The sequence below is a fragment of the Cupressus sempervirens genome, chromosome 4 (assembly GCF_028749045.1).
Source record: "Cupressus sempervirens isolate cs-2001-9-10 chromosome 4, ASM2874904v1, whole genome shotgun sequence".
Classification (NCBI taxonomy): Eukaryota; Viridiplantae; Streptophyta; class Pinopsida; order Cupressales; family Cupressaceae; genus Cupressus; species Cupressus sempervirens.
The window spans coordinates 290,311,921-290,384,009 of record NC_143121.1 but is presented as its reverse complement, the minus strand read 5'-3'; positions in this window follow the sequence as shown (position 1 = coordinate 290,384,009).

Sequence of the window (72,089 nt, the reverse complement as noted above, 5' to 3'; positions counted from 1 at the left end):
ATTGTTGATTATTTTTATTGTTTTTTTCAAGTATGTTTTTTGTTTAACCAATAAAAACACTATAGGTATAACTATTTTCTTATTGGTAAAGTTGTGAGATAAAGAGAAAGTAAAAAAATTGAATTTCTTGATTACTGATTCATCCCCCTTGCCCACCCTCTCAATAATCAATCCCATACCTACAATTGTTATCAAAGCTTTGGTATCTGAACTGGAAGTATTACTGCTTTGGGAAAAGATCACAAGATATATAGGAAGGAAATGCCAAAGTTCAACAAATTTGAAGATGATTTTGGAATGTGGGCAAGCCAGATAAAATTGCACCTTTTAGGACTTGGAGATAATGCTGAAGACTTTCTTTAAGATGGATAAAAAGTGTTCATCTAAATGTAGAGGAATGAAAGGGATATAAGATCTACCTCTAAATCAAAATTCCCAAAGGAGAGATCCAATTTGATTAACCAAAAAGGCTAATGCATTAAAGAATCAATCTATGGAGAATATGAATAGAGAGGAAAACATTACATCTTGTTATCAAAAATATGTATTGAAATATTAATTGAATTGAAAATAAATACTAACCTTATAGTAGAGTGAATCTGGAAAATTTTGTTTACTGATGTCTTTATACAATTTTGGGAAATTTTACAATCGGATCTAGGCTAGATATGTAGAAATAGAGAAAACCCATAAACCTTTTGTCTTTCTGAAGAAGGTCGACCTTGACCCAAAGCTGAGGTAAGATCTTACCCCTTTATTTCTGACCTTGACCTGCATGGCTTTGACAAAAATTTTGTTCACAAATCCTATAAGTTCACCAAAAAGTGTACTCAAATATGCACTGATATTCACTATCCCACACCTTCTCCTACAAGAAAAAGGGTTTTGTTGCTGGATGAAGGGTTTTCCTTAGTCAAACCATAGTTTGGAATTAAGCTTTAAAAATGGATCTAAAACTACAATGTCGATAAACAAAGTAAATGGAACTATTCACCTTGCTTATGTTGAAATCTTTGTAGAGGATTTGAATCCTTGAATGCATAAGTAAGGATGCTCCAAATAAATGGAGAATTGAATCTAGAATGTCTCAAATCAACTGCATTAGATCTTTAACACCAATCTTGAATGGATCTTGGAATAGAAAGAGTCTTGAATGAATGTGGATGTTAGAATCTTCAACAAGAGGGCTCCAAAGAGATTGAATCCTTCAATTGCTATCAATGTATCTCCTTGATAAATATGAATGCTTGAATGCTTGAAGTCAATGAAAGGCAGATGCTTGATCATAGAAAATTATCTCTAGATTCATCTCCTCATGAAAAGTAGATATGAAAATGAGAGAAGGCTTCCTTTTATACTAGTCTAGGACACAAACTTCTAGTGAGGTTGACATAGGAGAATTAAATTCTAATTAAGCCTTAACCCTTATAAATGGACCTAAATTAAATATAATTTAAGATTTTACCATTTCTAAAGCTGAAACAACCAACCCGAAAAAGGGAAATGCAACTTTTTGAAGCCTGATATCTTGAAACCTCTAGAACTTGAAATTTGGACCTAAGTTCAGGGTTGAGGTTGACTCTAACCTAGGTGAGGGTCAAGGTCATCCTTGACCTAGGTCAAAGTTGAGGTTTACCTTGAACCAAAATTTCATCCTTGACCCAGAAGGTCAAAGATCTCAAATCTTCAAAAAAGGATACCAGAAAAGGGGTGGAAATATGGAAGAGAGAAGAAGAATAGTCAAGAAAATATGTGACAAGTTTCTAAAATTACATGGAGGAGATACATGTGTTCTAGAAGAAAATGTGGAAGGACTAAAAGGAAAATGTGATGACATGAAAATGAATGAGAATGAGACTATTGCACAATATGGGAAAAGAGTAAAGGAAATTGTTGCTATAATTAAGGAGCTAGAGGTTCTATTGATGAAAATGAAGTAGTAAGTAAGATGGTGAGATTTTTACCTCACAAATATGGAATCAAATTTTCTTCTATACAAGAACTAATAACTATTGATAAAAGAGTAAGATTACCATTGATTCACTTATTGGTAGACTAATGATATTCAAGTTGAGAAACTATGATAATAGTCAACTAGTCAATGAAATAACACTTCAAGCCTCAGCAAGTGAAGACACACAATATAGAAGAAGATTTTTTGATGATGGTGAATATGAAGGTCTAGTAAGAAAGGAAAAAGAATTAGAAGAATTGGAAACTTTAATAGCAAAAATATTTCCCAAAGGGAAAGGTATATACAAAGGAAAGAGTTCTATTGCATATTAGAATTGTAGACAAATTGATCACTTTGCATACAGATGTCCTAACAAGTCAAAGAAGGAAAAAACCAAAGAGAGGACAAACCATTACAAAAGAAACATATATTTTGGATAGAAAGGGAAGAAAGTGTGTCACATAGCCAAAGGTGAGGAAAATGATGATGAAGAGATAATTTTCTTTACTGTGAAAGAGGAATCCACCCACAAAGGAGTTATCAGAGAACAAGAGGCACTAATCACACAAATGGATAATAATAATGATTGGATCATTGACAGTGGATGCACATATCATATGAGAAGAGAAAAAGATAAGTTTGCAACCATAGAACTTTGTGATGGAGGATCAATAAAATTTGGGAATGGATCACCCTACATGATCAAAGGAAAAGGTACAATTAATCTAATTCATGACATTATATGTGATGAAGTATATTCAATTGATAGTTTGCAGTACAATATTTTGATTGTTTATCAATTGAACAATAAAGGTTGCAAGTTTAAATTTAGTAATAAAAAATGTAAAATATTTGAAAAGAATGGAAGACTACTGGCTACTAGTGAGAAGATGAAAGACAATCTTTCTAAGTTGCACACATCACTAGGTCAATATCTTATTGCAAAAGTTGAAGAAAGTTGGTTATGGCTATGTCAGATAAACTTTGACAATTTAGAAAAATTAAGCAAGAAGAACAGTGTAAGAGGAATGCCAATAGAAAATAAAATAGAGAATATTTTCTGTAAGGAATGCCAACTCAGAAAAATGACTTATACATGTTTCTCTAGAAAGGAATACTCAATGCAAAACTTGTTAGATCTAGTTCACACATATCTTTGTGGTCCTATTGGTCTAGAAAATTATCATGGAGATAAATTCTTTATACTTTTTGTTGATAATTACTCAAGGATGATGTTAGTAATATTTTTAAAAGAAAAATCATCACCATTTGATATGCTTAGGAAATACAAGGTTAGAGTAGAAAAAGAAACTAGAAGAACCTTGAAATGTCTTAGATCTAATAAAGGAGGTGAGTTTACATCAAATCAATTTAATCAGTATTGTGAAGAAAATGGAATCAAAAGATAACTATTAGAACCAAGAATACCTCAACAAAATGGTATCATAGAAAGGAGGAATAGATCTATAGTTTAATGTGTGAAAATTTTTCTAAGTCAAAATTATGTATCCCACAAATTATGGAGATAACTCATTAATACAATTGTCTATACTCTTAATCAGGTACAACTCGGGAAATGAGTAAATAAAACACCTTATGAATTATGGTATGGAAGAACACCAAATGTGAGCTATTTTAGAATATTTGATAGTGAGTGTTACATAAAGAAAGATGAAAGTAACAGAAAATTTGACACCAAAAGTGAAGAATGAATATTCTTGGGGTACTCAACAAAGAACATGGCATACAAGTGTCTAAATTTGAAGACAAACAAAATCATTGAAAGTGTGAATGTAAAGGTAGATGAATTTTCAAGAAACAATTAGGAGAATAGCTGAAGAAAAATGGAAGAATATGATGATTTGATCTACTTTGAAGTAGAGAAGGCAAGAAGGCATAGAATCTGATAACACTCCACTAACAATAACCCAAAAAGCTCAGATTAAGAAACAAAATACAAACATGGAACCTATAATGCCAAAAAGAACTAGGATAAATCATAGTTTGTGATATATAAATGGAGATAGAACTGAAGGAGTATTAATATTAGGTCAACTAAGAGCAAGAAATTCTACATGTTTGATACTAGAGATAGAACCAAAGATGGTGATGGATGCTTTGAAAGATAAAGATTAGAAGTTATCTATGAAGGAAGAACTTGATCAAATAGAAAAGAATAGAGAATGGTCTCTAGTTCCCAAATCCAAAGATAATAATTTTGTTAGAACAAGATGGTATTTAGAAAAAAGCTAAATGAGAATGGTGAAGTAATCCAAAACAAGGCAAGATTCATTTGTAAAGAATATGAATAGGAAGAAATATTAAATTATGGAGAAACATTTTCCCAAGTAGCCAAGCTTAAAGGAATAAGGATGTTGGTTGCATATGTAGCATATAAAGGATTTAAATTTTATCATATAAATGTCAATTCAAAGTTTCTAAATGGGATGTTGGAAGAAGAAGTGTATGTTGAGAAACCTAAAGGTTTTATTCTAGAGCAAGGAAAGGATAAGGTATGGAGATCACATAAAGCTTAATATGGGTTAAAACATGCACCAAGAGCTTGGTATGAGAAACTACATACATATTTGATCATAATAGGTTTTGTAAGAATAACAAGTAATAATTGTAACCTATATCTTAAGACTAAAAGTCAAGACTATCATGCCCAAAAATACGGGCAGAAACAGACACAATTTTTTTTTTCTTTAAAGTAATAACTAAATTTACTAAGTTCGATAAGTTGTGTTCACAGTTAAAGATATAGGTACACTATAAGGTGGATACAAGGTGGATACAAGGTCTTCTATCAAAACATTTAGATTACGACTCAGTTTTAAAGACACCATGTAGGAAAAGATTGATAAGCTTAAATGTTCATTGTTGAATCGATTAATTAAATTAACAAATTAAATTTAATTAATTAAGATACCTCACACTTTAAAGATTTTTAATAACTCTTTAAACATTGCATCCTTATAACAATAAAAGAACATAATTTACAGTAAATTTAAGTCCTACTAACTTGATCATTAATAAATTTGCTAGGCAAAATTTCAATTAACATTATAACTAATTGATTAGAATGTTCAATTAAGTAATATCAAATTAATTATTCGAAATGTTAAATAAAAGAGCACACTCACTAAAGTAACGTTTTACATATAGTTAAGTAAAAACATTAGCACCATTAACTTAAATAGAATTCTACTATAATTAACAACTTAAACCTTTTAGCCAACTCTATTTGTTCTAATATAAAGACCAATACTCATAATAAAAACATATTAATCAATTTTCTAAGAAAAAAAAGAAGGAAGCTAACACACTAATTTATACTTTACTCTCTTAACCTAAAACTAAAATTAAAGTAGAACTAACAATAATATGTTAAACTTAATTTAACTAATAAATAAAACTTAAAACTAATTCAATTACAACTAATTCCTAAAAAACAAAATTTATTAATTTAAAACATTAATTACTAATGCATAAATTAAAATTTCTAACAAATTTAAACTAATTTAAAAAAAAAGCTTTACATATATAAAAGGGAACACTACCAAACTAACATTATACCTAAAACTTTAACTTTACTAATTTAAAATACTTAAATTATAACTAGACTAACAAAACATAATTTTTACTTAGCATTAAAATTAACTAAAACATAATTAAACTAAAGCTAACTAAATTAAGTAACTTATGTTCAACAAGACATGCTACAACTAATTAAAAAAACGATAATATTAACAACATACATAACACTATTAACTAACATACTATCTTAACACTAACCTAACTAATATTATTATAACTAACTATCATATAAACTAAAACTAATTTTATTAACAACTAACTACCAAACCCCTTAAACTCTATCCTATACCCCTAAACTCACATGCTTCTCCCTACACGTCCCATCTTCCCACTCTAAAGCGCTTAACCCTGCCATACTTGGGGCTCTCTACCCGAGGGTCCTTCCCCATGCACTATCATAGACTGCAACCTCAGCATGGAGATTGGTTTGATGCAAAACAAATCACATGGAGTGGGGAGGGAAGATGCAAAAGTTTAAACTTAAACCAAAAGCTGCCCACATTCTTCTTCCACCAGGTGGTACCAATTGACAAAAGCATGGTGCGCTTTCCCAAGCATAGATTTCCAAAGGGAAAAAATGAGTACGTGGTCCAAGTTTTGAAACAATGAGTTGAGCAAAAAGGAAATGCATGGGGAAAATAATTAAAAAGGTAAAGAAACAAAGATGTTTGAAACACTTACCACCTGCCACCCTTAATTTTCTTGACACATCAATTCAAGGACATGGGATTACGTGGGGAAACAACCCTAATCCCTTTAAATGCATTTTCCTGGTCAAAGAACATTGCATCCAAAAGTGGGGTAAGGATTAATGACCTAAGGTTTTGTAGTTGTTTCTTTTGTCTTAGAATAGGATAGGATATAAGAAGATAGATATTAATGTATAGTTTTTTTTTTTGAATTTATACTTTTCTGCTTGACTTTAATTTTTAGCATTTATGATGCAAGAGGGGTATTTTTAGGGAATCTTCTAAAGATGATCTATTGCAAGAAACAATTGTACTCTTATTTCCCCATACAAATTACAATGAGCATTTTTGCTCTAGAAGGATTTTTTTTTTTTTCAAGTGTTATGTGCCTAAGAGAATTTTCTTATGAAGCAATGTGTTTTTCTAACAAGGAAGTAATATCTTTTTTTTTTCTTACACTAATAAAATTTGCTAAACACATAGTCAAACCAAGAAACTGAATAATTTATTTTAACAACATTGCAAGATTGATTCTATGTTTCCTTATAATTACGAAAATGAATTAACGTTCCACGCATAACATAATTTTGCCTTAACACATTTACAAATTGAATCTTGCATAATTGAACATCATCATTTCATCTTATCTTTGATATACATTCATATAATAGAAAAATACGAAAACCTCAAGAGAAGCAAAATTACTCAATCACTTATTTTATTGACAACCTGATTCAAGGGCTCCGCCAGGAAAGAATCAGGAAGAAAACCCGACATCATTGCCATTACAAAAAAGGTTTTAAATACAATTTTCATAGGATTCCAATCTCGAAATTACAACAATCCAATGAAATTTCCTTCATTACCCTTATCAAGGGATCCATATCATTTTCTGCAATACATTGCTAAGATCGTGGAGGGAATGAAATCTGATCAGGTGACAAACAAACATAACAAGGAGACAAAATCAAACATTCATATCCATACTAGGTTTACACAATAGGATTCAACATTGAATCAAAACTAGGAAAAGGTGGATTTTTCCAACAAGAGATGTCAGAAACAACACCAAACCAGGTGCCCAATTGAGGCTATAACTCAAGAACTTCCATTCTTCCATTCTTGCATGCCAAAACTCATACGTGGTTTCTACTAACAGGTAGGGGCCCATAACACCCTACCCTCTCTCCCTCTTCTCATCCTGAGAAGAGAATCTACACTGTTGGAGTCCAACTAAAAAGAACTTTCCTGAAATTGGCCACTTCTGCCCTCTCCAAGGGTGAGTAATGGCAAAAACACCCATACAAGAAAACTTTGAAATTCAAACAAAAACATGAAAGAAAAGCACTCAAGAAAACATAGTTTCCATCCTACCCAAACATACCCAACATATATACAAGCATACCAAAAAACAATCCCAATAGCATAAGCATGAAACAAGCATGAACAATCTAAACAAAGGAGATGAAGAACTCCTACCTTCACCAAGAGGTTATGGTAAAATGAACAATTGAGAAGAGCTTTTCCTTCCTTCCTTCAATCTTCCAAGGCTCCTCTCTAAAAGTAGAGATTGGGTAACAACCAAAACTACTCCAAGAAGGGCCTCTAAATAAGATCCAAACTCAACCACCAAAAAGGGTAATAACTTCCCCCCCAACCACTTAAAAATCTAGAAGTTTCTAACTCAACCAAACCTAAGGTTAACCTCCAAGTGGAGTTGAGGTTATGCAACTCATGGTAACCACTTTCAATTTTTGCACAAAGGCAAAAATAAACTTTTTGAGTGACCTCAAAAGTCAACAAAAGGGGCTTAGGGGGTAGAAAATACCACGAACCCATACCCATACCCCTTGGGTATAAAGATTCCATGTTTTAAGGCCTTAGGAAATGATTAGGAACCAAACAAAAGCTAAGAATATCTAGGACTATCTAACAAACTCCAAAATGCAGATTAAGCACTAATCTAGATTAGGGGTGACTAAACTCAATTTAAACAAATTAGCAAAAAAAACACTAACTTAGTCCAACTTAGGTCCAAAGGTTACACAGATAACCCTAAATAGCATGTTGGAATGTATATTCAATTCACGAGTGTCAAGTGACACTATAAGAACACAGTTATGAAACATTAACATTTACTTATCATGAAAAGATACATCCATACATCTCACAATATAATAAGATACGAACAACATGGTTTCCATGAATGGCACATAGGGATCAGTTCCATTCCTCCGTTGGATTTCTCAGCTAAAATATCTTGCACACTCATTGCACACATCAGTAGGCCCATAAAATCATATGCACATATGTATATACGTATCAGGAAATCACATAAATTAAAACATACATCTTTCAAATCAATCAGGGTTTCTCTCGTCCTGCTCATATTCTTAATCATTACAATTTCATAACCAAAAATGTTAATCCTACATTTCTTACTTCAACAACATACATGGTCATAAAGCATTAAATGAAAAACTCAAATATCTGAAAGTAAACATTATACGACATGAAATAATATAATATGTTCAAAGCATCAAATAGTGTCTCGACATCTTGAGTCGTGCATATCAAAAAAATAGTGTATCACTATGCTACGATGGTTGGGGGCGAGGCCTCACATCCTCCCCCACTAGGCATGAACTTCCTCCTCAAGTTCATCAAAAAGATAAGGGTAATAAGATCGCATCCATGTTGCATCCTCCCATGAAGCCATGACCTCATCGTAACAATCTCACTGGACCCTAACCTAGTGTAGCTCTCGGCCTCGAATTTCTAGGGTCCATCGGGCAATAATACAGATAGTCTCTAGTGCTAGCTACTTGTCTTACTCCACCTGTAGCCTGATGCTCAGCTTGGTGCTTGTCAACCACTGCAAAAACTCTATGGGACCTGCCCATGTCTCCAACTGTCAGCTCTGAAAAAGTCCCTCTCTGACCATTGGATGATTGTCCCTACAGACACTCTCTAGCTATATGACCCATGCCACCACAAGTGTAGCATGGTGCATGGTCCTCGGGTATAAGATCACACATCCTATGATCCAGACTGTTGTGGGCCTCCTAACCTGCTAGACCCACTGTAACCACCCCTGGAAGACTGTTGAGTCTTCATTGACTATGACTATGGGGCTTATACTTTCTAATCCTATGGTGACTGCCACTACTTGGGCTTGGAGCCCTAATAACCCTATGAGGGATCCTGTTGCTGCTGTTAAGACTGTTGGCCCATAGAGGACCCTGATGTATAGTTCTGATTCCCCTTCCAAGGGGGTTTCTATAGGGTAGAGTTTTGATTCTGAGATCGATCCCGTGACTCCTGCCTACCACGAGTATCCTCAGCAACTAGTGCTATCTCCACTACCTGTCTGAAGGTGGTAGGGAAGGCCATACGAACTGGACCCTGAAGTGATAAATTCAAACCCATAATAAAGCGATGTACTCATAGTTTCTTGTCCTTCATGTATTCAACATAAGGAAGGAGCTCAAGAAACCTGCTCTTGTACTAAGCTACTGTAAGGCCTCTCTGATATAGAGAATGAAACTCATGTATCTGCTTTTATCTAAAATGCTCTAATAGGTACCTCTCTCAAAATCTCTCTAAGAATGACTCCCATGTGAGGGTATCCATCCTCACTCCTCCTATAGTCTCCTCCTGATGCCACCAATTGAAGGCATCTCCTCTCAATTGATGGACTGCTAGGCGTGTCTTTCAATTACTCCCATAAGGACGTAATCCAAAACACAATTTTAGGATCTATAACCATGCCTCTGCTACTATCCCCTAAATGGAACTGGTAAATAATGGTGGCCCGAGTCAAATCAATTCCCTGATATTATCTCCTATATGCCTAGGAGGTCTGTCAAGTGGGGGTCCTCTTTGGTGTATTGACTCACCCTCATGCTCAACCTGTCCCTCTATCTGTCTTGGTGGGGGACTCCTAGTCCTCTCTCGAACTCCGGGTCTGCCTCCTTTGGGTTCCTCTCCTTCCACTACGAGAATCTGCTAGCCTGGCTAAACTACAGGTACTACCCTCTGCTGGACTACACCGATCAAAGTCTAAAGTGCATCTATAATGTCCTGATTCAGGTTCGGCAGAGGTGGAGGTGGTGGTCCTCCATCCTCCTGCCCTGCTCTACCACCCCAAGCCCTACAACCTCTACCGTGTTGGTTGCTTCAAGTAACAAGAGGCATCTTCACAATTAAATGTTTAAGTTTAGGAAGCACAATGGTTTAAGGTTCCTAGTGTTGAAACATGGGCTTTGATACCAAAATGTTATGCCCAAAAATACGGGCAGAAACATACACAATTTTTTTTTTTAAAGTAATAAAAAAATTTACTAAGTTTGATAAGTTGTGTTCACAGTTAAAGATATAGGTACACTGTAAGGCGGATACAAGGTCTCCTATCAAAACATTTAGATTACGACTCAATTTTAAAGACACCATGTAGGAAAAGATTGATAAGCTTAAATGTTCATTGTTGAATCGATTAATTAAATTAACAAATTAATTTTAATTAATTAAGATACCTCACACTTTAATTATTTTTAATAACTCTTTAAACATTGTATCCTTATAACAATAAAAGAACATAATTTATAGTAAATTTAAGTCCTACTAACTTGATCATTAATAAATTTACTAGGCAAAATATCAATTAACATTATAACTAATTGATTAGAATGTTCAATTAAGTAATATCAAACTAATTATTCAAAATGTTAAATAAAAGAGCACACCCACTAATGTAACGTTTTACATATAGTTAAGTAAAAACATTAGCACCATTAACTTAAATAGTATTCTACTATAATTAATAACTTAAACCTTTTAACCAACTCTATTTGTTCTAATCTAAAGACCAATACTCATAATAAAAACATATTAATCAATTTTCTAAGAAAAAAAATAAGGAAGCTAACAGACTAATTTATACTTTACTTTCTTAACCTAAAATTAAAATTAAAGTACAACTAACAATAATGTGTTAAACTTAATTTAACTAATAAATAAAACTTAAAACTAATTCAATTACAACTAATTCCTAAAAAACCAAATTTATTAATTTAAAACATTAATTACTAAGGCATAAATTAAATTTTTTAACAAATTTAAACTAATCATTAAAAAAAGCTTTACATATATAAAAGGGAACACTACCAAACTAACATTATACCTAAAAGTTTAACTTTACTAATTTAAAATATTTAAATTATAACTAGACTAACAAAACATAATTATTACTTAGCATTAAAATTAACTAAAACATAATTAAACTAAAGCTAACTAAATTAAGTAACTTATGTTCAACAAGACATGCTACAACTAATAAAAAAAACAATAATATTAACAACATACATAACACTATTAACTAACATACTATCTTAACACTAACCTAACTAATATTATTATAACTAACTATCATATAAACTAAAACCAATTTTATTAACAACTAACTACCAAACCCCTTAAACTTTATCCTATACCCCTAAACTCACATGCTTCTCCCTACACGTCCCATCTTCCCACTCTAAAGCTCTTAACCCTGCCATACTTGGGGCTCTCTGCCCAAGGGTCCTTCCCCATGCGTTGTCATAGATTGCTACCTCAGCATGGAGATTGGTTTGATGCAAAACAAATCGCATGGAGTGGGGAGGGAAGATGTAAAAGTTTAAACTTAAACCAAAAGCTACCCACATTCTTCTTCCACCACGTGGCACCAATTGACAAAAGCATGGTGCACTTTCCCAAGCATAGATTTCCAAAGGGAAAAAGGGAGTACATGGTCCAAGTTTTGAAACAATGAGTTGAGAAAAAAGGAAACGCATGGGGAAAATAATTAAAAAGGTAAAGAAACAAAGATGTTTGAAACACTTACCACCTACCACCCTTAATTTCCTTGACATGTCAATTCAAGGACATGGGATTACGAGGGGAAACAACCCCAATCCCTTTAAATGTATTTTCTTGGTCAAAGAATACTGCACCCAAAAGTGGGGTAAGGATTAATGACCTAAGGTTTTGTAGTTGTTTCTTTTGTCTTAGAATAGGATAGGATATAAGAAGATAGATATTAATGTATAGTTTTATTTTGAATTTATACTTTTTTGCTTGACTTTAATTTTTAGCATTTATGATGCAAGAGGGGTATTTTTAGGGAATCTTTTAAAGATAATCTCTTGCAAGAAACAATTATTCTTATTTCCCCATACAAATTACAGTGAGCATTTTTGCTCTAGAAGGATTTTTTTTTTCAAGTGTTATGTGCCTAAGAGAATTTTCTTATGAAGCAATGTGTTTTTCTGACAAGGAAGTAATATCTTCTATTTTTTTACACTAAAAAAATTTGCTAAACACATAGTTATACCAAGAAACTGAATAATTTATTTTAACAACATTGCAAGATTGATTCTATGTTTCCTTATAATTATGAAAATGAATTAACATTCCACACATAACATAATTTTGCCTTAACACATTTACAAATTGAATGTTGCATAATTGAAAATCATCATTTCATCTTATCTTTGATATACATTCATATAACAGAAAAATACGAAAACCTCAAGAGAAGAAAAATTACTCAATCACTATTTTATTGACAACCTGATTCAAGGGCTCCACCGAGAAAGAATCAAGAAGAAAGCTCGACGTTGTTGCCATTACAACAAATGTTTTTAATACAATTGCCATAGGATTCCAATCTCGAAATTACAACAATCTAATTAAATTTCCTTCATGACCCTTATCAAGGGATCCATACCATTTTTTGCAATACATTGCTAAGATCATGTTGGGAATGAAATCTGACCAGGTGACAAACAAACATAACAAGGAGACAAAATCAAACATTCATATCCATACTAGGTTTACACAATAGGATTCAACATTGAATCAAAACTAGGGAAAGGTGGATTTTTCCAATAGGAGATGTCAGACACAACACCAAACTAGGTGCCCAATCAGGGTTATAACTCAAGAACTTCTGTTCTTGCATGCCAAAACTCATACGTGGTTTGTGTTGACAGGTAGGGGCCCATAACACCCTACCCTCTCTCCCTCTTCTTGTCCTGAGAAGAGACTCTACACTGTTGGAGTCCAACTAAAAAGACCTTTCCTAAAATTGGCCACTTCTGCCCTCTCCAAGGGTGATTAATGCCAAAACACCCATACAAGAAAGCTTTGAAATTCAAACAAAAACATGGAAGAAAAGCACTCAAGAAAACATAGTTTCTATCCTCTCCAAACATACCCAACATACATAAAATCATACCAAAAAGCAATCCCAATAGCATAAGCATGAAACAAGCATGAACAATCTAAACAAAGGAGATGAAGAACTCCTCCTTCACCAAGAGGTTATGGTAAAATGAACAATTGAGAAGAGCTTTTCCTTCCTTCCTTCAATCTTCCAAGACTCCTCTCTAAAAGCAGAGATTGGGTAACAACCAAAACTACTCCAAGAAGGGCCTCTAAATAAGATCCAAACTCAACCACCAAAAAGGGCAATAACTTCCCCCCCAACCACCTAAAAATCTACAAGTTTCTAATTTCAACCAAACCTAAGGTTAACTTCTAAGTGGAGTTGAGGTTATGCAACTCATGGTAACCACTTTCAATTTTCGTACAAAGGCAAAAATAAACTTTTTGAGTGACCTCAAAAGTCAACAAAAGGGGCTTAGGGGGTGGAAAATGCCCCCAACCCATACCCATACCCCTTGGGTATAAAGATTCCATATTTTAAGGCCTTAGGAAATTATTAGGAACCAAACAAAAGCTAGGAATATCTAGGACTATCTAACAAACTCCAAAGTGTAGATCAAGCACTAATCTGGATTAGGGGTGACTAAACTCAATTAAAGTAAAAAAGACACTAACTTAGTCTGACTTAGGTCCAAAGGTTACACAAATAACCCTAAATAGCATGCTGGATTGTATATGCAATTCACGAGTGTTAAGTGACACTATAAGAACACAGTTATGAAACATTAACATTTACTGATCACGAAAAGATACATCCATAAATCTCATAGTATAATAAGATATGAACAACATGGTTTCCATGAATGGCATATAGGGATTAGTTTCATTCCTCCGTCAGGTTTCTCGGCTAAAATATCCTACACACTCATTGCACACATCAGTAGGCCCATAAAATTACATGCACATATGTATATACATATTAGGGAATCACATAAATTAAAACATACATCTTTCAAATCAATCAAGGTTTCTCTCGTCCTGCTCATATTCTTAATCATTACAATTTCATAACCAAAAATGTTAATCCTACATTTATTACTTCACCAACATACATGGTCATAAAGCATTACATGATGAACTCAAATATCTAAAAGTAAACATCACACAACATGAAATAATATAATATGTTCAAAGCATCAGATAGTGTCTCGACATCTCAAGTCATGCATATCAAAAAAATAGTGTATCACTATGCTACGATGGGTCAGGGCGAGGCCTCACAAAGACACAGTTTTAATTGTTGAAATCTTTGTGGGTGATATAATATTTGGAGGAGATGAGGCACTAAGCAATTAATTTGTAAAAGAAATGAGGAATGAATTTGAAATGTCCATAACTGGTGAAATAAAATAATTTATTAGACTTCAGGTACAATAGATGAAGAAGGGTATCTATATCACATATTCAAAGTACATAAAATAAATATTGAAGACATTTGGAAAGGGAGAATCTAAACCAATTAGTACATTGATGGTTACTGATTCTAAATCATCAAAACAAGATGAATCTCAAGAAGTAAATGAAACCAATTATAGGTTAATGATTGAGAAGCTATAGCATGTTATTCACAATAGACTAGATATAACTCAAGTTTTAGGAATCGTGGCAAGATTTTCATCACAACCCAACGAGACACATTTAACAATAGTCAAAAGGATATTATGATATCTTAAGGGTACTCAAGATTTTGGTTTATTTAATGAAAATAAAGGAGATTTTAATCTAAAAGTATATACATATATAGATTGGGGAGGAAATATTGATGATAGGAAGAGCACAAGTGGAGGAGCATTTTTTCTTGGAGAAAGATTAGTTGCATCGATCAACAAGAACCAAACTATATATCAAAATTAATAGCAAAAGTAGAGTACGTAGCAACACCAATAAATTGTCAATGGGTTGTATGGATAAAAAATATTCCAGAGGGTATACTAGAACTAGTGGAAGAACCTTTAGTTATACACTATGATAACACTAGTGTTATCAACATTTCCAAAAACTTGGTAATGCATTAAAAAAAAAACACTGCTATAAAGTATCATTTTTTTAAGAGAGCAAGTACATAATAAAGAAGTTATATTGGAATACATTCCAATTAAAGAATAAGTTGTGTAAATATTTACCAAGCCACTACCAAGGGAAAGTTTTGAGCACCTACAATGTAGACTATGGGTTTTACCCCTATTGGAAGTCAACTAAGAAGATGCAATTGGCATCAGTTCATAAGGCAATCAAAAGAACATTCTTACATAAATAGATGGAAATAGAGGTTTCTCTAGAATGGAGTAGTCAAGAAGAACCATAGAAGTACCATTCCATTATGAACAAGTTTAGCAAAGGTATAATGCCTTTGACAATATTGTCAAAGGGGGAGAATGGAAGAAATATGAAAAAAGACAAAACTATGAAAAAGAAAGTTCAATAAGGGCAAGAAGTCAATAAGGATAGATCATATTGAATGAGGGAGATTAGCACATCGAATTACATTATTAATTTGTTTTCCATCAATGTCAAAGGGGTAGATTGTTGGCATAACCGATTCAGAATTTGCTAATAATTGAAAGGAAGCTATGAATTATATTATTCATTAGTTATATTATTTTTCATTGATGTCAAATAATTCATTTATCATTTCATGTTGTTATTATATCCTTAATGAATTTATACTAAGAAGTAATATGGAAGCACCTTATTGGGTAACAGTTGGAGTAGTAAGTGGAAATAATCTTATGTGGTGAGTTATCAGAAATGTGAAAGTTATTGGAGACTCATATCTTATTAGTGAAGTTATCATTTATCGATGAATTTGTAAAGGAAAGAGAAGTTTCTAGGTTAAAGTAATAAGATATTTTTTAATACCTTTCTACATTCATGATGGATATGTATTTGAGATCATATGTTTCAAGTTAGGGTTTTAAGAGGATAAAAAGAGAGAATTAAATAAGAAAGCGAGAGAGAGGGAGGTGAATAGCAGTTGGAAGAAGAACAACAGCAATAGAAAAAAAAAAAACAAAAACAATGAATGGTATGTTATTATATTGATGAAGTTCATTGGATCTGATATAGAAAGGGAGTTCAAATTATAGATCATCACTTTTGTTACTTTCCTATCATGTAGTAGTTTGAAATCCCTAGGAAAAGTGGCCTTAATTAGTCTATTGTAAATCCTCTTAGAAGGTGACATTCTTAGATTAAAGCATTGAAATCCTTTAACAAGGTTACTCCTATATGATTAAATATCTTGATAAATCTAAAGGGAAATCATGTAATGAGTTATACTTAATAATATTTTGTAACCCTTAAGCAGGCAAGCTCCTAACAAAGTGTATTCTAGAAGAGTATTTTATTTTGTGAGAATTGTTCTTAGGACATGTTTTTCACCCTAATCAATTTTTAATGAGATAAATCATGGTGTTGCAATTATTGATGCTTTTTACTATTTATTTCTATTTATTTCAAGTATGTTGCATTTTTATCTGATAACAACACTATATGCATAATTATTTTCTTATTGGTAAAGTTGTGAGTTAAAAAGAAAGTTAAAAAGTTGAATTTGGTGATTGCGGATTCACACCCCCACCCCCCCCCCCCTGCAATAATTAAACCTATACCCACAAAGACTCTCTAGTTATCTCATATATCATGGTGTTCTTTCCTCCTTCTTTCCTTTTTGTGTTGCAATCAATACAATTGAGGCCTTAAATGCAGTTTGAATCTTAGGTTGAATGTCATTGTTGTTTCTTATCTCAAATGCAATGTATTTTCCTACTAAGGCATCAAGGGACATATCTATTTTGTCTCTTATTCTCAGCTCTTGAATGATTGACAACATTATGGCATATTTGGGTAGAAAGGTTCTTAGTATCTTTCTCATACACTCATCTTCTTGGAATAAACCTCAAGAAACTCTTATGCATATCATCACATCTATCACTTGTTTTCCATAGGTCTTGATATCTTCTCCTTCCTACATGCTCATGTCATCAAAATTTCATCTCAATCTTTCAATTTTATCCTTCATGACATGCTTATCACCACCATATAACGTTTTGAATTTTTCCCACATCTCATATGTTGTTTCTAGATCTTATACATATTTTTACTAAGAGTAGGATAGGTTGTTTCCTAGAGAATCCATTATGGTTTTGTGCATATCTTTCTCCTTTGTTTGGTCTAGACTAATTTGACCAAAAAATTCAACATATTTGACCTCTACATGGGTCTAGTAAGAATCATCAAGAGTTCTCAAATGCAACTGCATCTTTCTACACCATGAGCTATAGATTTCCCTAGAGAAATTTGGTGTTCCTCTTTTAAATATCTTGATATTTTCCTTTAGATATTAAACTCTTACTTCAAATGAGCTAGGCTCTAATACCAATTATTGGTCCAATCATAGGTTGATATACTATAGGGGGGTGAATTAGTATACCTAATAGTTTCAACTTTTCTACTTTTATCACACCACACCAATCTACAAGTTTGTGTTAGCTAAAACTTGATCAGTTAGGATTGAGTAAAAATAATGAATGTGAACATAGAAATACATAACATAGTGCTGACCTCATTGAAACTTGGCTAGGGTAAAAATCATGGTGTGTGAGTCGATCCTCACAGATCTTGCACTTTCCTAAAATGTTCCCTATCAAGAGCTTATCTTTGTTAAAATATTGCAATGAAACTATTAGGTACCACCTATTTAAGGTATTTTTACTATACCAATCAAAGTATTTCTCTATTAGGAGTGTCCTAGTTAAAGGACCTTAAAACACAAGTTAATGTGTCTCACTATTAGGGGATTTGATACAAAGGAGCTATTAGGGTCCATCCTTGATGAGATTTACTATTGTAGATATTAGTAAAAAATATAGGAATAGTAAAAATATAGGAATAATATAATGAAATAGCTAATACAATTAGCTTGAATATAGATCCCTTTACCACTCCTTTTGACCCATTTGCAAATATTTCTTCTCTTAGTTGTGCAACTTCAGACACAATCACTTCTATTCTTGGCACTTCTCGCTCTTGCACACGATCACACACTTGTTATTTTGGCTCACTAGATTCTCTTCAACATGCACATTAACTCCTTAGTTGTGACTTCTCTTCTCACTCTTTCTCACTTTGAGAATACACTCAACTCATCTCTCTTGGATCTTTGACTAATAAATGAGCAATCTAACATTTTCTCTTTCAACTCTATCTTCTTTTATAGTCTTCTCATTTGGTTTTGAATCCTTGATCTAAAAATTCAAAATTTGATTCTCAAGCCTACTTCTAGCTTGACTTCCTACTGTTGTAGTGTATCACTCTTATAAGATGTGGTTTATTTTTACAAGAGTCACAAGTGTCTAGTGTACTTGATGACTTTCTTCGTTGCAAAGAATTCTTTTGACTATTCTTTTATATGAAAACTCCATCTTGTATGATTTCTGATAGTTCTAACTTCCTTACCTGCTTGACATCCTTTTGAACATTCTTTCTTCACTTAATATACTTCCATATAAGTGGATATCCTCTTTCATCACCTCTACTAGGCTTTTACTTCACCTTTCTTTGATCACCCTTGTGAACTCGAGTCACATACACAAGCTCAATGTGACTTGTTACTAATTTCTCCCTATCGGTCTTAGTTCCTTTGTATGCCTTGACATCAATGACAACATCATCATAACTAAATCCAATGGTCATTCTATTGTTTAGTCCTAGAGCTTTGAGACAACTATGCCAATAGGAAAATGTAACTAAAACCATGTTGTTGGAAGGTATAATAATTTATAGCAATTATTTATAGATAGAATTCAATAAATTTCTGTTGTGATGTTCTCTAAGTTTTTTATTTAGGTTTTTCTTCATAGAAGAAAATAGTAAATAATATTTATGTAGTAGAAAATAGAATAATAATATTAATTGTGTTGTTAGATATTAAATTCTTTGGCTAGATCTTATGTGTATATTTACTTCTATATATTGGTTTATTATTATTCTTTGTACCATATAAATATTATGTTAATACATACACATAAGTGCTATATAGTTTACATTACTATTTTACCATATCCATTCAATCCACTAGTTCCAAGTTGCTAGGCTTCTAGTGCAAGGTCAGCATGCCCCCAGTGTCAAGTTGAGCCTTGGGGGAGTTAAGCACATTGTGGTTAGGTATAAAACATGCTTAGACTACACTCTCATCTCAAGATAGAATATGGAAATATGTTTGATGGCTTAGGAGATAGGGAGTACTTAGTTGCATTCTTATATCATGCAAACAAAATTGATCTCTAAGGTCTTTTATAATTAATGATGTAAATGTGTCACTCTATTTGATGTATATTGTATAATTGATGCTTGACAAGTATGTAAATATTCATTTTCAAATAGTCAATGAAATTTCAACTATTTTTAATTGTGATTATGGGCTAAAGGTGCATTTGATGGTTTTGGTCCATGCCTCCTTATCATTTGTTCATCTTTCCTTGATATGTAGGTCAAACTATGTACATTATTATCACAAATTCAATGATGAAATTATTTAGTGTCTCTTATATTCATTTAACTCTTTATTTAATTGATTGACTTTTTATGATTATAGTTATATGTTGATGTGGAATATGTTTTAAAATTTCAGTCTTTCCATGTGGTATGAGAACATGATTTAACTCTAGGGCCCTAGTTTTCTTATTTTTAATTTTTAAAAATTTTTCTTTGCATTTAATTTAATGACTCACCATGAAAACCAAAAATAGTTACAACAACAGATCTAGTAATGGGTCTAATGATGATCCAATGAAGGATACTCCCATTAATACCATAAACACATAACATAAATAAAGAAACAATAGTAAATGTGAGAATAAAATATGGACTTCTTATTATTTCCACAAATGTGAAATTATAGAATTCACAAGTACAATATGGTAACCCACCTAGGGGCCTTCATTACAATAATCTACAAGACAATGCTGTGAAATATCACCCAGAGCTGTCCTAGACAATGTTTAAGCCTTTCTTAGATAGGCAATTTTATGCCACCTGAGAAGGTTATAGACTTTCAACTTAATACCTAGGGCCGACGGACCCTAAAAAAACATGTAAAGTTGGCCAAATACATCTTTGACAATTATATTAGAAATTTTGGGTAGCCCAACTTTGAAAGGCCACAACTCTCAAATCGTTGCTTCGATTGGCTATTATCACCACTTTTTAGAAATGCCATCTCTTAATCTATAGGCACAAAACCACATAAGCACCCTTCCATCAAGTTTTTAGACCTCATATGAGTACTCTAAGGCCTCCAATGATGAGCCTAAAGATTTTTCTCCTAAATTTTCCACCAAAAATCCACAATAACTTCTCTGATACTTAAGCTAGAGTAATGAGATTTTTATGGTAGGCTTATAACTCTAAAATGAACCTTCATGTAGAAAATGAGAACATTTCAAGCTTGTATGACAAACTAACTAAAAATAGGAATTTTCTAGGAATAGCAACCCCCTGTCTACTAGTCCTTATTAAAATTAAAAAATGATGAAAATAAAAATATTTTGGGTGATGTAATATTGCTCTTACACCTAGGATGCTCCTGCATCAAACACCCAGGGCAACTTGAGAAGTGACTCCATCATCTCTCAGGTGTTCAAAGGAAAACCAAGATAGTTAACCTCCTCCCTTGCTAGTCATGATGAATCCTCTACTGGTGTCTCTTTCCATTTAACTAGATATTCCTCATAAGTTTTGTTCCTTGTACTTTTTCTAACATGACTATCTAGTATATCCTCAATCTGTTTTGTAGCCAAACCAACTATTAGAATACTCCACTCCGCTTGTACAACTTCATCTCCATCACCTCCTTCATAATACTTTGTAAAATATAAAATACTAAATAATGGTAAAATATTCAATTCAACAAGCAACTCCACTTCATAAGCATTTCAAAAATCATGTCTTCTCACTATCTTGCATGGCCCAAACTTCTTTATATTTAACTTATTATATGTACCCATTGGAAAATACTCCTTTCTCAAAGGAACCATGATTTCATCTCCAATCTAAAATTCCTTATACCTCCTTTTCACATCTGCCTTAGCCTTGTAGTGTGTATTCATTTTTACGTTGTGCTTCCTCACTTCCTTGTGGATGTTCTTCAAATGTTCAAAACATTATTCTACTTCAACACTACTTATCTCTCCTTTATCCAATTGTCATAATTTAGAAGCATTTCTGGGACTATTCCCATATACAATCTAGAATGGTGATTTACCAGTACTCTTTTTGACAAAATTATTATATGCAAATTTTTCTTGTGGTAAAATTAGATCCCATCCTTTTGGTTTGTCTCCAACCAAACATCTCAATAATTTTTCCAAACTCCTATTCACCACTTCTGTTTGTCCATCAATCTATGGATGATGCAATAAATTGATCTTCAAATCAATCTTCAACTTCTTCCACAATGTACCCCAAAAATACCCAAAAAATTTAGTATCTTGATATGAAACTATTGTCTTTGGTAGACCATGCAGTCTTATAACTTCTTTGGAAAATAACTCTACCACATGAACAACATCACTAGTATTCTTGCAAGGAATAAAATGTGTCATCTTTGAAAACTTGTCAATCACCACAAAAATAGAATCATGCCCTTGATGTGTCCTTAGTAATCCAAAAACAAAATCCATGTTGGTATCCTCCAATGGCTTCTTTGGTACAGGTAATGGATGATACAACCCTGTATTCTACTTGATTCCTTTTGCCATTTGACATACTCTACAACTCTGTACAAACTTCTTCACATCTTGCTATAGTTGTGGCTAGTAATAATTCTTAGGAACCAAGGCTATGGTTTTCTAATGCAGGAGCACTCTTTAATGGAATAATGAAATAAGGGTGTTTGGGTCAGTTATGACCTTGTTCAATTTTACTTTTATATGCATTCAATAAGACAATTATTCTAGACTATTAGGTTCACTTTTAACCCTTTTGTATGGCCCATTAGCAATTTGGGTGTTTTATAAACTCATTGCTCAATGAGCTCACAAGGGCACAAATCTATGTAATTGGATGCATTTTCTTATAATCTAGGGTCTATTAGTTTTATTAAGCCATTTAGGACTCAATTGGATAGTTACAATGCATTTAAGGCTTTGAAATGTTAAAAATGCAATAAAAGTGCAAAAGTTGCTATGCAACTTTGCAACTTTTTGCATAACTAAGAAAAAATGTTTGTAATCAATCCCCCAATTGTCACAAAATTTTTAATTTGGTTGGATCATTTGGGGAAGACATTCATATAGCCCTTTTAGGTAGGTGGAAGGCATAATGTAAGTTTTTGGCATTGAAATCAATAAATAAATAATACCCTTTTTTGGCATTCTAAGTATGTTTTCTACCTGGTATGGATCTGTACAAACAAATCGGGGTCTGAGCCTAGTATGGTTGGATGCATATTTGAATTATCTTTTTAAGTAAATTAGTTTGAGATCTTGAAACATCCTAGAACTCAAGTTATACTTATTTTAGTGCTGACAACCTAAAACTTGAGGGTTTCAAGGGTTTTGATAGAAATTGTTTCATAACTCCAAATTCCATCATAGGAAATTTATGGCCTTTTGTGGAATCATTTTATTTCTAATTCTCTATAAGATTATTTTTGTTTTAGTTTTTTACATGTAGGGACAAGGAAGAAATATGATGCCCTAGGTGCATATTCTATGTATGCACCAACACACTATTTTCCTACAACAAGTATTTGGGACCCTAAAACTCAATTCTAAGACCTCAAACTTTGGATTTAGACTATTTGGAACATTCCCAAACCTATCCAATTGGATTGGTGGTTTTTTCACATGTCTAAATAGTATTTTCTTTGTAACAACACCCTAATTAGCCCTTTAGGCTTAGTTGTTGTCCCACGGGTTATGTCAACACCTTTTCTCATATGATCTTAGCACTTTGGGGTATTGATGTAAATCTAAAATGAAAACTAGTTTGGTGGTTGGTTTCTTTGTGTCAATCTAAAGTCTTCACATTGTAGGTAAAAATCTAATTTCTTGGGCTACTAGCATTGCAAGAATGAAATGAAGGATCTATGTCTTCTATTTGTTTTTGGGTCCTCAAATCCAATCAAGATAACCATGATGATGTAAAAACACCATCCCTTGAGTCTTATTTCATTTTTTGAGTAAGATTCATGTCTTAGGCCAATTTTGGTGTCAAGGTGCAAGTGTGGGCTCTTAGGTCTTGTTTGGGCTCTCAGACCTTGCTAAGGCATTCTTGTGGGTTGTTCTCTCCCAACCTACATTGTCGCTACCCTACCATTTGCATCAAGTGGTATTAGAGCCCATCTAGGTCTTTGGGCTTCTAAAATTTTGTCAAAATGTCAGACAAAGAGAATGATGGATTGCCATCCAAGATGACCAATGTAGATATAGTGAAATATTTAAAGGAGCACAAGATAAAGGAAGATGCACAAAGGAATAGAGATGAACTTAGAAACGTTGAGATGCAGCAAATGAGAGATGAGTTGAAAAGGCTTAGAGAAGAGCTTGCCAAAGCCAAGAACTCTGAATAATTTGATGAAGGAAGTTATGAAGAAATCCCTTTGGAGGAAGAATAAAAAATACCTCTAGATCATAGGCTACTTGTGAGCACTCTTAAGTCCATGGAAAGAAGAACCAGGCATGCCAAATTAGACTTACCAACCTATGATGGGAGAATCAACCCTAATGTTATAGTTGATTGGGTGGATGCCCTAAATATTTTCTTTGAATGTGATGAGATTACTGAGAATTAGAGGACAAAGATAGCCAAGTCTAAGTTGAAAGGCACTACTCTTACATGGTGGAACATCACCCAAGGTGATAGAGTAAAGAATGGCAAAGGTCTAATAACCACATGGACAAAGATGGAGAAGTTATTCAGGAAATCCTATGTTCTTGAAGAGTATGTAGTCCAACTTCATAGAAGAAGAATTAATTTAAGGCAAAAAGACATGAAAGTTTCAGCCTACACTGATGAGTTTCAAGAATTGGTGATGAGAACACAAGAGGTTGAATATGAAAGTATCAAGTTGACAAGATACTTACAAGGTCTCAAGTTGTCTATTCAAGATGAATTAAGTTTGACAACAATAACCACTATGCAACTTGCACTAAAGGTGGAAGAAAAGTTCAAGAGAAGAAATAAATAATTGAATAGAGGAAGAGGCAGAAACAATAGGGGTAGAAGTAACTCTTGGAAAAGAGGTCAATCATCCAATGAAGGCAAATCCATGGAGCAAACAAAAAAAGACCATGGTGAATCTAGTTGGAGAGGAAGCTCTAAAGGTGGAAAATCCTTCAATAGAAGAAGAGAGAGATCTAATGGACCTCCTAAGTGTTTTGAATGTAATCAAATAGGAAACTTACCAAAAAAGTGCCCTAAAAAACCAAACAATAATAATCAAAGAGAAAGAAGGAGCCAGTTGGTGCAAGAAGAAAGAAACTTAGAGGCTAAAGAAGGTGTGGCATTGATGATGAGACAATCATTCCTACAGGTACCTCATGCTCAAGAACCAACACAAAGGAAGAACTTGTTTAGGACAAGGATCAAATGCAAAGAAAGGAAATGTAATTTGTTAATTGATTCAAACTCAATAGAAAATCTAGTTTCTAAAGAAATGGATGAAAAATTAGAACTAGAAAGAATTCCTCGGCCATATCCTTATAATGTTTCTTGGCTAACAAAAGGGTAGCAAACCCTTGTTACTAAATAATCTATGGTAGAGTTCTCATTAGGTGATTTCAAAGACAATGTTTTATGTGATATTGTAGAAATGGATGCTTGCCACCTTCTCTTAGGAAGGCCATGGCAATATGATATGGATGCCATGTATAGTTGCAGGAAAAATACATACACCATAGTGAGGGATGGAAAAACTTATAATCTCAAGCCTCTGCCTAAACCTAAAAAGTAAAAAGAACCTTTGGATATCATAGTGGGAGAAAAAGAAATGTTAAAAAAATCAAAGAAGAAAAGGGGGGATATGCATTAATTCTGAAACCAAAGGATAAACTAGTACTTAGTAGGGATAAATTAGTCCCAAAAGAGGTTCAAAAAATTCTTGAAGAATACAAGGACGTGGTTGCAAAATATTTACCCTCATCCCTCCCACCCATTAGAGATATAAGCCACCAAATAGACTTTATTCCTGGAGCATCCTTGCCTAACAAAGCCCCATATAGACTTACCCCTACTCAAAATGTTGAAATATCCAAACAAGTTGTAGACTTATTGGATAAAGGACTTATTCAAAATAGTCTTAGCCCATTTGTTGTCCCATTAGTTTTAGCTCCTAAAAAGGATGGTAAATGGAGACTATGCATTGATGGTAGAGCCATTAACAAGATCACTATAAAATATAGATTTCCTATCCCAAGTATTGAAGACCTCCTAGACCAATTGGGTAATGCATCATACTTCACAAAAATTGATCTAAAATATGGTTATCACCAAATAGGAATCAAGCTAGGTGATGAGTGGAAGACTGCCTTCAAAACTCCAGAAGGTCTCTATGAATGGCTAGTAATGCCATTTGGTTTAAGCAAAACCCCCTCTACCTTCATGAGGCTAATGAATGAGATCTTTTATGATTACAATGGCAAGTTTTTGGTTATTTATCTTGATGATATACTAATTTTCAGTTGCAACTTGGAGGAACACCTTGAACACATTGGATTGGTTCTCAAAAGGCTAAAAGAGCATCAACTAATGATCAAACTTGAGAAGTGCTCATTTTTGCAAAAAGAACTCACGTTCTTGAGATTTTTGATCTCAAAAGGCACACTAAAAATGGATCCAGCAAAGGTAGATGCAATAATCAATTGGACTTCTCCAAATAATGTAGGTGATGTAAGAAGTTTTCATGGCTCAACAACATTCTATAGAAAGTTTATTAAGAACTTTAGCCATGTACGTGCACCTATATTAGATACAATCAAAGGAGGTAAAAAGGTAGAGTTTGTTTGGACTAAAGTAGAAAACGATGCATTTGAATATCTAAAATCAAGAGTGGCACAATATCAAATACTTACTCTTCCTAATTTTAAAAAGGTTTTCACTATTGAGACAGATGCAAGTAACCTAGCAATTGGGGCAGTCCTTAGCCAAGACAATAAACCTGTGGCTTTCTTCTCTAAGAAATTAAATGATGCTAAAAAGAAGTACTCAACTTATGAATTAGAACTTTATGATATGGTTCAAGCCCTCAATAAGTGGAGGCATTATTTATTACCTAAAGAATTTGTGGTTTTTATAGATAACCATGCCCTAAGTTATTTAAATTCTCAAGACAAGTTGAGTGTTAAACACATCAAATGGATGGAACAATTACAAGCCTATTCCTTCACCATAAAGTACAACAAAGGCCAAGCAAACAAATTTTTTGATTCTTTAAGTAGGAGGATCATTTTGGTGTAGGAAATCCAATTTCAAAGCATAGGCATCCAAGCATTGAAGGAGCTTTACAAAGACGATGGAGATTTTGGAGAAATATATCAAGTTTGCACTACTCTTATGGATAGGTATCATACAGATTTTTCTAAATTTCTTATTCAAGATGGACTACTTTTTAAGGCTCATCAACTTTGTATTCCAAAATTCTCTATGAGAGATAGTATAGTAAAGGAAAAACATTGTGTAGGAATGAGTGGTGACTTTGGTATTGACAAAACCTTAGAGGTTGTCAAGAGACATTATCATTGGCCAAAAATGTAGCATGATGTCAAGAAATATGTAGAATCATGTGTTATATGTCTTTATACCAACCTCTACCAATCCCTTTTAGACCTTGGGAGGCAATATCTATGGACTTTGTAATGAGATTGCCAAGGACAAAACTAGGATATGATAACATATTTATCGTTATAGACCATTTTTGCAAGATGGCACATTTTATCCCTTATAAAAGAACTCATGATGCCTCTCATATTTCCCATCTCTTCTTTAAAGAGATTGTAAGAATTCATGGTCTTCCTAACTCGATTGTTTCAGATAGAGACACTAAATTCCAAGGACATTTTTAGAGAACCTTGCACAAGAAATTAGGCATTAATCTACAATTTAGTTTTTCCTACCATCCTCAAATGGATGGTCAAACTAAAGTTGTGAATAGATCTCTTGGAAACCTCCTTAGATGCATCACCAAGAAATATGCATAGAATTGGGATGAAATCCTTCCACAAACTAAGTTTTCTTTTAATGATTCATTCAATAGATCTATAAGGAAGACACCATTCCAAATAGTCCATGGCTATCACCCAAAGGGACCTCTAGAACTTAGAGAGTTACCTAATAAGAAGAGGAAATATGTTAAATTTCAAGTAGGTGACAAAGTATGGGCATATTTGAGAAGGGAAAGACTCCCTAAAGGTCATCATACCAAACTCCAAATGAAGAAGATAGGACCTTGTACAGTCTTATATAACTTTGGTCCTAATGCCTATGAAATTTCATTACCACCTACCATTGCCATCTCACCAATTTTCAATGTGGCTGACCTCACTATTTTCAAGGATTCTTCTAATGTTGTAGGTACATATACAACAAGTTCACATGAAGATTGGTTGAAGGATTTACCACCTTCTCAACCCTAAGAGTTGGAAGCAATCTTGGACTCCAAAATTGTCAAAAAGACAAGGAATCAAACCTATTTTTAATAATTGGTAAAATGGAAGGGGCTACCTACCATTGATGCTGCCTATATGAATGAAGATTAGATTCAACAAGATGGCTACACTCTTGATCAACTCACCTCAAGTAGGAACTTGAGTTTGTTTTCCCCAGGGTGGCATGGTGCAAGAGCACTCTCTTATGGAATAATGAAATAAGGGTGTTTGGGTCATTTATGACCTTGTTAAATTTTACTTCTCTATGATTTCAATAATACCATTATTCTAGACTCTTAGGTTCACTTTTAACCCTTTTGTGTGGCCCATTAGCAATTTGGGTGTTTTATAAACTCGTTGTTCAATGAGGTCACAAGAGCACAAATCTATTTAATTGGATGCATTTTATTATAATCTAGGGTTTATTAGTTTTATTAAGTCATTTAGGACTCATATGGATAGTTATAATGCCTTTAAGGCTTTAAAATGTTAAAAATACAATAAAAAGTTGCTATGCAACTATGCAACTTTTTGCATAACTAAGCAAAAATCAATCCCCAATGGTCACAACCTTTGAATTTTTTTTGGATCAGTTGGGGAAGGCCTTCATATAGCCCTTTTAGGTGGGTGAAAGTCATAATGTAAATTTTTGGCATTGAAATCAATAAAGAATACCTTGTTTTTCTGCATTTTGAGCATGTTTTATGCATGGTACGGATTTTTACGGATGAATAAGGGTCTAAGACTAGTATGGTTGGATGAATATTTAAGTTAAATTTTAATTAAATTGATTTGAGATCTTGAAATATCCTAGAACTCAAGTTATAGTCATTTTAGTGCTGACGGCCCAAAATTTGAGGATTTCAAGGGTTTTGATAGAAATTGTTTCATAACTCCATATTCCACCATAGGAAATTTATGGCCTTTGGTGAAATCCTTGTATTTATAATTATATTTAGTATTATTTTTGTTTTAGTTGTTTACATGCAGGGATAAGGAATAAAAATGATGCCCTAGGTGCATATTCTATGTATGCACCAACACATTGTTTTGCTACAACAAGTATTTGGGACCCTAAAACTCAATTCTAAGACCTCAAACTTCAGATTTAGACTATTTGGAACATTTCCCAACCTATCCAATTGGTTTGGTGTTTTTTTCACATGTCTAAATAGTACTTTCTTTGTAATAGCACCCTAATTAGCCCTTTAGGCTTAGTTGTTGTCCTATGGGCTATATCAGCATCTTTGCTCATATGATCTCAACACTTTGAGGTATTGAAGTAAATTTGAAATGAAAACTATTTTGGTGGTTGGTTTCCTTGTTTTAATCTAAAGTCTTCAAGTTGTAGGCAAAAATATGATTTCTTGGGCTACTAGCATTCCAATGGTGAAATGAAGGATCTATGTCTTCTACTTGTTTTGGAGTCCTCAAATCTAGTCAGCATAACCATGATGATGTAAAAATGCCATACCTTGAGTCTTATTTCATGTTTCCATGTCTTGAGTAAGATTCATGTGCTGGGCCAGTTTTGGTGTCAAGGTGCAAGTGTGGGGTCTTGGGTCTTGTTTGGGCTTCAAACCTTGCTAAGATGTTCTTGTGCGTTGTTCTGTCCCAATCTACATTGTCAATACCCTAACATTTGCATCATTTTCTCTCTACCAAAATTTTTAGCCAATCCTCTACCATACTTCTCCTTGATGAGATTCTCTCTCATTGAACTTCTTGGAATAAACAACTAGCTTACTTTGAACAAAATACCATCCTAGATCATGAAATCCAACCACTTTATCCTATCAAGTGTAATAGGCTTTGTACAAGCCTTCACCAAAATCAAGATCATCTGGATACAAAGTACTGAGTTCCTTAAACTTGACAGAAGAGGAAAAGAGAACAATTGGGGCCAAAGGCACACCTAGCTATTCACCCACTTGTGCAAAGTCACACAGGGAAACCAACCAAAAATATAAACAACTTGGGAGATAGAGGAATTTAAAATGCTTTATTCATATATTTATCCAATGATTAATTACATGCCCAACTAGAAGGCCTTCTTGGTTAAGGCCACAAATTTTAATTCAGTTACAATCTTTGATGATCAAACTTCTCATTTTACTTCATCCCTCCTAAGACTCTAACCAATGTATCTTAAATACATGCACAACTACAATTCAACTTGATGCCAATACAATTAAATAGACTCTCATATTAAATGCTAAGCTAAGCCATGAGTCAACTCACAATAGATATCTAACACTGAATTAAATGCAAAGGTCGGCCTCAATAGGAAAATACACATAAACAACTTGGCAAACAAAGACTGCATGAAATACTAACACTCAGCATCCAAAAAACTTGACAACCACACAAACTTGGCATCCAAAGGATGGCTTAGCATATAAAGAATACTTAGCATCAACTATAAACTCGATATCAACTAGCAAGCTCATCATCTACTAAATGCGCAACAACAACTAAGAACTCGACAATGCAAGACATTAAAACTCGAAAAACACTACAAAAACTAAAAATATGTAGGATAATGGTGTAACCTAATATGCTCCTACATCAAACAACTAGGGTAGAAAGAAATGATTCTCCTGAATCATTGAGATGTCACAACACAAGCTAAATCCAACTCAGATTAAGAAATCCATGTAGCATCTTCATTGGGTCTATTTTTCCATTTTACCAAATACTCATATTAGTCTTTCCCTATCATGCTCTTACCAAATCTTTTCTCCACTATATGTTTAACTTTCAATCTTCTTCTCAAGATAATCATATGATAGATCCACTTCATCTTCTAACTCATGATATTTGTATAAATCAGCAACATTAACTATAGGAGATATATCCATGTCATCAAGTAACTCAACGTCATAAGCATTACCATTGTGAAACTTCCTCAAGATCTTACAAGGTCCAAACTTCTTCATTTTCCACTTATTGTATGTTCCAATAGGAAATCTTCCTTTCTTCAAATGAACCATCACCTCATCACCAACTCCATCAAATATGATGTCTTCTAGACTTATTAGCATTCTCCTTATACTTATGATTACTTTGTTCCATCCTCAATTTTACTTCCTTATCCAAAGACTCCATAAAATCAAAAAATTCTTCCCTTACAACACTTCTCTTTTCTTCACCACCAACATCACTTAAATCTGATACTCCCTTAGACTACATTCTTGTAATAATCTCAAAGAGGTGTTTTTTTGTACTCCTATTCACATAATTATTATATGCAAATGCAACTTGTGCTAATACCATCTCTCAATTACTTGGCTTATCTCCCACTAAAAATATTAATAAGTTACCCAAGCTTCTATTCACAACCTCTATCTGCCCATCTGTCTGTGAATGGAATGTAGAACTAAACTTCAATTCAAGACCAATCTTCTTCCATAAAGTCTTTCAAAAATAACTAATATACTTATTGTCTCTATTAGAAATAATACTTGGTATTCCATGCAATCTTGCAATCTATTTGAAGAAATGTTCATCAACATGCTCAACATCTGATGTCTTCTTACAAGGTATGAAATGAGCCATCATAGGAAATCTGTCCATAATAATAAACATAGAATCATACCCCTTCACTATTTTAGGAAATCCAAAAACAAAATTCATACTAATGTCACTCCAAGGTTTCTCAAGAATAGTAATAGGTGTATACAAACCAGTATTCTGACTTACTCCTTTTGCAACTTGATAAACTCCACAACTCCTTACAATTTTTGAACATCCCTATACATTTGTGGCTAGTAATACTTCTCCTTTAGTAAATTCAATGTCTTATCAATTCCAAAATGGCTAGTTAATCCACCACTATGATTTTCCTTAATCAAAATAGCTCTCATGGAACTTCTAGGGATAGACAACTGAATTCCTTTGAACAATATACCTTCTTGAATGAAATATTCATCATACTTATGTGATCTATTAGATTTGTCTCTCCATGCCTCAAAAAAATCAAGATCAATACCATACAACTCTTTCATTTCATCAAAACCAAGAACTTCAACCTTCATCTTAGTCAATAAAAAATATCTTCTACTTAATGGATCAACAACTCTATTAGTAACTCCACTTTATGCTTGATAAAAAATGTGAAACTCTACAAGTACTCAACCCACTTCATATGTCTCTAATTCAATTTATGTTGACTTCTCAAGTATTGTAAAGCTTTATGATTAGTACATAACACAAACTCCTTAGAAATCAAATAATGTCTCCACTTCTTCAAGGATTGAATAATAGCATAAAATTCTTGATCATACATAGAATATTTTCTTTTAGCATCATTCAACTTCTCACTAAAGAAAGTAGCATGTTTACCTTCTTGACTCAATACAGCTCTTATTTTACTACCACTTGCATTACATTCAACCTAAAATTCCTTATTGAAAATAGGCAAAGCCAGTGCAGGAAACTCAACAACCTTTTGTTTTAAAGTCTCAAAATTCTTATCAACACCATGTATTCCACTTGAATTCCTTTTTATCTCGTCTCATTGTCTTAGTCATAGCATTATAAATAGAATTGAAATTGTTGGAATTGCAAATGGGAAACATATACTTATAAGGGGGATGGGGGGGATTTGGGGGTTTGAATCAGAAGTTCAAACTTCATCTATTAAAACTTTTACTATTCAGTAGATGCATGTAATATATGAACTAAAAATAACATAAAAAGTAAATTCATCTAAAATATGTAAGCAATTGAACATACACACTTAACACTAGGTATGATTATCCAAAAACCCTCCAAAAAGAAGATAAAACTAGGGTGAGGATGACACCCACAAATCTTCACTACTGCAGCAATAAAATGTAGCTAATTAAGGTTACAATGGTTTGACCATGAATCATGATTTGCCTTGTTAAAGGCTTACAAGGACTATTAAGTCCCACCTTGTTAGAGGATTTGAACACCCTGTTAGATGTGTGTCTAGCTAAAGGACTTCAAAACATCCACTTGGAATGTCACCCTATTAAAGAATTTACAACAGTCTATTAGGACTACTCCACCTAGGAGATTTAACTAAAATCACCTATTAGGATATTTCAGCATAGATCTTGTGATTGACTCTAGTTTCCTAATTAAAGATCAAATCCATATAGTGTCCTTCTTGATCCTTTTAGATATGATGTGATAATTTTTGTATGTTGTATTCTTTGTTCTCCTCAAACTAATTTTGTAGTTCAGTCTCTATAACTTCTAAGTCTTCATGAATGCTTTGTTTACGCATGAAAACTTCTCTATTCTTCTCCTTCTCTATCATCAGTTAGGTTACAAAATAAAATAATGAAATGATTATTTCATTGATTAAGAAGATTTTTGTATTTCTAGATAAATATATCTTAATCTATTCTATAAGATTTGGGAATAGTAGCCAACTTAGTTTTAGCTTCTCTTTTTTTTGTTTATTCACTTTTTATAGAATTACAATGCTCTACCTGTGTGAATATCTAAAATTAATTTATTTAGGATTAGTTGAATTGGTCTTCTACCATCACCATTGGTTGGGATTGGGATATCCACGAGATCCAAGTCACAATTTGTATCAACTAAGCAAATTGTGGGAATAGCCAAAGTTCTACATTCTCAAATAGTAGTATATTCTCCTTTTTTTATCAAGAATTATTACAATATTGGGCAATTTTTTCATGTATCGAATACCTCCCAGATCTTCCTATAATTTGTTCAATTCTCTCCTGAGTATCGTTGCTTCTTTCTTCGTAAATTGATCAAATCCTCTATATTTTTTTCATTAAATTTTTTAGTTTTTCTAGTCTTAGTTCTATATTAAACTAATTAGTTAACATACCCACGAGCCATTTTTTATTTACATAATGACATCAAATTGCTAAAGCAGCTAATTTAGTTGCATCAGTTGTTTGATGTTTTGTACCAACTATCATAAATTATTTTCCTCTTTTTGCTCCATCAAACACAAAATCATAGGGTTCTAATAAAAAATAAGTGGTATAAGTCAAATTTATAATATGACTATTTTTATGTTCTTTAAAAATGTAAGGTGCCATCTTAGGATTCCATATTTTTGTGTCATGACCAAAATGAACTCCTACTCTCAAAATTTCTTTCAAACTAATGTTCCAAATTTTTTTCATCATTTTCTTTTTTTTCTTTTTAATATGAACTGGAATGCCTACATTCCAATGGAATGGGTTAAATTGCTTGTTGTAGCCTAGATAAGAAGATTAAAAGACTTAGGGTTAGGTATGAATCTACGACTGAGATTCATCCTTTTTTCCATTTAATCCTTCTTATTTTTTCATTGGCTTCATGTAAGTGCATAGGGAATTTGCATACAGATTTTTCTTTATCTTCAAAAGATCGTATTCTATCCTTTGATCGGTTGAAAAATAGTTTACATAGCTGTTTGTGCAATCACAAACAAGTATGTCCAATTTGTGTTACTCAACACTTGAAGTTACTAATGCTTGGCACATACTGTAATTATGATTTTGACTCAACACTTGAATAACTTGGCATATATTGTTTACTCAACACTTGAATCACTCAACATGGTCTATCTGCTTGGCACTTGAGTGACTCAACACTCATTGCAACTTGGCACAGTTTTGTATTTACATATTATACTTAACATGTATTACTAGTTCAACATAAACTAAGTAAATGTCTTAAGTGTTTTGACACCTAATTGTCAAAACCAATCTGAGATCAACAATATTTCACTTTGACATGAGTGTCAAAAACACTTAACTATACATAATCAATCTAATCTTCTTGAGTATAATCATATTCACAACTCGGCTTATATGCAAAACTTCAAAATTTCAAGAAAAATTAATAACCTATGTACCTCAAAATTTATTAATCCCCTTGAGTTAATGTGCCTGATCTATATCAAAAAAAATTTCTCCTTTCTGACTAGATTTGTCTGTTACTGGTACTGTTTATCTTCAATTGTATTTTCAACTAATGCTCTATCATTTAATATGTGCTTTTCTATGTGCCTGTCTCTATATCTATATTCTTCAAAATGTATATCACTAGGGTCAAAAACTATTTTAGCTCCCCCTTTCATTATTCTCTTCTTTCTTTATCTATTCCTTTTCTTATTTCCTTTTTTTTCTCTCTTACTCTCCCCCTTTGGTTTATCTCCCCCTTACTCTTTTCTTTTTCTGGCCCTTTTTCTTTTATCTCCCCCTTTTTGACACTTATATCAAAGGGTTTATACACTTATGGTGTATTTTTCCAAAAAATATTTATGGACTTCCATGATTATTTTTAGAGTAGCATCCCAATTGTCACATGCAACATCCAATCACTTTATTTGGATTGCCATCTCTGTTGCAAGGTGAACTAGTCCATCTAATGTAGAAAGATTGGGATCTTTCTTCAAAAAAGTTTCTACATATCCTAGTTATTTATGGAGTATCTCCATATGGGGAGTAAGGAAGGCTTGGATATTAGTCAACTTGGCTCTTGTATTAGCCTCTTCTGTTGTTAACACAACTAGTTGACTTTGTGATTGAAATAATGAGTGAAAATGCTTCTCACTCTGAGCTAGGTTCTGAGTTAATTGCATACCTAAGACTTTTAAATTTCTCTCTAGACTCAGAATTCTATGCCTTTTTTCTTGAGTGAAGAGTGTGGGATCACACAATTTGGTGTACAATGAGAATATGTTCTCAAGTACCTTCTTCAGTTTCTCAATTTTTGTAGCCAATTCAACTTGCATTAGTGCCATGTCACTAGATATCTTTTCATTTACTTTCCCTTAAAATTTCCTTTCAAACCATTCCCAAAGTTTGACATTAGTATCATAGTCTTCATTGTTCACTTACTCCACAATTTCTGATAATTATTCCAATAGTGGCTTTGATTCTTTAGGTGTTGGTAAGTTGAATGCATCTAAGAAGATGTCTTTGATTTCTTGTAATGCTTTCCTCTGTCTATACTCCTTTCTGAGTATTTCCTAATTTTTCTTCTTTTCCAAGGCTTGTTGCATTATGCCTATCTTTTCTAATGTTATGGTTGCATAATCATACTTAGGTATCACTATTTCTTCATCTAGAGTTACATCTCCATAGTGAATTACCTTAGCAACCTTGGAGGTACTTGAGCCTGGTGCTGAGATCTACAGTGGTACAACTTCAATGCTTGACTTCTAAAGGACTTTTGTAAGAGTGTTAGATATTGGTAATGTTACCAATGCTTGAATGGACTCTTGTTCCTTCTCCTTTGGTGTGTCTTTTCTTTGTTTAGATCTACTATGATAAATTACAATGATCTTACTTGCACCTTGTGTTTGTGCATCTGATTGATTATTTGTTGTTTCTTTCTCTTCTATTGTAGTCTGTTGTTGTTCAACCAAATCAACTTTAACAATTGTGTCAACCTTTTTGGATGTGTCTACTAATGTTTGTATTAAAGGTTGAGCACCAGTAGCTAAAGGGATGGCAGAATATGGTTCTTGTGTATTCACCTTACCCCTTTTTATGTCAGCTACTACCTTCTAAAGTTCATCAACACTGACCAATACTAGATTTTCACACAATCTAGCTTGTGGTGTGGATTGCTCATGAATCTTCTTTAGATCTTTTGCAGTTAAAGGACTAATATTCTGAGTAGAGACATCAAAGATATCCTTAACAACTATAGTTTCTATAGGCATGCTTGTGTCATGTGGAGGGCTTATACTAGGCATTTGTGTGTCTTGCACACTTTGTTCTTCTAACTGCTTTTCTGTTGTAGCCATGCCATCTTTTTCTTTGTGTGTCTCCTCCACAATAGTGTCATCTTTTTCAGTTTCTTCCTCCTTGTCATCATCTTCATCTCCATTGTTTCTACCTTCAAATGGATCTTCTTCTCCTTCTTTAATAGTTGTCAACCCATAGATCAATTTCCACATTTGAGTGGATTTCTTGATAACATCTTCAATATTATTCTAAAGGATGCTAAATGCCCTGTGTTTTGGTGAAAACTATCCACCATATTTCTTATTTTCTTTGACAGTTTGTCCTTTTGTTAATTCTAGAATTACCTAGGCTAGTGTGGATTCTCTAATTTGTTTCTCCAGGTTTAAACAATAATGCCACTTATTTTCAACAATAGTATAAAAATCCTTAGGCATTATATTATCTAATTCAAGTGGATTGTTCTTCAATTTAGAAATCCTTGCATATATTGATTCCTCAATCAAATTTTGTTCTTCTCTACCATGTTTCCCAAAATTAATATTTTTCAAACCTTTCAAATCTACATTATTCTTATCATTCTCACAGATATTTTTAGGATCAATTTTTGGTGTGTGACTTACCATTCTAAACTAGCTTGTATTCTTAGATTCTATCCTTTCATCATCAATATCTAGCTATGAAATGTATTTTCTCCTTTGCTTCTTATGCTTTGGGACCCTTTTTTTGGTAGCCTTTATCTTTTCTTTGGCTTGCTCTTTAGCCTTTTGTGTAGTAGTCCTTGTGCTTTCCCTAGTTGTTGGTGTTGTTATCTTTTCTAGGCTGGGCTTAGCAGTATTATTTGCCTTTGTATTTTCCATGGGCTATGCTTTGGCCTTTATTTTCTTAGGTTCTATTTGTATTGGTGCTTCTTTGGTTTGCTCTTCCTTGGCACCTTCTTCTTCAATGTCCTCACCCATGCCTTGGGTTAAAGCAAGAGGTTCTTTGGTTTGTTCTTTATGTTCCTCTTCTTCTTCTTCTTCCTCTTTTGCACCTTCACCAAATTTGGCTTTTAATTTTCTCACCAATTGGTCTTTCTTCTTCATTGTGGAGGTTGTCTTTAACTCAATTTCAACTTTGGATTTCATAACATCATAATTACCAAATATTTTGGCACTTTTAGCAGTCTCCTTTGCTAGGAGTGCAATGATGGCAGTTGAGGCTTCATCAACATTAATCTCATATCCTATAGGTCTCAACCATCTTACCCTAGTTATTGTTGCATGTATGTATATGTAATCAATATCTACAAGAAAACATATGTCATTGTAGTATTTTTCAACTAAGGAGATAGGAATCCTCATTCTCTACTTCATAGACTTCTTGAATTCTTTAATGTAGCTTGTCATAACTGTTTCAAAGTTCTCATCCATCTACTTAATATATTCATTGATTGTACAACCACTGATCTATTGGTCTTCCAACCTATTTCACCAAAAGATGGAAATTCATTTTGTACATAGAAACATATGCACACAAGTATTGATCCAAATTTGCACTAAGTATTTTTTGTCTTCCTAATTGCTCCAAGATTTTCCATTATTTGTTGTAATTGAAGCTCTACAAGATCAAAAGTATGATCTTTCTTAACAATTTTATAGCCAACATAAACTACAATATAGGGTACATTTTTTCAACCTACTTGACTAATAAAAATTATGAGAAATAACCCTAATTGCAAAGTCAAGTAGTGGGTCTATGATGGTATCTATTGTCATTTCATGCTTAGTCCATTTTGCACCTGTGTTCTTCTCAATTACCTCTTTTGAGTCACTTCATAGGGTCTTTGGCTGATCTAGGGTTTGAAAATTACTCACCCTATGAAAAATTCTTTTTGAAATCTTGATTGGTCCTCCATCCAACCATAGACATCCATCATGTATCTTCTTAACACTATCTTGATCCATTTTATTTTGAACACCGTGGGGAAAATCTAGGGCATGGGTCAAACCCTTTCTCTCTACAATCTTAAATTCTTCCTTCAAAATGCCATTTTAACAAAACTTATCATAATCTTTCCTTATTTCCATATCACCTATACCTCTGACTTTGTAGTTGTAACATTTTCTTACGTCTTGGACCATTATGACCTTAGGTGGAATCATGGATAACGTGCCCGATGGGTCTTGTTTATAAGAAATGTCTAGGATGGCTCTAAAATTTGATTGTTTAAACTCATTACTAACTAATTGGACATCAAAAACTTCTTTTTCCTTCACATTCTTTGAATTGGAAGCCATTTTGTTAAACTAGGGTTTTACAAATTTTAAACCACATAACTCAACTTATGAAGAATACCTCAAAAATTTGATGAACTGGTGTTTGGTTGTTTCTAGGATCTTTGCAAATGCTTCAAAATAGATTGTAAATTGCATCTTCACTCTACTTTCTATTGCTTAAATTTGTAATGACAAAAAAAAGGTGAGAATTGACTTTATACCCTTCAAAACTCTGCATTTAATACTTAATGCTTATACAACTGTAAAATTAGCATCAACATGATTTCAATTTTACTCAGCATCCACTGACATGACCATCAGTCAATAGCTATTATAGGCTCAGCCTCAACTAGCTAACCTTGTAGCTCAACATTAACTAGTATTTCACTTGACACGCATAGAGAACTTTTCATGCTTGGCAACAACATGAAAACTTAAAGATTTGACCTTAAATTTTCTACAAATTCTTGCATCTTTACTCATGCTAATGTAGTTTTTTCAATACTAACTCCTTTTGGAATTGATGTATGATATAGCACTTAAATATCAGTCCCACATACCTTTTGATTAGTTAGTTTGATGAGGTGTGATCACCTAACCCATTGGGTGAAGTGATCCCTTCTCCATTTGATGTACTACCACCATCTTTCTTTTTCCATGTCTTGTTCATCTCATTCTTGATGTGTTCAACATCTTCCTTGCCTTTACCTTTATCAAATTCACAACTTGGTGCCTTGGACCTAGTTGGACAATTTTTTCTGATGTAGCCAATCTTGTCACAGTTGAAACATGTTATTTGACTCAACCACCTCTTGTAAATATCACTAAAGTGAGTCCTAATGCAGTTTTCAAGTACAGGTCCATATTCCTAACAATAGTGATAGCTAATCTTGTGTTGTAATATAAATTATAAGATTTTTCATAGCTTCTTACCTTTTTTGGCTTGCTTGATGACCACATGGACTTGGATCTACATCCAAAGGCTATATGTCCATAATTTTGACAATTGTAGCAGTGTCCTTCAAATCTTGGTGCATGCATGGTTCTGGTTCCACATTCATGTGCTTGATGACCTTGTTTATTGCACTTATGATAGTAGACCATGTCCTTAGGCTTAGCATTCTTATTTGTATTCTTTCACCTTCACACATTAGAGGTATGCCCTTTCCTTCCACAATGATGACAAGTGGGTTTGGAATTCTTACCTTTGTTGTTCCTTTCCTCATTAGCTTTGGATAATTCTCCTCTTTTGTGCTTGTGTATCCCAATCTTGATGTGTCTCATGGATCTAGGAGATTTTAGTAATTGCTCAAAGTACTTGATGGCTTCATTTGGCTTGTTGAAACTTCAGCAAATTCCTTCTCTTTTCAAGTCATTCTATAGTTGTTCATTCTACAACTTCAATGCAATTATCTCAATGTCCTTGACATTCAACTCATGATGCACATTCATCATTTGGCTTAAGGTATCTAATTGCATGTTTGAGATCTTGGATAGCTTTGTTGACTTTTCTTCTAATCTATTTGCCATAATTATTTTGTCTTCTTCAATCATGGTGTTGCCTTCTATGGGTTTCTTCTTTTGTTCAATCACCTCACGCAGTAGTATAGCTTGTGATTCTTGCTCCAACTTGAGATTTTTGATTTCTTCAGCTTGTGCTCTATTTTTCTCCATTAGATATACAATTTCTACATCAAGTTCATTGGAGTTACCATCTGTAAATAGCTTTGTGGTGTCAATCTCTTTATATTGTGTGTCATTTTCTACTATAGCAATCGCTTTCCTTCTTTTCAGGGAACTCTTTAAAGAATCTTTGGCTTCATTCAGTTGACCTAGTATGAGATGTATCTCAATCTCCTAGTTCTCAATGGTCTTTCCCAACTTGTAGAATTCTATTTCAAGATCTTTCCTCTAAGCTACAAAGCTTCTTCTAAAAACTTAGCTCTGATACCAATTGTTGGAATTACAAATGGGAAACATATACTTTTGGGGGGGAGGGGAATTAGAAGTTCAAACTTTAGCTATTAAAAATGTTACCATTCATTAGATGCATGTAATATATGAATTGAAAATAGCATAAAAAGTAAATGCATCTAAAACATGTAAGTAGTTGAACATACACACTTAGATATGATTACCCAGAAACCCTCCAAAGAGAAAGTAAAACTAGGGTGGGGATGACACCCAAAAATCTTCACTATTGCAGCAATAAAGTGTAGCCAATTAAGGTTACAATGGTTTGACCATGAATCATGATCTACCCTGTGAAAGGCCTGCCCTATTAAAAGCTTACAAGGATTGTTAAGTCCCACCTTGTTAGAGAATTTCAACACCCTGTTAGAAGTGTGTCTAGCTAAAGGAATTTAGAACATCCACTTGGAATGTCACCCTATTAAATAATTTACAATAGTCTGTTAGGACTACTCTGCCTAGGAGATTTAACTAAAATCACCTGTTAGGATGTTTCAGCATAAATCTAGTGATTGGCTTTAGTTGGTTGATTAAAGATTAAATCCATACAGTGTCCTTCTTAATCCTTTCTAATCTAATGTGATAATTGTTGTAAGTTGTATACTTTGTTCTCCTCAAATTGATTCTACAATTCATTCTCTATAACTTCTAAGTCTCAAAGAATGCTCTGTTTGCGCATGCAAACTTCTCTATTCTTCTCCTTCAATCCCTTACACACTCATATGAAGTTTTCATCCTTCTTAAGAAGACTAGAAGACTTAGGTTTAGGTATGAATCTATAGCTGAGATTCATCCTTTTTGCTACCTAATCCTTCATATTTTCTAATTGGATATACGTGATTTCATAGGCAATCCATATACAAATTCATCCTTATCTTCAAAAGATCGTATTCTATCCTTTGGTCGGCTAAAAAATGGTTTACATAGTTGTTTGTGCAATCACATACAAGTATGTCCAATCTATGTTACTCGACACTTGAAGTTACTAATGCTCAGCACATACTATAATTCTAATTTTGACTCGGCACATGAACTGCTTGGCATCTATTGTTTACTCGACACTTGAATCACTCAATATGGTCTATATGCTCAGCACTTAAGTGACTCAGAAAATGACTAATGTGGCACTCATTACAACTCAACACAGTTTTGTATTTATATATTATACTCAACATGCATTACTAGTTCATCATAAACTAAGTAAATGTCTTAAGTGTGTTGAAACTCAATTGTCAAAAACAATCTGAGATCAATAGAAATTCCTTATAAAATTTATATAAAAACTTGCCAAATCATGAAATGATCTTACCTCACTCACATTCTTAGGCGCAAGCCATTCCAAAATCACTTTTACCTTCTCAAGATCCATCTTCAAACCATCAACTAAAATCATAAATCCCAAATACATAATCTCTTCTTGCATAAAAGAACACTTTTTCAGATTAATCTTCATCTTTCAATCTTTGCAGTACTTGTCTAACATGCTCAAGATGTTCTTCTTTAGTTTTACTAAATATCAAAATGTCATCCAAATAAAAAATCACAAACTTACCCAAGAATCTTTTTAGATCTTCATTCATTAACCTCAAGAAAGTACAAGGTGCATTAGTCAAACCAAAAGGCATAACCAACCATTCATACAAACCGTCTTTTTTCTTGAAAGTAGTCTTCCAATCATCACCTTATCTAATTTTGATCTAATGATAGTGACTCTTTAAATCAATCTTAGTAAAAATAATTTGCTCCACTCAAACAATCCATTATGTCATCCATCCTTAGCATAGGAAACCTATATTTCAATATGATTTTGTTAATAGCTCTGGAATTAGTACACATTCTCTATCCTCCATTATTTTTAGGTGCTAATACAGTAGGTGCAACACATGGAATCAAACTTTCTCTAATCAAACCTTTCTACAACAATTCATGCACTTGTTTGTTAAGTTCTTCATTCTTTGTACATGTTAATCTATATGGTGCTTTTTTTGGAAAACTAGCTCCAGGAATCAAATCCATACAATAACTTATACCCCTTACTAGTGGTAAACCATTAGGTATATCCTCTACAACAATATCTTTATATTCATTCAACAAGTTTTCAATTTCTACTAGTACTTGGTCAATACTATTTGTTTCTGATGTCACTTAGTCACCACTGACTAGCACTCAGTTAACACTATTTTCTAGCACTTGATTACTATTAACACAACTCAGTCTCCTTGGGATTATAGTAAAATAGACTTGATTCTTTTTCATTTCCTTTTCACATTGTTTTCCATTAACCATGCAAATTCTCACAATGGTACAATTATGTTGACATATCAATCAAGTTTGTTATTAGTGACACACACTTATTTAGATTCTATATAGCTATTGAGATCATCGAATAGTTTACAATATTTTCCATGTAATTTAGTAGCCACCAAGCTTCTATAGTTTCTACCAAGTCCTTTGGACTGATTCCAATGGTTGTCGAGCATATTCAGTTAGTGTGAAGTTCAGTGATTCAAACTAAGCATTTTAGTGAATACCAAGTTTATCAGTGGTTACCAAGTTCGCATTTCATGTGATGTGAAGCCTATGTTTACCGAGCATTGCAGTATCTATCAAGTTCATAGTTTAGGTGATGCAAAGCTAGTGTTAACTAAACTACTTCATGGTAACCAAGTGATTCAGTGTTTACCAAGTTGCACAATATCTACTAAGTCACAGTACAAACCAATTTCAAGACTACTTGAAAGTGATCGGTATGGATCAAGCTTCTATGTCTACAAAGAGCATGATGATGCTAAGAAATGATAGTGGATGTCGTGTATCAAAAACTCACCAAATTAGTCTTCAAAACCTGAGTATCTTAATGTAGGCCAACTTTGTAATATTTGTCTTAACTTGTGTCATGGCTGACTTTGTAATTTTGTAAATTAGATTGGTACATATATGTGATGTATTGCATCATATCCAATGTGTGATTAAAATTAGAAAGTGTGAGAATGAGAATGTAAGCATATGTATTGTGAATGTAGTAGAAAAAGAATTGTAAAGGTCATATCAATACAAGGAGCAGCAATGACAAATCTATCACAAGAAGGTGATTAGTACACTAAGGAATCTCTATCAGTGAACTCAATTGTAAATTAGAGATCTACTACTTCATCCTAATAGGTGAACCAATAAAAATCCTCTAACAAGGTAGACCTAACAATCTTTTTTAAATCTCTTTACGGAGTGCATACTCCATTGTATATTTAAAAATCCTCTCACAAGGTGGAGCTAGCAGTCCTATTTTCTCCTAATAGGGTAGATCATCAGAAGTGATCAATGTAAGCCTTAAAATTCCAACTTTATATTGCAATACTAAAGTTTGTGGGTATCATTCCCAACCCATCTTTACTTTCTATTTGGACAATTTATGGGTCACCAAATCTTTGTGTTCAAGTGTTGTGGATGCTTTCATTTTTGCAGTTTCTCATGCATGCAATTAGATTAGATATGATGAATTAAATGCTAATTGGTTTATTGGATTAAGAATTAGAAGTTTTAGAAGTTATTGATTCACCCCTCCCCTCTCAGTAACTTAGCATAGTCTTGAATATTTCCAACACAATTAACCTCATCTGGACTTTCAATCAAAGGCAACAATATTTTCTTTTTCCCATTCACCCAAATGGTATATTGATTCAATCTTCCATCATCTATAATATATCTATCATATTTCCAAGGTCTACCCAACAAAATATGACAACAATCCATAAGCATAATATCACACAAAACTTCATCAAAATAATGTCCAATCTTGAACTTCACAATACATTTCTCACTTACCAATATCTTATGTTCATCCTTGATCCATGAAACATGATAGGGTTTAGAATGCTTCAACATCTATAATTTTAAGATTGTAACTAGTTCTTCTAATGCCAAATTTGTAGAACTTCCACTATCAATGATTACCTTGCAACATTTTCTAGCCATCTTACATCTAGTTTTGAAAAGACTTCTCCTAAGGACAAGTTCCTCATCACTTCCCTTATTGCATAAGGTTCTTCTCACTAGTATATTTTCTCTATCTTTAGCTTCACTTGGTGAACCCTTAGTGTCTCTTTGAATCACAAAATTCTTGTTACCTTTCCCACTTTCATGGGATCTACATTCAAAGGATCTATGCCCTTCTTTACCACATTTAAAACAATTACTACAAAATCCACTTCTAGAATAAGAATTACCTCTTTCTTGGTAAGAACTAGTACCTCCTCAATAAGAATCAACACCTTTCCACTCAGTCTTGCCTTTGTCATCATTCTTCCATTCAAATTTTCCCTTATCTTGCATAGAATTGTTAGATCTACCACCTTCTTCATAAGATCTACCTCTGCCTCTCTAGAATCTGCCACCTCTACCTCTTTATCTTTGTTCATGCTTCTTTGTCAAGATCTCCTCAGGTTTCTAGGCATATTGGTATGCTTCTTCCACACTTTTCAACTTCACAAAACTTATCTAATCTTGAATTCTAGATCTTAATCCATTTATGTACCTTGCAATTTTCTCAACATCATCACCCACATGTCTAGGTCTAATGTCCAACCTATAGAATTCTTCAGTATACTCCTTCACAGTCATGTCTCTTTGTCTCATTTTTTGCATCTTTCTCAACAAGCTAACTTGATAATCAGTAGAAAGAAATTTTTTCTTTACCTTATTCACCATTTTCCCCCAGGTTCTAATCTTCTCCTTTCCTCTCCTTTGTCTATTAGTTTGATAATGCTCCAACCATAGTGAGGCATGTCCTTTCAACCAAAGGATAATTTAGCAACTAAAGAACACTCAAAAACTAAAGAACACTTGGCAACCAAAGAATGCTTGCTAACAACTATGAACTTAGCATCAACCAACAAGCTCAACATCTACTACATGCTCGACAACAACTAAGTACTTGACAATACCAGACATTGCAACTTGGCAAAAAATAAGAAAACTAAAAACATTCAGGATAGTAGTGCAACCAAGGATGATCCTACATTAGAACCCAACCATCTCTATCTGCATTTTTTTTAGCAAAACTTGTCTTCTACTAAGAGCATCCACAACTTTTTTAGACTTTCCACTTCTATGTTTCAAAACAAATGTATAGCTCTGCAAAAACTCAACCCACTTCAAATTCCTTTGGTTTAATTTTTCTTGACTATTCAACTATTGCAAAGCTTGATAATTAGTATACAAATCAAATTCCTTAGGAAGAAGATAGTGTCTCCACTTGTTCAATGTTTGAACTCTAGCATAAAATTCCTGATCATAAACATAATATTTTCATTTTGGTCATTCAACCTCTCACTAAAATAAGTAATAGGTCTACCTGCTTGGCTCAAAACAACTCCTATTGCAGTACCACTAGCATCACAATCTACTTGAAACACCTTGTTAAAATCAAGAAGTGCTAAAATAGGTTGCTCAATAACTTTTTGTTTCAACAGATTAAAACTCTTATATGCTCCTACAGTCCACTTAAATTATTTCATATCTCCTCTCATTATTTCAATCAAGGGTCCACAAATACTTCTAAAACCTCTTATAAACTTTCAGTGAAAACTATCTAGTCCATGAAAATATCTTTCCTCTATCGCACTTCTTGGAGTAGGTCATTCAAGGATAGCCTTCACTTTCTCTAGGTCTATTTTTAGACCTTCTACTGAGATTACAAATCCCATGTACAACAACTCCTTCTTTAGAAAACTACACTTATTTAGGTTTATCAGCAACTTTTTTTCCCTTAACTTATCAAACACCTTGTGAATATGAATCAAACTCTCCTCCAATGTCTTACTAAAGATCAAAATATCATCTAGGTAAACAATGACAAACTTATCCAGAAAATCCTTCAATACCTCATTCATGAGGTGCATAAAAGTGCTCAGTGTATTGGTTAGCCCAAAAGACATGACTAATCATTTGTATAGTCCTTCTTTTGTCTTGAAAGTAGTCTTCCACTCATCACCTTCTCTGATATGAATCTAATGGTACCCACTCTTTAGAACTATCTTTGTGAAATACTCAGCTCCACTCAAATAGTCCATAATATCATCCATCCTTGGCAATGGAAATTTTTACTTGATTGTGATCTTGTTGATAGCATGAGAATCTATGCAGATCCTCCATTCTACATTCTTCTTTGGTGCTAATATAGCTGGTACAAATCATGGACTCAAACTCTCTTGAATCAACCCCTTCTATAACAACTCATGAACTTGTCTGTTTGACAATTCACTTTCTACTGGTGTCATTCTATGTGCTGCCTTGTTTGGAAAACTAACTGTTAGAACCAAATCCATCTAGTGATTGATCTTCCTTATTGGAGGTAATCCATTAGGTACATTATCTAATACAATCAATAAACTCTACCAACATATCAACAACTTTTATAGGTACCTCCTCTACTTCTTCTTTACTATCTTTTGGAATTATAGAAAAACACCTATGCTCATGCTCCATACCTTTGAGAAACTCTTTTCCATCAACAAAACATATTCTGGCAGCACTACATACCTTTTCTTCTTTATCCTTTTATAGCTTCAACTTATGCTTCAATCCATCCTTGGTTAGAGTGCAGGTATTTTCTCACCATCATATACAACATTCTTGTCAAACTTCCACAGCTTACCCAACAAGATATAACATATGTCCATAGGTTTAATATCACATAGTAACTCATCCTAGTAGCTTCCAATCTTGAACTTCAATGAGCACTACTCATTGACCATGACCTTGTGGTCATCTTACACCCAAGTAATATGGTATGGATGCGGGTGTTTCTATCTCTTCAGCTTCAACTTTGTGACCATCATTTCTAACACTAAATTTTTAGTACTTTCACCATCAACAATCACATCACAACACTTATCTCCATATATATACCTTGCGTGAAACAGGCTCCTTCTTTGATTAGGTTCATTCTAACCACTCAAAAAAACTCTTTTGTTAACTAGGACTTCTCCTCTTTTCACATATTCAAAATGTAATGATCTAGCATCTCCATCAACATGTACAACTCTATCTTGACCTTTTTTTCTTTGATCTACGAGGAACATTCAAATTCTCTATGCCCTTCTTCTCTATAGTGAAAACATTTCCCAGAGAAGCCTCCTCTTCCAAATCCTTTCCCTCTACCTCTTCCTCTCTGATCTATATTATTCTTATCATGGAAATAATTGGAATTTTTTCCTCTTTGGTTCTAACTACTACTCCCAGCTTCATCCTTGCTCTTCTGATCATCATTATGGCCTCCATATGATCGTCTGCTAGATCTTCCACTGTGACCTCTTCTGCTATTCTTCTTGTCAAACTTCTTACTCAATTTTTCCTCAACTCTTAGGAAAAATTGGTATGCCTCCTCAACATTGTTTATTCAAACCAGAATTAGCTCATCCTAAACTTGGTCATAACCCATTAAGATAATAGGCCACTTTCTGCTTATCATCTTCTACATGGTCAGTTCTAATGAGAACTCAATAGAACTCTTCAGTATACTCTTGAAAAAAATTTCCTATTTGCTTCAACCCTTGCATTCTTCAACTAATCAAGCTCATATTCCATAGGAATGAATCATCACTTTAGTTTAGCTACCATCCAATCCCATCTGGTGATTTTTTTATTTCCCTTTCTATTTCGCTCCAACTGAACCTCCTACCACTAGATCTTTGCATGTCCCTTTAGCTTTGCCTTTTCAAACTTGACCCAATCAAGATCCTCAATATATTCATACTCAAATTACTCCTCCAAATCATTGATTCAATTGATTAGCTCCTCTGGGTTAAGATTTTCCAAAAATGTGGAAACTTCAAAGTTAGGTGTTTTTCCAATCTTGGAGATGGCCCTAGAAAGCCTCTCTTCCTTTGGTTCAAAAGTACCTCTGGGTTGGCATTTTCTTCTACTTGGTCCTCATCCTCACTTTCATCTCTTATGTGAAGATTTATTCCTCTATGCATTTGTTATTCCAATTCTTGCATTTGTCTTTGGAGGGCTCTAAAACCCTAAGGTGTAACACCTTTAGCTCTTCCACCTTGCTCTCTTCATGAAGACATTTTTGTGCTTTCACTGAAACACTAGTGCAAACTACCTCACAATTAGTGATCTATCTACACGCTTAGCCCAAACCATGGTCCTAGTGTGAACTACCTCATAGTCAGCAATCTATTCACACACTTAGGAACTCTAGCTCTGATACCACTTGATGAAGGGTGCTCCCCTTAATACCATAAATACATAATAGAAATAAAGAAACAATAGAAAATTTGAGAACAAAATATGGACTTCTTATTATCACCACAAATGTAGAATTACAAAATTCACAAGATACAAGATGCTAACCCACATGGGTGCCTTCATTATAGTAATCTACAAGACAATGTTGTAAACTATCACCTAGAGCTTTCCTAGACAATGTTTGGGCCTTTCTTAAATAGGCAATTTTATGCCACCCAAGAAGGTTCTAGACATCCAAACTTAATAGCTAGGGTCAATGAACCCTAATAAAACATATAGAGTTAGCCAAATAATTCTTTGACAATTATTTTATAAATTTTGGGTAGCCCAAATTTGAAAGGCCATAACTCTCAAATCGTTGATCTGATTGGCTACTATAACCACTTTTAAAAAAATGCAAGCTCATGATCCATAGCCAAAAAACCATGTAAGTGCCCTTTCCTCGAGTTTTCAGACCTCATCTAGGCACTCTAGGCCTCCAATGGTGAGCTTGAATATTTTTCTCCTAAATATTCCATTGAAAATTTACAATAACTTCTCTAATACTTAAGTTGGAGTAATGACAATATTATGGTAGGCTTATAACTCTAAAATTAACCTTCATGTAAAAAATGAAAATATTTTGAGCTTGTATGACAAACTTACTAAAAATAGCAAGTTCCAGAAATAGAAACCTCCATGTCTACTAGTCCTTATTAAAATAGAAAAGGCTGAAAGATCAAAAAAAAATTGGGTGATGCAAGATTTCTCTTACATCTAGGATGCTCCTCAATCATGATCCTAACAAGAGGTTAGATAGGATTGTAGCCCTTCTTACTCAATAGGGTACCCTCTAACAATAGTTAGGTGATCACATGGATCATATGAAGCAAGATTTGAGGTGTATCTGAGATGAGAATTTCAAAAATTAAGAAAAAAGATAGAGAGAAGAGGAGAAAATATTGGAGGCTTAGAGGAAACATGAGGATGATAGGAGGAATGAGTAACAACAAAAAATGGAGGTTGATCATGGGGTTCCAGATGCAGTAAATGTTGGAAAGAGACACTACATTATGTCTTAATATATTTTCATTTATCGAAACACTACATGCTTACCATGGTCACTTATAAGGATATAGAGTTACTGAAGGTTAGAAGAAGAAAAATAATTAGTATGATAGAATAGGGTCAGTGAGCACGATATAGTAAAACCTTTATTATAGAAAGATACAAAAAAAAATTTGATAAAAATACTAGGGGATCTTGAGGATGACATAATCTACCTTTTTATACCTTCTCTTTAGATGATTATATTTGGTAAGAAAGTTGTGCTAGTCTAAGTATCAATTTAATAGTGAACAAAAAACAAAAGAGACAATTAGTTAGTAGATCAATCACTGATCCTCATAAGTCGATGATATATGTTACTTCTTGATGTTGATATGATATTGTTGACCTACTAGAATAGAAATATGGGGATAAATAAGGATATGTGAATATTTCATGCAACTATTTAGTCAACTCTTTATACACATTTTTTTTCTTGGGCTAACTAGTAAGGAACATCATTCTTGATGATTGATATATATGATCAAGTTTTTTAGTTGGTTTAGAGAATAAAAGGTTTCATATGACATAGTAATGATGGATAATGATACTATTTGTGTGAAGGAGAAGATGGCAGAGGATAAGTGAGAAAAATAGAAGGGTTTTGGTATGTAATTAGAGTATTCTATTATATAGATTTGTTTAAGTATAATTGATTTTTATATTTAGGTCATCTATTGGATTGCAATCCATATTGTAATTTGATAAGTGAGATCTAGGTAGTGTTTTTGTATGTAAGTGCATATCATTTTGTGTAAAATCCTCTAATAAGGTATTACTTTTAGAAATGTAATTATTTTTGGGTTCCATCCCCACAATGGTTTTTCCACTAAAGGAGTTTCTAGGATAAAAAATCATAGTTTCATAATGTTGTGGATGAATGTTTTATGTTTTATTTGTTTACTTCTTATTGCACTTGATTTATGGTTAAGGAATAAAATTGCTAAAGTTGAAATTTTTTACAATATTGACTCACATGGGCCCCCTCCCTCCCCCTTCCCAATTTGTGTTCCTTGATTCTAACAATTGGTACCAAAGTCTAGTTCCTCATAGAAAGACTAATAAATTAAGTAAGATCTTGATATGAATCAATAGAAAAAATATAGAGACATATGGCAATTGCACTTGAAGATCTAGACATCAAAAATATCAAGTCATTGCCTAAAAATGAAACTCAAGGATGAAGAAAAGTTCATTCTCAAACTAAAGGAACTTGATGATGAATTGATTCTCAGTACTTGAAAGATGAATTACACAATAAAAGGAAATCATGAGCCATGAAATGGAGTCATGATAATAAAGGTGACTGAGGAAATAGAACTTTGGAAAAGGAATAAAGAAACCCTCACATAAGAATTTGATAAGATGAATTAGGATATGGAAACTAAGTTAAGGATACTAAATGAATAATTAGAAGGGAAAAAAAATGAAGACTATCTCATTTAGAAAGCTAGACAACTTGATGAAGAACAATAGAATACAAATTGAAGAATTTGAAGTTGAACTCTTCATTACTAAGGAATTCAAAGATAAACTCATGAATATCTCAGAAAATCTTGATGAGAAGTTGGAAAGGAAAATATACAAAGGAGATATATGTGATCTTGGATTTAAAAATAGACAAAGCACTAGATCTAGTCAACATAAAACTCTATCTGAAGATCAAATGGAAGAACCTAGGACAATGGCTACAAGACGAAACTTCAATGTGATTTTTTTTTCATCTAAAAAATTTAGCGATGAGGAAAATTAATTTATAAGATCTAATGGTACATTATTCTCAGGATATTGTTTAATATGCTTCAAGTATGGACGCAAAGAAAGTGACTGTATATTCAAAAATAATAATTTTGTGAAAAATGGACACATTACATGTTACAAATGCAAAAATTTTGTCCACATGGTAAAGTAATGAAGAACAAGGAAAAATTAATTAAACCTATGATATGGTAACTTCAATATGATATTTTTCAAATGCAATAAACTAGGTCACACTACTAGAAATTGAGGATTCAATAATGTGAACACAAGTATAAGAGGGTCCATGGGACAAGTGCAAAATATCAATAAAATAAAATATGAAATTTAGTCAAAGGAATTTGAAAAATAAGGAAAACATGGTTAGAAAAATCAATTGAACATTATTGGAAGGATCACACTAAATTCTATTGTGGAAATCTCTCAAATGAACTAGATTAAGTCATGGCCCTCAGGGGGAGCTCTTATGAAAAAACTTTAATCAACCCTTAAATTAATTAAATTGGGATGTAAAATTGATAGAGTTAGAAGACAAAATATTTAAGGAACACAATGAAATTACTCACAAAAAAAATGTTTTTGTGCTTTTAGGATCACAAATGAAATTTAAAACCATAATTCAAATGCATTTTTGTGCTAGGGTATGATGCATTAAATGCAATCTACTTTTTTAGTTATGATGGAATAAAAGGTGATTTAGAGACATCATTGTTCATCATACTATCATAATAGTGAGCTTACAAAGTGATCAAGGGAAATTTTAAGCGACCAAGAAAGATTAAAGGGAAAATCACACAGATCGGTAAAAAGCCCTTGTTGGTAGCGTAAAAATATATTTTCCATTACATGGCTTAGTTTTTTAGATCATAAGACATGGATGAGTCTAAAATTATTTATATTATGTATGGAAATACCTATGAGACATGGATGAGTGAAACCTAGAACATCATACTTCATGCTTATGACATACATAGTGGAAGGTAGGCTACTTGAAAGGTGTATGTGGGATTTAATTTAAAAACTAATTGATCCTAATGCAGAGAGGTGTGAAACATATAGTGAAAAGATACTTAAGGTTCATGGTAAATACACTAGACTATAAAGGAATGGAAAAGTCAAAAGAGAAGTTGAAATAGGGGTGGGGCAACTTGGATTCACAAAAAAAGAGATGGAAAAAGAAAAGGTAAATTATGTGGAAGAAGAGAGAAAGAAGATTTATCTATAAGAAACATTTGTTAATATTTTTGCAACTTCTGCCATGACTTCTACACCTTTTATATCCTCATAAAAAGTAAGGAAGACAACAATTCAACACGTATTTCTTCAAAGAAGAACACTACCACTGCAAAGGAACCTACACTAAGAGAATTCCATCAAAAGTGAAGTAAAGGGTGTTGGAATTCTTTAGAATAATTAAGAAGGGGGTGAATCAATTATCCAAGGTCCAAATCTACAAATAAAACTTTTTAGTGCTTAAAAAATCCATATCCATAAAACTATAACATGCATGCATCCATTAGATCATACAATATCTTAATTTAGTAGGTCACTATCCTAGGTCAAAATAACTTTAGAGAAATGTAAATATGAAATGTCATAAACAAATTCACACAATTTGACACAACAATTTTACATGGAAACCCAATTTGGGAAAAACCACCAGTAAAATACTACCCAATTTCACTCTTATGAAGTGATGCCTTGTGAAAGGTCAGCCCTGTTAAAGGTTACAATACACACTATTAAATGTGACGTGGTTAAAGGATTTTAGTCACTCTATTAGGAGTGAGCCTTGTTATAAGACTTTATAACATTCTATTAGAATGTCACCTAGTTAAAGGATTTACAAATGACTGGTAGGTCAACCTTAATCCAAAGGATTTATCCACATTAGTACAATTGTTAGAAAGTAACAACAAGACGTGATCTGATAAAATCTTACAACTCACTTGAAAATTATAGATCTTTGGTTTAGTCCTCCATTTTATTTGGCATTCATACTCTTTATCTCTAATAGCTTTTTCACCCTTCAAGCATTCATCCTCTTAATCCTTCTTTCTTTGTATGCCAACTGCAGTCTCTTTTGTTTGGAAACTAGATGAAGCAATACCCTAGACTTTTTATGTTCCTTAGGTTCTCACACATGACAACCTTTTCTTTTAGCTAGCTATCTTTATAAATAGAGAATTTAGATCTTTTGCCACTTAATTACAATCATCCATTTTAGGGTTAGGTAAGATTCAATGAATCTACCCACTTTTCCATTTTTGTTCATCTAAAATCTTCCTTAATTCACCTCAAAATGGTTTAACTTGAATTTTGTGCCACCAACTCATTAAGCTTATCTTCTGCATGCTTCACATAATTCAAGAAATCAAATTAGTTGGCTCAAATTCATCAAATCTTTGATTTAACACTTTTTGTTTTTGATAAGATAAATAGGTTTTATAGGGACCCTGAAACCCAAAAGTTAAAACATATCCAAGGCTGATAATAAGCATAAAAGGCCTAGCTGAAAATTATAACAAGTTATAAGGCTGATAATAAGCAAGTTAAGTCCAACCAAAAAACAAAGGCCAACCAAAGGGCTAGTACAACTAAATCCAAAAAGTTAGAACCAAAAAAAGCCAACTAGACAAAAAATAGCAGAAACCTAATAGCAAAAGATAGGAATAAAAAATTAAGATTGCTTGTTTATCTTTCTCTCAAGCTCATGTATCATTTGTGTTGTTTCTTAGACTTTGTGAGTTTCCTCAGCCATCTGATCCTAAATCTTCTAACCTTCTCGATCCAAGCTGCTAAAAGTTATTTCTATCATCACATCCTCTTCCATCTTGGCTCTTTCTCTATCCTTGTCCTCAGCCTCGTCTAGCAAATCTCTGGCTTTCAACATTCCAGTGAGGGATAAAATGTTATCATTGATAGAGTTAAGAATGGAAATCATTTGATTTATTAGGTTATGATTATAGTTTTCTAGATGTTGGATTCTCTTCTTAGCCAAACTGAGATGATCTCCTAATCCTTCTAATTTCCCTGATCTGGCTCCTTCCTTTTGTTTTCTAGTTGGCCAATTTTTACTTTGAACCTTCCAATTCATCATAAAGTCATTTAATTGACCTAAAATTATGGATCATGCTATTTCTATCATTATTCAACAAATTCAATCTATTTTCCCTACCATTATCCATTATTGCCACCATAGCAGGATCAATGAGATCCTCGAACTAGAGCTGACCCTATTTTTCTTCCAAATTTTGGGGGTTCATTGTCTCTCTAACAATACCCATTTTGGTTGTTCTAATATTGAAATTTATCTAGGCCTTTTTCCTATCCTTCGTATCCACCTCTCCTCCCTCACCATTAATTTTCTCCTTCTCTTGATCCTGAGGATGAATAGGGGAAAGAGGAAAGGAAAAGATATTCGGCCCTGAACCCAAAATCCCCTCAGCATCCTTCTCCTTTGACCTCCTCCATTTTTTAACCACTGGTTCATCTTTCTTAATTTCTATCTCCTCCTCATCCTCTTCATTAGATTTTGTATCCTCCCCTTCCTCATTGTCATCTACATCACCCTTGCTAGAAGTATTAGACCCATGCCCTCTAGGGCTCTTCCTTCTTGGGGTAATAGATGGGGGTGAACTCTTCTTTGACTCTTTAGCCTTCTTAGCAAAGGAAATGTTTTCCTCACCCTCTGAACTGATACTTTGGACAACCTCCATATCAGAGGAAAATCTAGAGCTACCTAAGTCCACAGAAGCTTTTGCACCTTGTAGAGGATATTTTCTAATGGTCAAAGCTTTAAAATGCTCATAAATTAGAAGCAATAATCCCTCATGCAGGGTAAGATTTGCTGAGGGTTTTTCCTTGAACCCAGTGATAGCCTTATTCATGGAAGTAAATAAATAAAATGGAAAGAAATCTTGATGCCATGGAAAAAATGATTGAGAAAAACAAAGTGGTGAGTTCTCACTCAGTAAAATCTAGTATCCTAAGAAATATACTCTATAACAGCTCGTAAAAAAAACCTCCAAATTTTTTTGATAAAGTCCATTTCATAGTACATTTCACATTTTACTAGTTCATTTCTCTCCTCCTGGTTCTTTGTGAAATCCTTGACATCATTCACCGACAACTTCTTGTCTCTATAAAATTTAAACCCCTTAGGTAGAATTTCAAAAATAAGAGTTATGACATCCTCTTCAATCTAAAATGAAAATCCCTCCACTTTAACCCTCCCGTCCTTCCAAGTATTTACCATACTGTTAGTGATCGCTAGGTCGAAACCATGGAGTTTAGCAATAAAATTTCCTATACCTCCCTTCTCTAATTTCTCGCAAATTTTTTCCCTTTGTTTCCATTTTTCCACTTCACCCATAGGTTCCTTCCTACTTTTCTCCCCAACCATTTCAGATCTCTCCACACCAACAATTCTCATAAACATTAACCTCTAAGGACCCTTCTCAAGCTTTTGAACACCCTAGTTTATGCTACTCTGATAAGCACCAATATATTGTTTGATACCCTAGAAAAGATAGTTGAGGATGAAGAAATTGACCCATAAAACATGTTGATATGACACAAAAAACCTCACTTGATTGTGTTTTCTGTAAACACCATAATTGCAAAAACTCACACCCAAACTACCATTTATGATCATTATTACAATAATATTTGCACTGTACCTCCCTGGATTTTTTCTAGCTCAATAAGACTCTTCACTTCTTTTTGAATATTTCCACCTAAATTCCAAATCATCATCTTGTCTTGCTTCACTACTTCATTGGCAAACCAGTCTACCATTGGGTTAGCCTCCCTATAAACATGGGTGATGTGGACACATTCAAAATTGTCAAGGAGAGTGTAGGTCTCTTCAATGAGATTAGCTATAGACCATGAAGGTTGAGTGATTCCTTTAATGCATCTAATAATATTATTAGAATCCCCCTCCAACCATAATTTTTTAATCCCCATGTCTAAGGCCAATTTCACTACGTGATGAGCAGCACTAGCTTCTGCAAAATGGTTAGTCTAGAAACCCAAAGGATGAGAAAAAGCTGCCACCCCTCCACCATAATTATTTCTAATGATACCTCCACAACACAAAGGTCTAGGGTTTCCTTTTTATACACCATCAAAATTTGCTTTATGCCATCCCTCAGGAGGGAGTAGCCATTTCACCTCCTATCTTTTTGTCCTCCTATCCTTATCTTTCTCCTTCTTGTTACCATGATTTTCAATAGCTCCCCCCTTCCTAACCTAGTAGTTTTCCTTTACATTTCTATGAATCTTTTCCCCTAGAACATTAGCAGGTTCCTCTCTATCTCTAAAAATTCTATTGTTTCTTTCCTTCCAGACTCCCTAATAGAAATGAGGCAAAGTCTAGGTGCTTAAATCCTACATATCTAAGCCTTTGAACATACTTATCCAATGGCAAAATAAATCTAGAAGATTACTTGGCTTGCACCAGCTTACCCCAAGATTCTTTGTTAAGTTCTTTCAAATCTCCCTTGAGTAAGGACAGTGGATAAACATATGATTAACCGATTCCAATTGGTTTTTACAAAGGATACATCTATTGGGCATTAGATGTCCTCTTTTTATTAAATTATCCTAAGTAAGAATTTTGTCTTACAAGGCCAGCCACTAAAAAATATTAAACTTTGGGGTAAGACCTAGTAACCAGGCTTTCACCCAAGGGGGTTTCTCATTCAACCTCCAAAGGGAGTTATAACTCGATGCCACTGAGTAACAACCATTAGGGTTTTCACCCCAAACTAACTCATCCATCTTATTATTAATAACCATTGAGTTCAACATTGTCATAATCGGCTTGAGATCCTTAGAGATGATAGACAAGTCTGTCCATCTCTAGTCAGTTTTGTAATCTCTAACTTTCAAACCAAATTTTTGAATACTATCATTAACCCAAATTTCAAATATCAGATTATTTATAAGAGGTCCTTGAATCAACAAGTTGTCATGCCAGAAGAGGATTTCCTCCCCATTACCCACTTTCCAAATAACCTTAGCCTTGGCCAAGTCCCTTGCCTTAAGAATTCCATTCCAAATAACAAACCCATTCAGGATGTCCTCATTGTTAAGCAAGAAGTAAATAGTAGGTCTTCTAATATACTTATTAACAAAGATATCTCTCCATTCCTCTATACTATCAAAGATTCACTAGATCTATTTTGCTAGAATAGCCATATTAAGATGTTTTAATTTGCTAATTCCAAGGCCCCCAAAGCACTTAGGAAGACAGACATTATCCCAAGCCAAAAGGGGATATCTTTTCTGACCTTCAAGACCTTACCACAAAAAATCTCTCTGAATCTTTTCTATTTTATTTGCAAATTTTACTGGAATCCCAAAGAGGCTCAAGGCATACAATTGGAGGTTCTAAAGAGTAGATTTAACCAAAAGGCACTTGCCTTCTTAACTAAGAGAAGCCCCTTTCCACCGCACCAACTTCTTACTAAACATGTCAATGATCCCATTCTAGAAGGAATCAAGAGGCTTAGTACCCAAAGCGAGACCAAGATAACTAGAAGGAAGCTTTTCCACACCACACCCAAGGATCCTCACAATTTTCCTCTACCTATCCTCTGGAGTATTAATGAAGAAAACCAAGCTATTATCCCAATTTATAAGCTATCTTGATCCTCTAGTATACAAATCTAGAATCTCCTCCATCACCTTTTCCTCCTTGAATGAAGCTTCCCCTCCCATAATAGTGTCATCCACAAACTACTAATGGGAAAAAGGATCACACCTAGAGGACGGTTTAATCCCTTTAAGTCTCCCTTCTTGTTTGTACTTCTTAATTAACCTTCCAATACATTCAGCCAAAATAATGAACAAAATAGGTGAAAGAGGATCCCCCTGCCTAAGCCCTCTCGAGGGTTTGAAAAAATTAGAGGAAGCTCCATTAACCAAAATTGCAACAGAAGAAGTAGAAATAAGCTTGAAAACTTTCTGATCTAAGCCAAAAGCTTGAAGCACTGAACCAAGGAAAGTCCAGTTAAGCCGATCATAGGCTTTAGAAAGATCTAGCTTAAGGAGCATTCCATCTCTTTTTTTAGCTTCCATAGAGTGAATCACTTCATGCACCATCATAATCGAATCCAAAATCTATCTTCCAAGAAAAAATCCCATCGATTGTTGAGATATGATCAACGGAGAAATTTTAAGAATTCTAGAGGTTAGTACCTTTGAAATAATCTTGTAGAAAGAGTTACAAAGACTAATAGGTCTAAATTTATCCAAAGAGTCAACCCCTGGGCCTTTAGGAATAAGGACCAAAAAATTGAATTGATCTCTTTTAAAATGCTTCTAGCTCCAAAAAATTCCTGGACAACCTTCACCACATCTTCCATAACCACCTCCCAATAACTTTGGAAAAAGAAAGTTGGAAAACCATCTAGACCAGGGGACTTATCCATAGGTAGGGAAAATAAAGCTTCTTTGACTTCCTACACATTAGGAATAGCCCTCAACATTTTATTATGATGTGGTTGGATTATTTGTGGAAGACATGAGACAATTTCATTATGATCCAGCTCTGATAAAAAGGGATCCCAGGATAGAAGAGAAGAGAAAAAAGTAATTGCCTCAACAAAAATTTCATTCTCTTTAGTCAAAAGATCCTACCCCTTTTTTAACCCTAAAATTATGTTATTGGCTCTATGCTTTAGAGTAGAAATGTGGAAGAACCTAGTGTTCTAATCCCCTCTTTCAGCCAATTAATTCTTGATCTTTGCCTCCAAAACTTCTCTTCTTTACTTATAATATCATGTAGGTTAGTCAGAATAGACAACTCAACATTCCTGTTCAAATCATTATACCCTTCCTATTGAATAGTATCCTGAATTAAGGTGAGTTTGATAGACATATCATCTTTATCATGAAAAATATGGCCAAAATTCATCTTATTCCAAACTTATATCATTAATTTCACATTACTAAACTTCTTTGCAACTCTAAACATTTTTGTTCCTTCCACTTCCATCCCCCACTAATGGCATATCTTATTCAATAAGTCTAGATGTGAAGTCCACAATTTTTCAAACTTAAAAGGGAAGTTCCTCATTGGTTCAATAGAGACAACTAAGAGGGATATAAAGGAGTGATCAGAGCCAACTCTACGAAGTAGAGATAGCTTGCAGGAGAAATACTACAGCCAGTCCAGAGAGATAAGGGCTCTATCCAACTGAACCTGAATGCAATCCCTACCAATTCTTTTATTGGACCAAGTAAAAGTACCACCCAATAGATCCATATCCAAATAAGCCAGATTGTTTATAAAATTGGAGAGATCCATTTTGCTTTCCTAGGCTAGAGCTAAACCTCTCAGCTTCTCCTTATCCATTAACAGAGTATTGAAGTCCCCCATAATAATACCATTTTTTATGTTGTTGGTCTATACCATATCACAAACTTTAGACCAATAATACATCGTCTCCCTTTTGTAGTTAGGGGCATAGACATTCAAAAGGAACTAGATATCATTGGAGAACATATGAAACACTTTACAAAAATGGATATTGCCATCATTGTACAGAGTAGCAAATTTGAACTGCTTGTTATTGAAAAGGGTAAGAAAACCTCCAGACACTCCTTCAAAATCCAAGGCCTCCCCACTCATATTATTGTTGAAAGAAATTTTACTGAAGCTCTCTTTCTTCATTTTTGTTTCTTGTATCATCAAAATATTAGGTCTCTGATCTCTAATCATATTCCTAATTATTTCATATTTATGGGCTCCATTAAGGCCTTTTATATTCCAAGAAATTATCTTCATTTAAAACTAGAGGTACACTCCAAAAGAGTTCTTTAGCTCCCATCCGCCACACTTCTTTTGGTCTCATCTTATCTAACTTGACTAGTAGATCTCCTTCCTCTTGATCTTGACCTTACTCCCACATTTGGTCTGCTACAACTCATGGTCTCAACTAGTGAACTAGGGAGGGCTTGTAGTTGCTTTTCTTTTTATGCTTTGGAGATAAGGAGTTATCCCTCTCCAATCTCTTTTCCAAATTACATGAAACATTTTGGTCCTTTCTAGGAGACAAGGGGAAACCCAAGACATCCTCATGTTGTTCCCTCACTAATTCCCCTTCAATATTCAAGGCTTGCTCCCCCACTCTCTACATTTGGGAATCTAACATAATAATTTCCTTACATTGACCATCATATTCTGTCCTGATCTCCTTCCTCAATACTTGAGAAGGGACCAATATTGCTCCATTAGCCTCCTTAACTTTTGAGAATCCAGGATTCTTTATTAGTTCTTCCTCCTCTCTTTCTAACAAAACATTTTTAACTGTCTCATATTCCCTTGAGACTCTGAGGTCTGGCTCTTTCCCTCCTTCAGCAGGGCCTTCCATTGTCATAAGTGGGTCTACCATCTCAATAATATTTGGTCTAGACACAACAACATCCACTCTCCTATCTACCTTATGATCATTCTAAGTTGGTTTATTCCCTCCTATGATTGTGACATTCAATACCTCAACTACCTGGGTCTTTTGGCCGCCCTTGATATCCTTTTTTTCCATATATTTTTGTCCTTTCCTAGATAGGAAGAAGGAATCTTGTTCTTATCAACTTTAACCTATTGACATTGATTCACCTTATGCCTAGATTTTAGATAGTGAAAACAAGAAAAAGGAATACTTTCATAAACCAATTGTTGAGTATGAGTTCCCAGCTTAGAGTGAAAGCTCACAACTTCTGGCATATTATCCCTTCCCTTATTTCAATACATATCCTTGCATAAGTTAATCTACTTCTAGAAGTTTTTATTAGGTCAATTGATAGAAGTTTCCCAAAGGAATTTGCCACTCCCACAAACACATCCTCATTCTATAATTCCAAAGGCATCTCTGGAAGTCCAACCCAAACTAGTGCTTGCACAAAGAAGGATTCATTCAAATCCAGCTTTGATGACCATATCTAAAGCACCAGGGTAGATCAACCAATACTCCAAGGACCTTCACATAGGATATTTGACAAGTCCTCTTTACAAGTAAAATCAAAAGACAAGAAGCCTTTTGCCATAGCTGTAACATTGACCTGTCCTTTAAGGTTCCATTTCTTCTGAGTGAAAGATCTCACTATGTCTATGTTTGGCCTTTGCCCAATAAACTTTCCCACCACAGTGGAAGCCATTGAAGCAATAATATGATCTACTAGCTCATTTGGAATAGTAATCACACAAGACCTCTTTCTCAAGCTAGAAAGAATCTTAATTGGAGGAAAGGAAGACTTACCAGAGGGTTTAACACCAAAAAGAGATGACCATTTTGCCAAAAGAACCCTAGACTGATCCTCCTTAGGTGGCAAAATAGGCTTGTCTAGGCCTCTACTCTTGTCATGTGGGTCCCCATCATCACTCTCCATTGCATCTCTAATCTCTACTATCCCCTGATACTCCTCAAACCCATCCTTCATTCCTAGTTTTTGATTCCCTCCTCCCTATGGAATCTCACCTAGAAACGTTTCAAATTTTGAAAATATGCACCACCCCGCCCCCTTCCCTATTTTCTCCCACTCACCATTTTTATTTTGGTGTTGATTTAACACTTTTTGTTGTCACTTGACACTTATAGTATTTTATCACTCATCCAACACTAGTTCACTTGGAAAACACTAAAGTTTACTAATGCTTGGCATCAACTAAACTTTACTCAGCATATACTAACTTTCACTTGGCTTCCACTATTTTTCTTTTTTTCTTGGCTTGCATTGTTTTCTCGGCAAGGCTTGGTAGACACTTTTCTTTACTTATTTTATTCCATTCTTTACTTTAGTAATCTTTCATTACAAACTTTAAGTATATAAATAATACACTATAGTATCAATGTCTTACTTGGCCTTAGTGATCCTTTTATACACTAAATAATTCAACCTTTCTCTAGGTGCTCTTGTTATCTTCTCTTTTTAAATCATGTTCATCAACCAACCAAATGATAACATTCAGACCAAGAAGAAATTATCTCACCAGCAAGTAGGAGGTTTAACATCATTAACAAAATAATGATTGTTCATGATAGATTCTACACTTCAAACAATCTCTTTTCAAAAATCCCCCTCTTTGGCATTGATGGAAAACCAATACGGACAACAATACCAAAAAGAAAATTAATATCTTTGAAATTTCTCCTTCTATCAGTATATGTCCTTCCTCTTTATGGGGTTATGTAATCTTTATCAATCTCCTTTAATGTATCTTCTCCCTCTAACTTATATCATCTCCCTCTATATATCCCTTTTGCTTATATCTCCCTCTTTGACAACAATGCTAAGAGCTTGTCATATTTTCATGCATATATAATCAATTTAGTTTCTCCCTATGTCACCTTGCATGTGACTATAATTCTTTTGATTTAGCTCCTTCATTACTTTAGGTAGATCCTAAAGTAAAATCCACTACATCAAGTTGTAAGATACAACATTCAACTTAGTTGATGCAAGGCACTACTCATGCTTCTTAAGTTGCTTTGGATAGGGGTATCACCCCTAGTTTACCTCTAAGATATTCATGTGCATCCTTAGGTAAAGATTTTGTGAATATATCTACTATATGTTCTTTTGTATTCGCATATTCCATTCTCACTTCTTTGACTTGAACCAACTCTCTAAAGTAATGATACTTGATTGCAACATGCTTCATCTATGTGTGTATCACAAGGTTCTTTGATATGTTTATAGCACTTGTATTATCACAATTTCTTCCTTCATTCTTTTGAATAGTTGTTTGATCCATACCACATTTGTACAATTTATTGCAGTAGCCACATATTCAACTTTAGTAGTAGATTGAGATATACAAAAAAAATTCTTACTGGTCTAGGCAACCAATCTCTTTCCTAAGAAAAATGCTCTATTGCTTGTACTCTTATTGTCATCAATATTTCCATCACCATCAACATCTATATAGGCTCTCAACTCAAACTTATCATTTGTCTTTTAGTATAGACCATAATCCTCTATTCCTTTCAAATATCTCATAATCCTCTTAACATTCATCAAATGATTCTCCTTAGGATTTTCTAAAAACCTTGCAACAATCCCAATAGCTAGTGTAATGTCAGGTTTGTTGTGTACTACATATTATAACTTTCCAATTATAGACCTGTATAATGTTTGGTTCACTTCAATAGAATCATCAATCTTTGAAAGTTTGTGTCATGTGACCATAGGAATGCTAACTAGTTTTGAATCCTCCATACCAAAAGTTTCAATATTTCCTTTACATACTTAGACTAAGTGATGTAAATACCATATTTCATCTGATATACTTGCAAACCAAAAAAGAATTTGATCTCTCTAAACATAGAAATCTCAAATTGTTTCTTCATTTCATTTGCAAATATTTTACACAATGCATTTTGTGCTCCAAATATGATATCATCAATGAAAATTTCAGCTAGTAAAATACCTTTACCTCCTTTAGTATTCAAATACAAATTGTTGTTATCATTAGTCTTCTCAAAACCATTAGTCTTCTCAAAACCAATCTTCACAAGATAACTATGAAGTCCTTCATACGATGCTCTTGGGGCTTGATTTAAACCATATAAATCTTTGTGTAGCCTACACACCATGCTCCTTTTTTTGGATCAACAAATCTTTTTGTTTGTTCTATGTTAACCTCTTCTTCTAGTATACCATTCAGAAATGATGAATTCACATCCATTTGATAAACTTTGAAACCTTTGTAAGCAGAGTAAGAAAGTAGAGTTCTTACTTCTTCCAATCTTGCAACTAGGGCAAGTGTCTCTCCATGCTCAATTCCCTCTTCTTCTGCATACCCCTTGCAAAATAATATTTCCTTATTCCTTATGACTTCACCATTCTCGTCTAACTTGTTTCTATATACCCACTTGGTTCCAATCACATTCTTGTTCTATGGTCTAGATACTAGAGTGCATATTTTGATCTTCTCGATCTGGCCACTCTCTTCTTTCATTGCTTTACACTAGTCTTCATTCTCTAATGCATCTTTCACCAACTTAAGCTCATGCATGCTCAAAAAATTGTATCACTTCTCAACCTATTCCTTTTCATTGGTCTAGCTTCTTTATCTCCAATAATTTATTCAGTAGAGTAATGTCTTGTGACATACTTTGATAATCTTGGTTTTGTTCTTCTTTCTTCAATGGGGCTATCAATTGAAAAATCACTGCATACTTCTCTATCAAGTAAATCAACATTTCTTTAATGTACACTAATCTTATAGTTAGAATGTACCTTGGCTTCTATCTATAACTCGACTCCTAGATATAACTCAATTCCTAATTGCAACTTGGCATCCATTATATGTGACTCGACAATTATTGAAATTTGTTGTTGATTTACAACTTTTTTCACAACACCTTCATCAGTAGGCATATCTTCATAAAAGTATAGAAAAGATTTGTACTCTTCAGGTTCCTTCGTAGGTTTAGCTTCATGCACCTCTATATATTCATCAAACTCCACATTTTCACTTTCCACAACCTTTTTAGTGTTAGTATTTAAACATTTATAAGCTTTTCTTCTTATGTAATAACCAAGGAATATATTGTCTTCACTTTTAGCATCAAATTTACCATTCTTGGAGTCCTTTACAATGTAACACTTGCTTCCAAATACCTTAAAATATTTTACATTGCGTGAGTATCCATACTATAGTTCAAAAGGTGTGGAATTAGTACCTTTCTTGACTTGTACTCAGTTCAAGGTATAGAAAATTGTACTTATAACTTCTCTCCAGTATTTCAAATCAAGATTCTTCTACATTATCATTGTTCTAGCACAATCCATTAGAGATATGTTCCTCTTTTCAACAATCCCATTTTGTGGAGGGGTCCTAGGTACATAATTTTGTCTTTCGATTCCTCTATCATTACAAAATATCTCAAACTCATTCGATGTAAATTTTCCACCTCTATTAGATCTCAGACATTTCAAGCTTTTTCTAGTCTTCTTTTCAACTCTTTCCAAGTACCACTTAAAATTTTGAAAAGCATCAGATTGTTGTTTTAGAAACAAAACTGTAATCATCCTAGAGTAATCATCAAGAAATAGAATAATGTAATTGTCACCTTTATAACTTTGCACATCAATTGGTCCACACAAATTAGTATGAACTAATTCCAAAATTTCTTTAAAGGAGTGAGTCTTACTTTTAAAAATAGATTTTTTCATCTTGCCTAACTAATGTTGCTTGCAAGTCACATTATCAGGTTTCTTCAGTTTGGAAAAACCTTTGACTCTTTTCATGTTATTGATAGTGACTAAGTTATCAAAGTTAACATGATATAAACTCTTGGTCCATAGCCATACATAATTAAATTCTATAACAAGACAAGTAGCATCATTCATGTCAAGATAAAATAGATTACCTCTAGTTTGATCTCCATTTCCAATTAGTGTTCTATCAATGTCATAGATCTTTACTTTCTTGTTCTCAAATTCAACTTTGCAACCTAAACTATTCAGTTATGACACACTCAAAATGTTATATTTAAGTCCGTTTACATAATAAGCATTGTCACACATGATCTTTTCTATCAGTTTGATTGATTTTCTACCTTTTATCAAATAGGGTGCATCATTATCAAATCTAACACTATTTCTATTGTAGTATTCAAGGGTAATGAACTTACTTTTATCTTTGGTCGTGTGATGTGAACATCCACTATCAATGATCCATCTGTCACTTTTTTTTTGCATAAGGTATCAACAAAGTTTCCTCATCCTCATAAAAATCATCCTTCATAGCAACATACACAACTTCATAATCATGGTCATCATATTCATATTTTGTTTCCTCTTCAACAATGTAGCAAGACTTCTTTCCTTTAACCTTATAATCTTTGTTGTTCTCATCTCTTTTACTTATGTATTTTTATTCTTCTCTAGACATCTAGTAGCAATATGACCAACCTCATTACAATTAGAGCACATGATAGGTAGGTTAACTTTGTATTTCCCTTTTCCTCTATGAAATCTTCTCACTAGCAATGCTTAAAGCTCTTCTACATCATCTTCATCTATATCACTATCACTAGAAACATGCTTGACCTTTTTCTTTTTCACTTTAGGTTCTTTTAGTGAAATTTTAGCTTTGAAATTAGATTCAACATTTTTAGTTTTGAAATTATCAAAATTAGAGAGTTTGAAGGTTGTGTGTCTACCCATCAGTCCTTCAAGGGTTAGATTACTACAAAGAACACACCTTAGTTCTTTTATGATAGAGACTCTAATAACATAGATAGGTAGCAGTGTTCTTGGTACTTTGTTGATAGTCCCATCTTCAATAACACCATTAGCTCCTGTGATAGCATTCACAACATCTATGATTCTTGTGCAATAATAGATAATGGTCTCACCTTCTTGTATTTTCATTTCATCAAAATTTCTTTTCATGCCCTAAATTTACAAGGCAAAACACTACCAAATTTCTTTTTGTGTTTGAAAGGGTACTATAGATTTTATGTAGAGGTCTACACTTGTTACAAATGTTTTATTGAACAATTAGGTATTACATAGTAGCTAGGTAATGACATAACAGGTGGGTTAGGTTAACATTTGATTCTACTTCTAATTCTCGTAATAAGACATTTCATGTATACATGTGAAGTACAATTAGCATAACCATGATATGACTATGTTCTAATTGTCCCATGATGTTCTAACTTTACATCATGTAACCTTACTTGTTACATTCTATGTTTGATACTATCAAGGTATAGCTAAAGGAATACCTTCATTTTATCATTTAATAGTTTTTTTTATTAAATAGTAGTTTAACACCTATGTATTATAAATCAATCTTTAATTATTTATCCTCCATATCCTATGCAACGATACCTTCTAACAATGCATTTATCCAAATTTAATATACTTGTTTCCTTATTTAATTATTATTTTTATCATTTTGTTTTATTTTATAATTTTAATTACTTATTTCATTATTGTTATTTTTAATTTTTTTTACTTTTATTATATATATTTTAAATTAATTTAACTATGGACTAGACACTTCATTATCATGTGGAATGATTCCTACGTGTCTTATTATCAAATCTTTCATTTAAAACATATATATTTGTAAAAGAGATCATCTAAATTATCTTCTAATTTCCACTGTTCTACTTTTCTATCTACCATTTAAATTATTATTAGTCCTTCCATAAATTTATTATTACTAACTTAACTATAATTCTAACCACTAACACATGACATCAATCACAAACAAATACATACATATATATATATATATATATATATATATATATATATATATATATATATATATATATATATATATATATATATATATATATATATATATATATATATATATATATGTACACATATATAGATATATATATACACACACACATATATACATATATATAGATATATATATACATATATAGATATATATCTATATATATATATATATATGTATATATATAGATATATATATATATATGTATATATATGTATATATATATATATATATCTATATATATGTATATATATATATGTATATATATATATTTATATATATGTATATATATGTGTGTGTATATATATATATATCTATATATGTGTACATATATATATATATATACATGTATGTATATATGTATATGTATACATGTATGTATATGTATATATGTATATATACATATGTATATATGTATTTATACATATGTATATATGTATATATACATATATGTATATATGTATATGTATATATGTATATGTATATATACATATATATACATATATACATATATATATACATACATATACATATGTGTATATATATATATGTATATATGTATATATATGTATATATACATATACATATATATACATATATGTATATATGTATATATATATATGTATATGTATATATACATATATATACATATATACATATATATACATATATATACATATATACATATATATATATCTATACATATATATATATATATGTACACATATATAGATACACACACACACACACACACACACACACACACACACATATATATATGTGTATATATATATAATAAAAGAACCCATTTCTTTCTCCTACACATAACATAAACAAAACTATTAAAATGAAATAGACTTTCTTTAATGCTCCACTACCCATCTACCCCTAAAATTTGTATTCCACTTTTAGCATCCCTTCCTAACCTTCCCATGTTAATTTTAAACCACACCAAATTCCTTAATACCTAGTAAATTATATTAACACTAACCATCATAAATGTTTACCCACATGTCTTGCTCACACCACCTAAGACCACCTTTTCTTTCAACATACATGCCCACACTAACTTAAAACATTATATAAAACAAACCTTGCATCTCTCCAAAAATTTATACCTTTTTAGGACTAGAGTCACATGCCCCACCTCAAAAAAAGTTTAGGCAATAATTTTTTTTCCTTTCTCCCCAAAACACCTATTAACAAAGACAAGACAACACTAATCCCAAGGTGTCATTAACTGACATGGTCATGTTTCCTAAATTTTTATTTCCTCCCCATTTTTCTAATGTCTAACTCTCCCTTTTCTAGGTGTGAGGTGGTGAAAGAAGTCAATTTATAACTTTTTGCACAATTCCAAATGTGTTAGGCACCTAGGGAAGCATGCTAGTCCTTATCATATCATTGTCCCCTTTTTTAGCAAGGCAAGTCTCCCTTATTCAAATATGATGGACTATTTGCAAAAGGTAACATATAGGATTTTTTTTTTCAATGTTTTAAATTTGGTTTATGAATATGTTTACATTTTGGGTTTGATGCAAGAGTATAAATTTTTCTATTTATTTGAAATTAGTTTATTATTTTGTGGGGACTTCTCATTAGTACTCCTAGTTTTTAATATTAGGTGTCTAGGTTTATTATTATTTTTTATTGGCATGATGGTGACATGAAATTCATGTGATTCACTTGAGTCTCCATTTGCAAGGCTTATAGAATAGGTATTTTTTATGTTAAAGTATTTCCCTTAGGATATATGTTATTCTATTAATATTTGATGTACTAGATTCTAGCGTATATTCTGTCTATTATTTTATTGATCTATCTTATGGGAAGGATTTATTTTCTTCCCCCATACATTTTCTAGAGAGGAAAATGGTACCTACAACAAGTTCTCTCATAGATTTGCACTAGATGGTTTCTTTTCTCAACTAAATTCTTTTTTGTTTATCCTACCATGGAATTCTAGTGATTATGTTGATGATATGATGGTGTTATCTTAGAACTTAAAAAAGCAATTAATCTAATTTTCAAAACACACAAAATGAACTGTCAAGGTATCGCAATTTTCATCCATTTCATAACAAATGTATTTACAATACAACATCTATATTTGAATTGATCAACTATACCTAAAATATTCTTTCACACAACACTTATGAAATATTTCTACCAAATGATTTACAAATGAAATAGGGAGAAGATCTTACTTCATAACTTCATCATAATACAAAAAATCTCATAATGAATGTTTCTTACAAGTAAAATATATACCATCTCTTAATCTTTCCTTTCACAATTTTCAAACAATAGATAATGATAACAAATTCTCTTTTACTCTACAATGAAATCACAATGGGCTTGGTATCACAATACATTTGAGATGACATGACACATTTCTCCCTCTTTACACAATTGATTTTTTTTTACTTTTCCAAAAGTAGAACCCTAATATATTCAAGGAATCCATCTTCACAAACTTGCATACACACAAAAAAACTAGGAACCATGGAGGCTCACCTCCCATCCTAGGCTTTATTGAAGCCACCCACCGAGCAGGCAAAATAAGATCCAAATGAGTTACACACATACATAACTTTCCATTGCATGAGCACAACACATAACACACATAAAATCCCTCCCATGGCTTGCACATTGATTCACCATTGGAATCATTTCACATTGGGTGAAGGTGGGCTCTTGAAATAGGAGGTGCCATAACCAACATAAAACAACATATTGCAAATTTGTAATTGCATTTGCCTCTCAAGGCCATCCTAAAAATCTCCTCCTTCATACACACAAACCCCTTGTATCTCCCAAAGCAACAAAGGTATATGGCTTCAATGGAGCCCATACTCCATGAAAGAAAAACAACTCATCATCATGAGGTAAATCTTCTCAACTATAATGTTGAGCCCAACTAATCCCTTCACCCAAGGCTTTTCTTGCTTCCCAAGGGTGAGTGAAGCCTTCACATCCATTATCACATTCCACATTCAAATCCAAACAAGAAAATCAAGAAGGAAAAACTAATAAATCTTCAAGAACACAATACACATTCACATTGCCACAACACAACACCAAAACCCACAATGCATAGATTCACAATACAATGCATGATCCATTGACAAATTCTCTATACTTGCAGATTTATTTTGCAATACTAAAAGAAAGAAAATGAAACATGGATTGAACCACCAACCATGGTCCAAGCTAAAGGAAATGAGAGTTGTAGTAGAGCTTCCTTAATCTTCCTCCAAAACCTAACTATCTCTAAACTTAGAGAGTGGGTGAATACCCCACTAGTTTATCCAAGACTCTCTAATAATGCCTTCTCGCTAACTATTTTAGTGAGGACACCTAGCCACTTTCTCTTACATAGTTGTCCCCTCTAAATTTGATATATTTGACTTAGTGGAAACATGGGAGAAAACACATGTGACAATTCCAATTTCGAATTGATAGAAGAATGCATGGGTAAGGGGCCCCCCTAGGCTATCTAGGCACTCACATGGTCAAAATTAGTTCTCTAACTTGATATACTATCAAATGGGTAACTTATTTTTGCATAATAGGCACTTGGGGTGTAACGCCCCGCCAAGGGATCCAAAAGAATTAACCTAAA